General features: G+C 34.2%; 7 protein-coding genes across 7 annotated transcripts; 3 read left to right on the top strand and 4 right to left on the bottom strand.

Moving 5' to 3' along the window:
• Positions 1-5,588: 5,588 nt before the first annotated feature.
• On the bottom strand, positions 5,589-7,756 carry LOC111005324 (cytochrome b-c1 complex subunit 9). The gene is made up of 3 exons (XM_022276782.2): positions 7,527-7,756; positions 6,356-6,403; positions 5,589-5,841 (listed from the first exon to the last, which is right to left on the bottom strand). The coding sequence occupies exons 1-3, from the start codon at positions 7,644-7,646 to the stop codon at positions 5,791-5,793; spliced, it is 219 nt and encodes a 72-aa protein (XP_022132474.1). The 5' UTR covers positions 7,647-7,756; the 3' UTR covers positions 5,589-5,790.
• A 7,537-nt stretch (positions 7,757-15,293) lies between these two features.
• FTSZ2-1 (Tubulin/FtsZ family protein) lies at positions 15,294-21,443 on the bottom strand. The gene is made up of 8 exons (XM_022277241.2): positions 21,283-21,443; positions 20,194-20,870; positions 18,573-18,872; positions 18,123-18,213; positions 17,106-17,230; positions 16,284-16,376; positions 15,908-15,973; positions 15,294-15,789 (listed from the first exon to the last, which is right to left on the bottom strand). The coding sequence occupies exons 2-8, from the start codon at positions 20,827-20,829 to the stop codon at positions 15,664-15,666; spliced, it is 1,437 nt and encodes a 478-aa protein (XP_022132933.1). The 5' UTR covers positions 20,830-20,870; positions 21,283-21,443; the 3' UTR covers positions 15,294-15,663.
• A 1,031-nt stretch (positions 21,444-22,474) lies between these two features.
• On the bottom strand, positions 22,475-24,821 carry LOC111005514 (uncharacterized). The gene is made up of 5 exons (XM_022277026.1): positions 24,628-24,821; positions 23,920-23,963; positions 23,008-23,614; positions 22,803-22,919; positions 22,475-22,661 (listed from the first exon to the last, which is right to left on the bottom strand). The coding sequence occupies exons 1-5, from the start codon at positions 24,819-24,821 to the stop codon at positions 22,475-22,477; spliced, it is 1,149 nt and encodes a 382-aa protein (XP_022132718.1).
• Positions 24,822-25,863: 1,042 nt separating this feature from the next.
• LOC111005265 (F-box/RNI-like superfamily protein) lies at positions 25,864-28,180 on the top strand. The gene is made up of 2 exons (XM_022276707.2): positions 25,864-26,109; positions 26,517-28,180. The coding sequence occupies exon 2, from the start codon at positions 26,649-26,651 to the stop codon at positions 27,894-27,896; it is 1,248 nt and encodes a 415-aa protein (XP_022132399.1). The 5' UTR covers positions 25,864-26,109; positions 26,517-26,648; the 3' UTR covers positions 27,897-28,180.
• Positions 28,181-31,644: 3,464 nt separating this feature from the next.
• Positions 31,645-32,537, top strand: LOC148213346 (RmlC-like cupins superfamily protein). The gene has a single exon (XM_088127738.1). The coding sequence runs from the start codon at positions 31,775-31,777 to the stop codon at positions 32,414-32,416; it is 642 nt and encodes a 213-aa protein (XP_087983864.1). The 5' UTR covers positions 31,645-31,774; the 3' UTR covers positions 32,417-32,537.
• Positions 32,538-35,282: 2,745 nt separating this feature from the next.
• On the top strand, positions 35,283-36,683 carry LOC111005843 (protein SELF-PRUNING). The gene is made up of 4 exons (XM_022277479.2): positions 35,283-35,732; positions 35,829-35,890; positions 36,111-36,151; positions 36,293-36,683. The coding sequence occupies exons 1-4, from the start codon at positions 35,523-35,525 to the stop codon at positions 36,508-36,510; spliced, it is 531 nt and encodes a 176-aa protein (XP_022133171.1). The 5' UTR covers positions 35,283-35,522; the 3' UTR covers positions 36,511-36,683.
• A 9,358-nt stretch (positions 36,684-46,041) lies between these two features.
• PAP20 (Purple acid phosphatases superfamily protein) lies at positions 46,042-50,638 on the bottom strand. The gene is made up of 5 exons (XM_022277629.2): positions 50,408-50,638; positions 47,710-48,001; positions 46,908-47,482; positions 46,730-46,818; positions 46,042-46,512 (listed from the first exon to the last, which is right to left on the bottom strand). The coding sequence occupies exons 1-5, from the start codon at positions 50,570-50,572 to the stop codon at positions 46,320-46,322; spliced, it is 1,314 nt and encodes a 437-aa protein (XP_022133321.2). The 5' UTR covers positions 50,573-50,638; the 3' UTR covers positions 46,042-46,319.
• Positions 50,639-54,485: the final 3,847 nt, after the last annotated feature.

Here is a 54,485-nt window from a genome sequence, read left to right as displayed (position 1 = left end):
ACCTTATCATTTTTAGTTGATATACTTATATTACTGTGAGGATCAGCCTCACTTTTGGTATTAAAACGTAGAATCAAATGCCCTTGAGCAGTACAAAGCCGACCCACCTATTCGAGAGGGTGGGTATTCTCTCCCTAACCTTTTCACAGCACTCAAAACTAGGATGATCTCCTCCTACCTTTTCCTACCCTTTTCTACTACACGTTGCCCTATTACACGATTTAGGTCCCACCAGCTATAGGTCCCACTACCCAAATCGTTAGCCTCTTTATTCCCCCATCATTCTATTGTACCTAGTACAATTCCCTTTCTACCCCTCCTGTGATAAGTCTTCACAATGGGAGGCCTAACAACTACCTCCCCTACCTCCCCTTAAGCTCCACCTTGTCCTCAAGGGGGAAATCTGAAAACTGACAAGGGGGAAATATGGAAACTGGTTCTGCATATCAAAGAACGTTTCCCATGTAGCTTCCTCCTCTGGCAGGCCTATCCAACGGATCAATGCCTCTGGCAGTCCCTTGTCCCCGTTGATTCCAGTGGCAAAGACCTCTTCTGGTTCGGCACGCCATTCCCAGTCTTCTGTGAGCTGTTGGGGAGTCGGGTGGATTGGAATGTTGGTTCCCACAGCCTTTTTCAGTTGAGAGACATGGAAGACTGGATGGATTACTGTTTCTGCTGGTAGCTTTAAACGGTATGCCACTGTTCCCACCCTCTGGAGTATTTTATAGGGCCCGAAGTACTTGGCAGCCAATTTCTCATTCCTCTTCTTGGCCAAGGATTTCTGTCGATAAGGTCTAAGCTTGAGGAAAACCATATCCCCGACCTGAAATTCCACTTCTTTGCGGTGAGTGTCCGCCTGTTTCTTCATCCGGTTTTGTGCCTTCAACAAATTGTCTTTCAAGGTTGCTAAGGCTGAGTCACGATCAGCCAATTGCTGATCCAATGTGGCGTTAGAAGTCTTCTGACTACCATAAAACAAAAGCGGAGGTGGGGTGCGGCCATAGACAGCTTGGAAGGGCGTTGTGCCAAGCGACTCATGAAAGGTCGTGTTATACCAGTATTCAGCCCATGACAACCACTGCCCCCATGTCTTAGGTGCTTCACTGCAAAAGCAACGGAGGTAGGTTTCTAGACATTTATTCACTATCTCAGTCTGTCCATCCGTTTGGGGGGTGGTAGGCCGTGCTCCTCTTCAATTTAGTACCCTGGATACGAAAGAGCTCGATCCAAAAATTGCTGAGGAAGACCTTGTCTCGATCTGATATGATGGATTGGGGAAATCCATGCAGTCTTACCACCTCGCGAATAAAGGCTGCAGCCACAGATTTCGCTGTGAAAGGATGCTTGAGGGGAATGAAATGAGCATACTTGCTCAGTCTATCCACCACGACGAATATGGTATCCTGCCCTGCAGACTTAGGTAAGCCCTCTACGAAATCCATAGTAATATCCTCCCAAATCCGCTCTGGAATTGCCAAAGGTTGTAATAACCCCGTCGGTGCCGTGGTCAGAGACTTGTTTCGTTGGCAAATGTAGCACTCTTCCACGAAACGTTTCACATCAGCCTTCATACCTTGCCAATACAGCTCGCCTGATATCCTCTTGTAAGTCCTAAGAAACCCCGAGGGTCCTCCCATTATGGAGTTGTGATATAGGTGTAGGATAGCAGGCTTCAGTGAGGAATGACTGGAAATGACCATCCTATTCTTGTAGTGGAGCACACCATGTTGTAAACTGAAGTGTGGTGGCGTATGGATCCCTGCTTGCATATTAGAAATGCTTTTGGACAACTTCGGGTCTGCCTGCACCTCTGCTTTCAAAAATCTCTACATCTAGTAATGATTTTACTGTTATGACCGCAAGGTGTGGTCCTATGGGCATGCGCGACAGGGCATCCGCTGCCTTATTTTCCAGTCCTGGCTTGTATTGTATATCAAAGTCATACCCCAAGAGTTTCGAAACCCACTTCTGGTACTCTGGTTGCACGATTCGTTTCTCCAACAAATACTTCAAAGCCTGTTGGTCCGTACGCACAACAAATCTCTGTCCTAGGAGATATGGTCTCCATTTTTGAATTGCCAAGGTTACTGCCATTAGCTCCCTTTCATAAATAGATTTTGCCGGCCCTTGTCGGGAGAGTGTATGGCTAAAATAGGCAATGGGGCGTTGCTTTTGCATAAGGACCGCTCCAAGGCCAGTTCTTGAGGCATCTGTCTCGATAACAAACGGCAAATTGAAATCTAGCAAGGCGAGTACTGGCAATGTGACCATTGCGGATTTGAGCTTTTGGAAAGCTGCTGTTGCCTGTTCACTCCATTCAAAAGCCTCCTTCTTGAGAAGTTGGGTGAGTGGTGCGGCCATACTACCATAATTCAGTACAAATTTGCGGTAATACCCGGTGAGGCCCAAGAACCCTCGCAGCTCCTTTACATTAGTAGGCACGGGCCATTGGAGCATAGCCTTGATTTTCTCAGGGTCGGCTTCCACACCTTCTTCAGACACCCAGTGGCCTAAGTACTCAACCTTTGCTTGAACGAAACTGCATTTCTTAAAGTTAACATACAATGAGTGATCTCGTAAGAGGTTGAAGACCACAGTTAAATGAGTAATGTGTGAGTCTAAGTCCGGGCTATAAATCAGAATATCATCAAAGAAAACCAAGACAAACTTAACGGTTGAAATACTTGATTCATGAGGGCTTGGAATGTAGCTGGGGCATTTGTTAACCCAAATGGCATGACAAGGAACTCATAATGTCCCTCGTGCGTTCTGGATGCTGTCTTTTGCACATCTTCAGGAGCCATTCGAATCTGATGGTATCCGAACTTCAGATCAATCTTAGAATAGACACGTGATCCATGTAACTCATCCAGCAGTTCATCTATAACAGAGATAGGAAATTTGTCTGGTACTGTGACATTGTTCAGGGCCCTGTAATCGACACAGAACCTCCAACTCCCATCCTTCTTCTTCACCAATATCACAGGACTAGAGAATGAGCTCACGTTTGGTTGGATTATCCCCTTTTGGATCATTTCCTCAATCATTTTCTCGATCTCTGCCTTCTGCACATGGTCATAACGATAAGGCCTTACATTCACTGGGGGAACCCCTTCCTTTATGCGGATCCTATGATCAATCGCACGCTGTGGGGACATCTGCTATGTACCTTGAAATATATCAGTGTACTCATTAAGGAGCTGATGTATTTCGGTCGGTAGTTGCACATCATCTCTGATCTCTAGATCCCCCACAGTTTCTACCCCATGAGTAGTTAGGGCCCGCAACTCCACGAAGTACCCCTCATCCGTGTCTTGCCAAGATCTGGAGAGTCGTTTGAGTGACACCTCCATTCGCGCTAGTGTTGGATCGCCCCGTAGAAAACTTTTTTTACTGCCCCTCGTGAAAGACATGGTCAAGGCCGGCCAATCGGTCTCCATCTTCCCCATGGACTGGAGCCACTTCATTCCCAATATCACATCCAAGTCGTTTAACTCAATTGGGAGAAAATCTTCTACAACGGTCACCTCTGGCAGCTCCATCACCACTCCACAACAGATCCCATGCCCCTTAACCGCTTCTCCTGATCCCATCACAATACCATAGTTATAAGTTTCGGACTGAGGAATTTTCAATTCCTTGACCAGCCTTATGGAGATGAAATTATGGGTGGCTCCACAATCTAGGAGGACCACCACCTCGCGGCCTTGCAAGGTCCCTTTTAGCTTGATCATTCCAGGCGTCGTCAACCCTACTATGGTGTTCAAACGGCACATCACTGCCTTTCCCTTTTCCTCTATCCGCTCTAGCTCTTCCAACTCCGGTTCTACTTCCTCCAACTCGGTCTCATCTCCGTCGTGCACAACGATCACACGTAGTTGCTGGTTTTTACATCGATGCCCCACGGTAGACTTCTCTTCACATTTGAAGCAGAGTCCCCTCTCTCTTCGTTTACGATATTCCTCTTCCGTTAATCGTTTATAGGTGTGCTCCTTCCTGGCCACTGGAGTTACACCGGGAGTCGTTGCCGAGGTTGGTTTGTTCAATGTTATCTTGCTAGTGGGTTGGGCTTCAGTGATTCTCACAGTTGGCTTCCCTCCCATGGCACCCGCCTTCGCATTTCGATCTACCGCTCCTTCCCCTGCCTCCTGGACCGCTGTGGCTATGTCCTCGATCAAGAGAGCTCGCTTCAGAATCTGTTCCAATCCTATGGGTTCCGTCGACAGTACTTCCACACGAACCAGAGGATCCAATCCATTTAAGAAGGTACACTCCAATACCTCGTCTGTAAGGTGTGGAAGTGGCGCCGAAAGAGCTTCGAAAAGCTCTATATACTCCGAAATGGTTCCTTCCTGTTTAATCGCCAACACCCGCGCACACTGTCGTTTCTCTTTGGATTTCTGAAATCGCAACAATAACCGTATCCTCAAATTTTCCCAGCTGGTGAACCTATTCCTCTTTTCATGATAACGGTACCACGCGAGGGCTACCCCGTCGAAACTAATCACAGACACTATATGCTTCTCCTCCTCTGATAGCTTGTGAATCTCAAAATACCTCTCAACCCGTAAAAGCCAGGAATCCGGGTCCGGACCCGTGAAGATTGGCATCTCCACCTTCTTGAATTTATTTCGATCATACCCGTTTTCTTGGATTTGGATAATCCTCGTCGCCTTTGCTGTCTGTTTATCTTTTTGCGTCGACGACTCTCCCAACTGCGATATCGATGAAACAGTACCACTAGTGACGTCTGCGATGAAACCTTCCAACATCGTTTGGATTTTATCCGTCGTCTTCTATTGCTCATCTACCTTTCCACAGTGTTGCCATCACCACCTTGAGATCGACAATCTCTCTCTCGATCGCTTCGCAACGGGTTCCAGTTTCTTCACAGTCATCCTTACGTCTTCTTCTTCTTCTTCTTCCCAGGTATCGATTTGCTCTGATACCAATTTGTGAGGATCAGCCTCACTTTTGGTATTAAAACGTAGAATCAAATGCCCTTGAGCAATACAAAGCCGACCCACCTATTCGAGAGGGTGGGTATTCACTCCCTAACCTTTTCGCAGCACTCAAAACTAGGATGATCTCCTCCTACCTTTTCCTACCCTTTTCTACTACATGTTGCCCTATTACACGATTTAGGTCCCACCAGCTATGGGTCCCACTACCCAAACCGTTAGCCTCTTTATTCCCCCATCATTTTATTGTACCTAGTACAATTCCCTTTCTACCCCTCCTATGATAAGTCTTCACAATGGGAGGCCTAACAATTACCCAATGTTATTTTGTTGTGTTATTTGTCATGGTTAGCTAAGAAAAAGTTTACTGCTATTGAATTAAATAAATAGAGTTTATTGTCAATAATTCTTCTTTTAATTGAGAGTTCTACCAGCATTTTTAAAAGTAGTTAGTAGCATAAAAATGAAATTAGGATACCTTTAATATGGCTCATTCTTATGTCTAATGCAAATAAACATGATGAATAAGTAGTGTAAACAATATCAAAGAATATCATTCACTTTTCTGATTTTCGATCGATTATTTATCATAAAATGAATGAGCAAACTCGTAACTAAGACAGCCTGTGAAAATAAGAACATTTGATTGATAATCTTCACAAATCAACAGGAAGAAAACCACAACCAACGCTGGAATGCCACCCACCACCATGCTTATGAATTAAGGTGGGGCAAAATCCAACAGGTAAAACTTATTCCAAAAAGATGAATCAGATGACTACTTGTTTGTGGCAACAAATTGTTCATAACTAAATCTTCAGGGAGAATATCATTCTTCTGATTGTCTTTGCCCCAAAACTGAAATATCTTCATACCGTTTCTGCAGCATAAGGGATAATACATTCAATATTCAAAACAAACGTCCTGAAACAATCAAAATCTGATAGTTAAAGGTCGAGTGAGCTTTAGGTTCAACTAAGCACATCGGAAGCTACATTTTTCAATATTATGCGTGCCAACCAGCACCTCAGGTCAGAAGCATGTTGAGTCGGGTCGAGAAGACTGATGGACGGAATAAAACATAACTAATCACACACAGACGGATGAATCAAATCTAAACCTAACTGGAAAATCACTCATGAAATGAAAGTGATGTACACTTCATTTCCATAGTTGCACAGATTCACAGAAGCTTCAATTTCTACTAGCTAAATGTCACATAAATGCAGATCCAATGTCCAAAGTTTGACAGAACACCTAAGCTAGGAGTTCTATTTATGTTGCAACATGTAAAGAAATGGAAAAATGATGAGTGATAACCTTAAAACGATCTAAACAAGAGCTTCTAAATGAAGAAAATCAAAATAAGGAAAGTGTAAGTTAGTATGTCACACCCCAAGATTGTTGTGTTCCCAGTGCTTGTGAACTCCGTAATCAACAGCCTGCAGCAGGAGAACCAAATTGACTAAGAAGAGGTCCAGAGTTGCGGTATCAACTATTGACTAAAAGAGTATTTGGACAAAGTAGAAACACAATTATTCAACTCAGTCCACAAAAAATGGTACATTGGCCATCGAAGATTTTAAAAATTCTTAAAAAGATATGGGAATATGTAGATCAGGATTATACAATGAAACTAATTAGAAGTCGTAGCTTAGTACCAAGATACTCACTAACTAATAAGAAAAAGCATACTGCCGTCAATTCATTAAGTTTACATAAAATAAATGGTTGAACAAGGGTATATCATTTGAGATAGCCACGTCTTGTGGTTGTTATTCATCATGAACCATCTAATTGAAAAGCATGATAAAATCTGAGTTATCTGTGCATATAGTCTGAATTAGACTGAGTCACTCACTTTAAACATTTTTCATACTGTGTATCATTTTCGTCTTGTTACATGGTGAGAGAGATAGATACGATGACTCACCAAGTTTTGTAACTATGCTAAGGAGTTGGATGATGCTCCTTACACAACCCACAAAATGTAAACAGTTAATTATAAAAAATAACCATACAAAAACCAACAGTCACTTTGTAGCAAATAATAGAACAGTCGATGAAATTCAGAACTTTTAGATGAAATACTTCAACCCCTCACCCCAAAACTTTACACAACTCATATGGTGGGTACAAAATATGAATCTAGGCTTAAAATAATGAGGATACTATTAGATTAGAATCGTTAGAACTTTGAAATCCATATAGCATACTCAATCTCCAAATCCATTTATCCCAACACAACCACAGAGTCAATTACAGAATTTCTGGTAGGAGCAACATGTAACCATCCAATTTCAGTTCTTAATCCTTTTTCCCCTTTCTCTGCAGTGTAGGCGTCATGTCAAATAAAAAATGAATATGAAACATAATAAATCCAGTTATATTCAGCTTCCAATATTTCTACAAAAAGAAATGGTTCCTACATCCAAAATCAATTAACACGACGATGTGGTCTATTGCCCGTTGAAATTGCATAATTTTTTCTCATTTCTTTGAATTCCCCAGCAAGAAAATTGTTGGAGGGAGAAAAAGAAAGGCTCCGTAAAGCCTGGTCCTTACCCGCTCTCCAACAAAAGCACCGGCGATTATGAAGGTTACATAAACAGAGTTCCGGCGCATAATTACTCTGTAAAGCCATTCAAGGAGGCCTCCTCCGCTCCTACGAGCTGCAGAATCCATGGCGGCGTTGTATTGGCTTCAGCTTCTCCTCCTGATCTACGCAATTCAGATCGTATTGCTCCCGCGCCGCAACGATGACAGACAATTGAACGGGAAAGTTCTTCACTTCTCTCTTGGTTTTTGATTGATCGGTTTGATTCACCTGAATTACAAACCGAACCGGTTATTGCGGTTCGACAACGGTTTTTTTAGTTGGGGAAAGATTAATTATAAAGATAAAATTGGACAAAAACATACTTTTAACATTCTTTTTGTCTTCCTAATTTTATTTATTTATTCGTTTTTTTGATACAACATGTTCGGAAGGGGATCAAACTCATCACTTTTTAGTTTGAAGTATATATCAATTATCCTAAGACTTTGGCTTCCTAATTTTATTTATAAAGATCTAGTTTTAGTATTTTTAGTAATATAATTATTAATTAAGTATTTGATATCGTAAATATCTTTCATTTTTTATTTTTTGAGTATAACAAATATAGAGATGAGGGAAGGGTATATATGGTCAGATTGGTTTTCAGGCCAAAATTCTTGTCGAGAACTCGATCTACCAAATAGGTGAAGCTTTTGTTGATCGAATCGATGGTGTCAGTCGGTCAACTTTCAACAAACCGACCTTTATTTTATTTTATTTTTTTTTACATTTTGTGTTTTTCGACAAACCTCCAAATTTGAATCCAGCTTGAAAAGAGGGCTATGGGGGTGGGTTTGCAATGGATATGAACGACAAGGAGTGTGAGGGGATGAGCTTGTGGCGGGAGGCAGGTTGCAGCGGACGACAAAGGGGTTGGTCGGCTAGGTTGCTGGTGAAGAGTGGCGGTGGAGGTGATGAAGAGTGAGTACCTTAAATTTCTAAAATGTTAAATAACACAAACAAATATATATATATATATATATATATATATATATATATATATATTAAAGATATATGTCGATCGAGTTGGTCAGTTTTGGAGATTTTTCCCTAGCCGATCGACCAATCTAAAGTTTGGGAAAATTCTAAATCGACCGTACATCGACCGATTAGTTGATGAATCCAACCAACCAATGTCACTTTGGTCAGTTAGATCCACCGAAAAAAAGCTAAGTTACTTTAACCTCAAGTTACTTTAACCTCGAGTAAATAAAACAAAATCTAACCATATATGAATAAATAATGTAGCCAAATAAATGAAGTGGACAAAAATGTATACAATACAAAATCAAATACGATATGATACGTCCATTTCTTGAAATAGGAGGTAGTGATGTTTGTGTTGCTATTGGTAGTAGATGGACCTCGCTCCTCCAATAGGAATGTTAAGAAATTTAATGTGGATTGTGACTTGAGACTTTTCTAGCAAACATAAAGAGAGTTTTGTCAACACATTTGTGTTAGGATCGAGGGATGGAATTAGAAACAATTGTATGTTTTGCAGTCAAAGTCAAAGTCATGTGATGATGCAGCTGGTAGCTAGAGATAGCTTTTGGATAGATTAATGTCGTCTTTAGAGAGACAATATATTATATTGATCATGTAGTCGACACCAATTACACAATTTTGCTACTTCGATAATCTCTAAAATGGTTGATCAACATTATATTAGGATACATTAGGACCCTGCTGTGCTTACACTTACGCTACATTTTTCTTGCTTCTCGCTTTGTTTAAGTTAATTAGTCAATCTAATCTATTTATTATTATTATTTTTTGTTGCGAGTACGGGGTCAACCTCTTTTTGACTTTGACCAAACACTTTTTTTCGACGGTCAAGCTTCCTATCAAAAAAGCGATGTGAGAACGTATTCTCTTATATGAACTTGTTCTTGTACTGTATTTGCTCCTCCCATCGTAGATACGGTTTAGCCATGTTCAGTGCCACAATGATTGAGAACCTACGACGGGATCGAAATGATCAATTTTGTTCTTTGTTTTCAACAAGTATTGCATGACCAAATAATTCAAGGAGAAGCGCACTGCAAGGAGGGTTCTTTATTGGCTCGTGCAACTAGACAACATTTCATGAGTTGCTTGTTCAATTGTCCCTCTAAGACATAGTCGATAGGAGTACCATGTATATATGCATGGTTGTCCCCGATCCTTTATTTCTCCTAAGTCTCACCCATGCAAGATACGGCTCAACACAAAAAAAAAAAAAAGATCTACTCGAGAAAAGTGTGAGTGTCCACTCCCTCAGTAAATCAGCTTTGCTCTTACTCGAAAAAAGCTAAAAAGTGTTGTTTGATGAGTCCACGTAGTATAAGTATGGTAGTTAGTCCGGTACGACAACATGGAAATCAATACAAATATGGAGGAAACATCAACGCAGGGGTTCGACTACAAGACCTCTCACTCTGATACCATATTAAGGATGAATAAACAACCACTCAACCAAAAAACTTAAGAAGATGGATTGAGTAAATTTAATTCATTTATATAGATTCTCAATATTACTCAAGTTGGCTCTTGTGGTTGAGTTGTTGAATGCATCATCCAGTTAAAAAAGTTCAACACATCTATCAACATGGTAACCCATAGTATGTAATAGAGATTTTAGGAAAAATAAAAATAAAGATATTTTTCATAAGAGTTAATTATTATTTGAGGTAGGAATTTTATTTTTAGAATTATAATTAATCCAAAGAATTTTATTAACATAGTTTGGAAGGATTTCTTTAGCTAGTTCAATAGTATTATTGTTTCTTGTTTTTCGTCTCTCGCTTATTATTTCTTGTTTCTCGTTTCGTTTTTTAATAAATAAAACTACAATTACATTTGGAGTAATTGTTCCTTGTTCTTTGTTTAATTCGTTTCTTTTTATAAAAAAAAAGAAATAGAAATATATGTGTTTGGTAACTTTTTTTTCTTCATTCTATAAAAATTTAAATTAAAAGAATAGTGAAAATTAATTTCTTAAATTAAACATTCAATTTTTTATTTTATGTTTATTTTTAAAAATTTATTAGGTATTTATAAGTCAAAGAATAAAAAATAATTTTTTATTTATATTTTAAACAAAAAAACAAGAAACAAGAAACATTATTTTATTATTTTATTGTTTATAAAGTTAAAAAAAACATGTATAGTTTATCAAATACCTACTTTTCCAAAAAAAGAAAAAAAAGAAACAAGAAATAATAATCTATTTTTAGAATCAACTCACTGCTTTAAGTTATATAGGCTCTATAGTGAATAATCATAACAAGAAAGACTTATCTATCTCTTAATTTTAAAGAAGCATTATTTAATTTATTCTATTATATATAATATAAATATTATTCAGTGAAATTTTTTTTAAGTATTTGTGTAAAGTTCTAGATATACAGATTCTTCGAATGATTAGTAACACCTTCATGGGTTTTTCTATTTTAATTTTCACATTCATTTTATCTGTTCTTGATTTTATTTTTTTTCCTATTAATTTTGTCTTTGTTTTAATTATTTGTTAAAAGGGAGAGTTAGGGTTTTGAAAGAAGGGAGTTCTTGAGGGATACACATGAGGACAAAAGAAGAAAGGAAAAGACAGATTTGGCCTTATCTCCAAAGCTGCCATGCAACCAATCTTAAGTAATACTCTCTCTCTCTAAACTCAACCATTTTCCATAGCTAGACCTTGCATTTTCTCTCTCTTCATAGTGCAATTGAATTCATATATTTCAAAGATATTATAAGATCCATGAAATAAAAATACATTTAATAATGACAAGATCCAATTAATTATAAGTATGAAATATAGAGTATATATATGGAATAATATAGTTTCATATTATATGATCAGTATTGAAAAATTGGACTATAAGAATGAAATTCTTCCCTCAAATAACTCTAACACAAACTAAAATTGTAGGCATTATTAATACTTATGATACCAAAAAAAAAAAAAAAGTTAATCAATTATATGATTAGGAAAGAATCCATCTCAATGCAACTCTTGCATCTACATTCCATGATCTCTCAAGGATTATGAAGTGTTCATCATATGTTTTCAAGCCTATTTGGGTCTAAAGATATACATAATTAAAGTAATAAAATCATATAATTATGATTATATTCTCCCTCCTTTGTACATCATGAATCAAACCAATTTTTTCTTTTCTTTTAAACTAACTATGTTCAGATCTACAAATCAAAGAAGAGGAAAGAAATATGCTCAGAAATGATCATGTTAGGGCATGTAATTCGGCAAATTTCTACGACATTGAATAGAAAGCAATTCTCTGAAATCAAAACCCATATTTAAATGAATTCCTAGCTGTGATCTTAACATATATAAAACAATAAACTCATAATTAAACATGTTCATCAAATCAATATATATAATTTGTTTTAAACAACAACAAACCCTCATATAAATGATAAAATCGGGAAGATCAAGAGTATAAATATAATCTTTAAACATTTTCAGAAGATGGGATCTTGAAGAGAGATCAGTTGATCTTATTCCAGTGGATGGATTATCCAAAATACGATCTTTCTATTATCGGTACATTATTAACAAATTATAGACATAACCCACGTACTTAATTTCAATAATAATGTTCAACAGCTGTTTAATATTCTCATAGCTCCGGCGGCGGCGGCGGCGGGCGGCGACGACGACGATCTCTTGCCTTGTGTGACCAAAGCCAGGCGAGCCGACACGACACCGGAGGGGAGCAAAGACGCTTCAAAGGCAGAGCCGTCGATCCAATCCTTCAAGAACTCCTCCTTGCCCCATTTTTCCGGGATCCAAACCTGCCCCGCCACCGCCAGCCGGTGGCGCGTGAGCCGCTCCCGGCCGGTCTCCTCCGGCACCACGGCGGCGGCGGCGGAGGGATCAAGGTTATTGTGAGTTTGATGGGTGTCAGCTGGTTTTTGAGGGATTTTGTGAGTGAGATCAGACATATTTTGGTGGGTTTTGGAAAAAGATCAAAACTTTGGTGAAGAAAGAGCTGAAGATTGGGATTTGAAAGAGAAGATTGAGAAATAGAGAAGAAAATGGGTGGAAAAGTCAGTATGCACGTCATTGGGGTTACAGCCATCTTCATTTGTATGGTAAGTGACAAACCAACGTGTCTTTTCTCAGCTTGGATTCCACTTGTATGGTAACAGACAACACACACACAGGATTTTTTTTGAAAAAAATAAGATTGTGAGGTTGATATGTTGAGCTGCGTAAGTGTGGAGTTGGAGGAGTTTGCCCTTTACTTGACTTGCCCAATGGGCTTCTTTATTTCATAAATAAATCAGAAAGTAGGAGAATTCTATAGCTAGTTTGTATTCTATATGGGATGGAGACTTGTTTGGTACCCTTTTCCTCTCATGATATTTTGTTTTCTCATGTCAATACATATATGTAATTATGTATTACAAGCTTAGTTAATGGAATGGGTTCTCGTTTTAAGATTTGTTGTGTCCATGTCAATCTTAGTTCAACTGGTGGAGACGTGATCGATCTTCAACTAATAGATTGTGGATTTGAATATTTATCCTCACATGTTTTTGTATTGATAAAATGATTATTGTTATGTCTATATCTAGTCTCTAATACTTTAAAATATTTTTAATAAGCTAAGTTCTTTACCTTTATTTTTGGGTTTAATAAGGTTATTCCACTTCAACATTTACTATAAAATTTTAAGGTTGTGTGGTGGTCAAGTTCTAAGCATTTTGGCGATGGTAAACATATATATCAACCTAACAATATAACCTATTAAATACAAAATTAAAAGTTATGGATTTTTGTATCATAATTTTTTAAAAGTATATGAACTAAATGTTGGAATTTGTGAATATATTTATTTTTAATATAAAATGATAGAATCTCAATTTTTTATGAAATGTGTGTATTTAGTAAAGGACACGGCCTTTATATGAAAGGCTATATATCCTCTTATCAAAAGACATGACCTTACTTGAAAAGATATGACTATTTGAATAGCCATAAATAGTCTACATACATAGAATTCATTTTTTGTTTTGTATATATTGAGAAAAAAATATTCCCTCAAAATTCTCTTCCATTTTTGCTATTTACTTAATTAAATACTTTGAGTTCGTTGAGTCATGTGCATGAAGTACTGTATTCATAGATTGTTGAATCTGTCTTATCCTAGGAGACAATTGCTAGCGAAACCTTGAACACCATAGAGAGAACAAAGTTCTCCTAAGGAAACAATGCTACTACTGTTGGATTCGAATTGGTTAATTTTGTGTTTCTTTAATTTCTATATTTCTCTAACACTAAATATACACAATCTTGATATAATTCAAAGACCTATTATAAAATGTTAAAGTATAGGAATTAAATAGAAAGTTTAGGGACCAAACTTATAAGTTATAACACAAGCAGTATCTACAAAAAGAGCTGATGTTGGTAGTCGAACTAATTAGCTATTTAACTTATGAATAATTTTATATTCTTTAAATATTGAATTTTAGGTTAAATTATTTCTCTGTGTCAATTTTAATCCAAATGGATCCATGTCGTAAACAAGGATTTAAATATCTAATTTAATGGAGATGACGAGATCTTAATCTCACAGATATATTCAATAAAGTATACATATGGACATATATTATTCCTTTAAACCAGGAAATCTATAAACTTACCAAAAAAAAAAAACCCATTTAATATGTAAAATCCTTTTCACTCCCTTAGACAAAATTTCATTTCTTTTACCTTAAAAATGTGTTTTTGGATATAGTGAAATCTTTTGGAGTTGCTTTTAGGTTAGAGTTCGTTTTTAAAAACAATTTTACATAAACTGCACCAAAACCTGTGGTATTTTATTCGAAAACATTTTGCTCCTCAACGGTAGGGACCGAATCTGATCCTCGTTTTGACCATTGCATGATACTTACGTTGCAGCAAACATCACCTTTTTCCCATATGTATCTATTTCAAGACTCTATGTGAGTTCAATTATAACTTAATTAGCTCTCAAAATATTTATGGCATACATATATATATATATTTTGGTGTAGTAGATGGCATACATATATATATATATTTTGGTGTAGTTTATGTAAAACATCACAAATAATAACGACTAAATTAAAAATTTTACAAGTATTATGCAAAAACTAAAATGTTAATTTAGCTATTTATCAAATCAATGAACTTGAAAAAAGTTAAATTTTGTTAATAGAGATCATAAACAATTAATGTCGGACATTTGTTCCATGAGATTAATCAAAGTATATACAAACTGCTCCAAACACTCATCCATATCAAAATAATAATAATGAAATAGATACCATGAACCATTTTTTGTCATACACTTCCATTTACAAAATTTTTTGTTTTATGTTCTTTGAACAAAATATGGAAGAAGGTGGAAAGGAAATGCCAATTATGGCATTACATTGGACTATGAGTTTTAGAAAAGTGGAGTCTTCGATAAGGAAGAGAGAGAAAGAGACGAGGGAAAACGAAAAAAAGTCACGAATCAAACTCACATTTTAAAACTTAAAAAACCAAATAGAAACGGATCAAAAAAATTTATAGATCAAATAGAAACCTATCCCAAAAGTGTATTTTACGCTATGGCCTCTTCAAGATGCCCTATGCATAACGAAAGATCCCGTTCATATATTGGCAAATTATTATCCAGTTTAGTGGATAAAGAAAAACAACAAACATTATATAAATTAGAAACTTGAATGCATAATTAAGATACTTGAAATGAAAGTAATGAACAATCTAATAAATTTAACCAACTTACAACAGGGTGTTGTGGCAATACCATGAACACTAAATTGAGCATAAAAGCTTCATCTTCACTTCAGCCATTACAGTACTATGCTGAAACAACTTCACTTTAAGCAACTTTATCAAAACGAGAAAGTAACTAAACCAAGCTCTTTAGCTACAGAGATATTTCATATTGCAACTACAGATCAAACTGAAAATTTATGAGCTATTTTATTACTCAACAAATATACAAAGTAATGAAACCGAAGGGTATACTGACACTACCACCTATAGCAGCATATTATATGTACGTAGGAAGGAATTTCCTAGCGACGAAGGATTGCTCGGAGTTGAAAAGGCGATTATGCTCTAGGATAACGTGAGCGACCTTTCTTCTTTAAGAATTCTGGGATTTCGACCGAACTGCCTTCATTGAAGGAGGAAGGTCTACGGTTGATTCCAAAGTTGCTGTCTCCCTGTTGACTTGCCTGTAATAGAAGAGGTGGAAACAGCTTTATCTTATGGTTTTTAGGATGATTTTGCCAATCGTCACGGACCTAAACCGGAATACTAAATTTAACACATTTCGTGCAGTCACAACAATACCTGAACCGGCCTTCCTTCGCTTTCTTCTTGGCGCTTGAATCCAGTGGCAATTAGAGTTATACTAACCTGAAAATGAGGGGAGGGGGTCAAGTTCAATCATTATGGTAGTTTATTAGCAAACCATCATTATGGTCATTTAAATTAAATCCATAGGACTAGACCAAGGATGAATAACATTAATGTTTCTATTTCCACAAAGAAACACAATTCAAGATTCATATGGTTCTAGGACAATAGGAGGAGATAAACACTGCACAGCTATAGCAAGTGGATGCCCAAAACGCAAAAATGAGAAGTCCACCCAAATATATCAAGACCTGACTATAACAAATCCTAATGCAACTTCAAATGAATTATGGTTGGACTTATAACTTACTTGACCACTGAGTGAAGGATCTATCACTGCTCCAAATATTAAATTAGCAGTTGGATCCACAAGGTCATATATCACCTCTGCTGCAGCATTCACCTGTGAGATTATCCGCGATAAATGTGAAGAACCAGAGAAACTACATTACATCACTGGTAACAGAAATACAGTTTTAAATAAACGTTTAACCCTCCCATCCTATTTCTGAATTGCTGGATCTTAATATTGCTACAGTTAATGGACCTCCAAAATTTCATGAGTTTCTTTGGATTCAAATTCAGGAAGTAAGAGAACTTGTGATTTTTTACGAGACTTTGTTATTTATTTTGTCATTTTTCTCCTTAGACTAATTTTATGTTGCAACATGCGGAATCTATAGATTACTGTCTGGAACGCTTGTGGTACAAAATTTTGCATGAATTAACATTTCATAGGAGTTTTCTTGGGGATGTTTCATCCTTTCCGCGTCCAAAACTTTTAGAGGCAGGACTTCCAAGAAGAGTGTAGTGTAGATCTAAGAATTCATAATGCAGGGTTTATGTGTCTAAAGCCGAGAATTCTAGCTCCATACTGCCAATGAGAAAACAGTATATCCAAACTTCACAGTAATCGCCAGATGCCAGCTACTACAATCTCTTGTTTCCGTTAATATTCATAGGGAGCTGTATTGATCTCATTAACATGGTAGATGAAGCTTCTGGCATACATTATGTATTATATTTATTGTACCTACGACTATGATACATGATTTAAGTTTTAAGAGCAGGGAGATCAAGATATATAAATAAGTTGATTGGCAGGTGGAGAGGGAAACAGAGAGAACCACACCTCATATAAAGTCAAATCACTTCCACCGGTTATGTTCCACACAATTCCAGTGGCTCTTTCTATGCCAATATCCAATAGAGGTGATTGGATAGCATTTAAGGCAGCATCTCTAGACCTCGTCTTTCCTGCACCAATATAAACAAAAGGTAGAAATTGGATTAAATTAGAGCAGTTGATCAAATATTTTAGAGTTGGGAGAAAAATGGGAAGGGAGAGAGACATCTCACTAGGCAACCAACTGCCTCACTGCCAGAGAAAATAAAGTCAAAAGAAAGACCTACAAACTATAGGACACAGACAGTTTTCTTCAGTATTTCAAATTGGAGAGAAGGATTTGCTTATCTCAGGCTGGCTTAGCCCAAGATACAAGGCTGTTTATAACACAGGTTACATAAACTCAAGCTTTTGAAATCTACCTTTAAACTATACAATCTAAGTTTTCATAACTCAATTCTTTTTCAGAATCCAAACACAAGTTATAAAAATATTATAAGAATGTCTTCTCTAATTATTTCTTCTTTTCTATGTCGGAAGGCCGCTCTCGTTAGGTCTTTTATAGTTTTATCTTTCAATTATTTCTACCAATTGCACAAATTTTTGTTATTCCGTTTGTTTTTTCCAGTCCTGTGCCTTGTACATTTCATTGAAACGAAATGTTTCCTAGAAAATTTAGGATTGTAGAAAAGGTAAGATCAGATCCACAAAACGGAAGGATAGAGAACATGGTTTATGATCATAGGAAGGATACTATCCAGTTCAATCTATTTGAATCTTTGATAATTTGTAAGAAATCAGCCGACTGCATACTGAACAGTGGGAACTCAGAGAGGTATCCAAAATAGGTTTCATTTCTCTGATGGAAGTTGAAGAATAGTGAAGCAATTCCAATAGTTTTAAAATTAAAGGTCGTAGATAAAAATGAAATTTTTGTCAGCTCAAAGTTAAGACGAAAAAGAATTAGACCAGACTACACTACATAAACTCCTGTACATCAGTGAAGTATGTAGCTACAGTTACCAGTAGCAGTTCCTATTCCCATCAATGAAGAACCAGCATTTGCCATTATAGCACGGACATCAGCAAAATCTACATTTACCAGCCCTGGTATCTGTATATTGTAATGCAGCAACAGACCACAAGTTAGATTTCAAAGGGGGTGGGTCCATAAAGCAATTCTACTCATTAATTTATGACTAGAACTGGAAGGCATTTTCAATTCATCATGCAGGATTTAACCATCAGGATAGAAAGTAATCACTAAAAGTAGAACTACAGAATCTGAGAAAAATAATTATACATCCGATAAAGCTCAAACTTCACTATATATTTTCTGACAAATTATTTCAAAAGTAAAGGTTTTCATACACTCAATATCATTGAATAGAAGAAATGAAATCCATAAAAAGCTTCCGCCTTCCTGTAAACAAAGAGAATGTATAGTTCAAAATTCTTGAGACTTCTATATACCGTGATGATGTCAGAGATACCACGAACACCTTGCCGAAGAATGTCATCAGCCAAATTAAATGCTTCCGTTACAGGGGTAGCCTGTGAAACTGCTGTCAGTAACTTGTCATTTGGGATAACTATCAGTGTATCAACTTTATCTCTTAAAGTTGCAATTCCTTCCTGTGCTTGAACTGCTCTCCTTCGTCCTTCAAAAGAGAAAGGAGTCGTAACAATACCAACCGTCAATATGCCCATTGACTTTGCAATGCCTGCAATAACAGGTGCCGCTCCAGTTCCAGTTCCTCCACCCATTCCAGACTACAGGCACATAAAGTTAATCCCACAGTTAGAAAAGATGCCAGGTATCAATCCTGACATAAGTGGCAGAATATTATAGTCAAAGAATTATTGGGATGAACCGAAATATATGTTATGTGCCCAGTATCATATATCATATTTATTCATGAGGCACAAGAATCAATCAACTCGACGTCAAAATGAGAAGTATTCTAAGAATGTGTAGAGTAGGTATAAAACCATACAATTAAAGGAAGTTAAAAAGAATTTATAGTTACTACCATACTACCAAAAGGAATATTCCTTTTCGAAAACTCATTTGATAACAACTCCACTGACAAGTGTACTTAGTCTAGAGCAATTCTGGAAGTTGAGTCACCTCTTAAGAAGTTATTTTGGAAGGTGCTCACATGATCTATGTATGAGGCACTCTTCAATCCTAAAAATAATCAAGGACACAAAGTGGTTCAAGTTGCAAGAGATGTAAGGAAATGTTGGGGCATCAAGTACCGAATCTAAATTCCTAGTCCTATTCCAAATCCAGGTGATTGGGACATTACTCATCCATGGTCACTTAGATAACACTACAAATCACGGATTTTGTGTAGGAACTGATAGAGTTTTTTACTCCTTTTGGTTCAAAGTCCCCCTTTTTACGGCTTTTTTGAGTAGGTTTAGCAGTCTTTCGTAACTACTCAAACAGTTTTCATGTAATCCCCCTTAGTTGTGGGGTTGGCTTTCCTCCCATCTTATATATATTTCATAGTGCTAATGTAGTGTCTTAGTTTCTTATCTTTAAAATAATAATAATAACAACAATAACGAAAATAATAATAATAATAATAATAATAATTCGAAGATTAAAAATTAATAATACTAATAATAAAAAAAAATTTCCGATTATGCCTAAATATATGTCATGTCCCATCTTATATCTCCTAATTATGATATAAAATTATAATTTTTTATTTTTAAAAACCAGATTTCACATCTCTCGAGCAGTGACCAAGAAATTAGCCTATCGCAAAAAAAGCATTTGCTCTTTGAAGACACTAGTTTCCAAATAACCGAAAGGCGACAAGATAAGCTAAGAACCGATATATAATACATACGAAGACAAAATTATGTAATGTCTGATATTTAAGAGAACAATGCTTAAGTAACGAGTTCAAAAAAATGAAAATTGGATATAATATGTGATGTTAACATTTGAGATCAACGTCTTGGAAAGGTATAATCCCCAAGTTAAAATACCCTACAAAGCTGCAGAATGTGAACTAGAGAAAACAAACAGTGAGGCAGTACAAGCAGTACATTTAAGGGCTAAACAAGCTTAACTTACAGTGACAAAAACCATGTCAGATCCATAAAGCGCCTCTTCTATAGACTCTTTGCTTTCATTAGCAGCATTCATGCCGATCTCTGGGTTCCCACCAGCACCGAGACCTCTTGTAAGTTCTCGACCAATTTGTAGACGGTTCTCAGGATACACAGGAGACAGTTTCATCGCTTGAACATCTGTATTAACAATCCAAAACTCCACACCATGCATTGAACTTTCTATCATACGATTAACTGCATTGGACCCACCACCTCCAACACCAATAACTTTAATCTTTGCCTCATTGTAATTACTACTGGATGCATCTTCCAAGCTTTCCGTGGAAACCCCACTCATATTATCCTTTCTTGGGCTATTTATTGTATTGTTTCCCTCACCTCTTAGCAATGAGATTTCAGGGTGTAAATCCATAAATGGATCTCTGTTCTGATATGGGCTGACACTGTGAGAATTGGAAGACTTGGCCAAATTTGATTTTTGATTGATACCCACAAACCCATTCCTGTCCTCGGGCATTTTCATGTAGCTAACTTTACCCAAGTGATGCTCCATAGAGACTCTGCCTCCAAGAGCAGACAGTATACCGACAGGATTTCGAGTAAGAGTAAAATTCATCGACGCATAACTTGCCATCATGTAGCAGTGAATCTCCCACCGGCCACCCCGAAACTATGCAGCTGAAAAATGAAAAGAAATTCAGATGCACACACGGTCTAAAATTTCAACAGTTTGACTAAATATGTCTCTATCAAAGAACACGAATTCAGAAGATCAGTGAAAGAGAGGCAATATAAGGGGAATGCTACATCGATAACAAACGAAATACAATTCCTGGAAATCAAGATTTCACAGAGAAAAAAGAACTATAAAATGAACTCCGAAACTCAAAAGTGTCAAAGCAACCCCACAGCTGAAGAACGGAAGAAAGCTCAAAACCGATTACACATTGGCAATCGAATTCAACAGCAGAAGCAAATTAAACCCACTATACAGAGCTACTAGGAAAACACACTGGGAGCAGGAAAGAAACAAAACTTCAAAGCAAGTAATCGGAAACGGAAAAAGCATCAGCATTTTGTAAAAGGGCACCTGAAAATACTTCTGAAAAGTGCAAAATGTCGTGCCGTGGAGCACTACGGATGCAGAATCCAAATTGGCATTGGAAAATGGGGTTGGGTTTAGTGCTTTCGGCCGAAGGGATACCAAATTAGCAAATGTGCTGCGGGCAAACAAACAATTCGGTTCAACAAAACCCCGGCTACCTGTACCGTACTCAACAGCCTTACTCTTTTTTCTCTCTTTTTTTTTTTCCTTCTATTTTTCCTTTACATTTTTCATCCTTTTATTTTGATTTGATAATATTTATTTCACGTAATTTGAAAAATAAAGCAATTGAGCCTGTGGGTGCGGTGTATATATATATATATATTTTATAATCGAATTATAGAAATCGTCAAACATAACTCAACTGTAATTGACATATATCCCAAGAGATTGTGAGTTCGATTTCTCATCCCTACATGTTGTACAAAAAAATTATATAGAAAATTTATTTCTTCGTTTACTTATGGATACAGATACGGTTTTCTATTACAATTTTAATGAAAATTATCCCTAAAAACTTATCATTACACTTTTTTCTTCAAGTGCAAGCATTAAGGTATTAAATATTTCCAAGGGATAGTTTGGATGACTTTGGACTTCAAGGAATAACCTTTGAGGTATTGGGTTCAAGTAATAACCCCTTGCGTATGTACGGGTATGAAAATAGCGCGCATACCTCAAGTATATAAGAACAAAAAGGCCCAAGGGTGATATTTTCATAATATTACAAAGAAAAATTGACAAAATATGAAAAATATTAACAAAATCTCACTAATGTAGACATAATATTTATATTAATTATTTTTAACTTATTTAGAAATGATGAAATATTTATTTGTTAATTTAAATTGTTTTTTCGAATTTTTTATTTTTTATAACTTTTTCAAAAATATCTATGACATTTTATTAAAATTATATATATATATTTTTAATACAATTTCATTAGCAAGATTTTTCACCCCTGTTAGAAAAACATATTCGAATTTTTAACCAAAATTAAAATATATAAAAAAAATGTTCGTGACCTTTTTCATTTTCAAAATTTTGAAGATTGTTTTCAAAAAATTTTAGAAACTAAAAAATAAAATAGTGGAACCAAGGTTAAAATTTTCATTTCTATTTCAATTTATTTTCATTGAATACAAAAGCAAAACATGTAGAGGAGAGGGGAATTGATTCACGACCTGTTCTTTAAGATTCCGAGCACGTAGGATATAACGGCCAACTGGGAACCCCCGAATCCAACAGTTCCCAGAACCAAAACAGGGACAAGCTCCATGTAACTTTCACTCCTTATTTTCGAAATGAAGTACACCCCATAAACGAACATGTACAACGCAGCTGAACCCCCACGTACGACGGATCTGCAACCATTCATTGATTCAATTCAATATCTGTTTAGTTTGAAACAATGGGAAACGAAACGAAACTCCAATTGATTATTAAGCAAAGTCTTTTTCACGAACAATTGTGTTGTAAGTAAGAAAGTGATCAGAAAAGGTTACATGAATAGATGCTGAAGTCCAACGTTCAAGATAGCACCGAGCACGGATGTGAACATTGGACAGTGGCATTTTGAGGCTGTTCTATTATTCATACGACGAATACCTTGGTGAAGATGTCTGTAGATAATCGAAAAATCTGAAAGTTTAACACATACAGTAAAATTTAATTGAACTTAATTAAAAGAACAGATAGAAGGTGTGCTACCTGTTCTTTATGAGGTACGGAAACACATACGGCGAAGCAACTGCAAGAAGCAAGGCGATCCACCAAAAGGTAATGGCAGTCCAAAGCCAAAATGATGAGAAAACCAAGTGTGTGTATTCTTCTTTAAGCCACGAGGTTTTCTGATCAGCTGCAGTTTTATTCCTGGAGGTGTAGTAATTCGAGTTGTTTTTGAGTTTGATATCATTCCAGATTACAGAGTAGGAAAATTCGACTTCGGTTTCAGTAACGTGGGTTATATCCACGGATGAATCGAGACTATTTACAATATTAATGCCCATCACTCGATTATCCATGAAATCGACGTTGAATTCAATGTGATTGAAAAGATAAAACTTCTGTCCGATGCCTTTTTCTTCAACGGCTTCCCCCACCTTACTCTTGAGCCAGTAGTTGTCGAAGTACATCTTGTACTCAGATTTGCCTCCAATATGGGACTTAAACTTTATAAGATCATCTTCAGTCAATTTTTTCTTGCAAAGGAAGCCCTCCGATTGTGAAACGCCAAACTTCAACTCATATCGGGTATTGGTTATGCAATCGCCTGCCAGAATATCATTCAGGGATGTCTTTCTTTTGGGTATCTTTTCTGTAGTCAATGAAAATGTATAACATATTAACCAGTCATTCATCGTATTGAACTCAAACAAAAAAATGATGTACATAATGAAGAATCAAAGAAGACAATTGCCCTTAATTTGTAGTAAATTCAAAAAATCCATATAAAATATCAAGAATTTATAGATTTCTTTCTAATTAGCCCTAAAATTATTAGAAGGGAAAGATTATGTATACAGAGTTAGAATATAAAACTTTGCCCTCACGAACATGGCTTCGCCATTATCAATCAAAGAGTGTTCGAGCATCTAATGAAGAGAATAATATGGTCTTCACCTCCTGGAGGACAAAATGGAAGCGAAAAATATGCTTGTGCCTCACTGCAAATATAAAAAAAGGGGGAAAATTGATTACTGATACCACAATATTGATTACTGTAATAGAGTTAAAGATACCACAATCATATGACAAGTTATATAGTTTTGGTTTCATGAAGCAAGCAATGCAAATGTAGTTTTGGTTCATATACTAGTTCTTTTTTATGCACTTTCTAAGCAAAAGAAGCAAACGGATGAAAACTCAGATAATCGCTGCGCACTAAAATATGCATCAAGCAGATTGTGCATGAAATTTAAATATATACTCTTCATCACAACCTAACTGGATCATTTTCATTTTCAAATGTTTATGTGGAAAAGCGGCGGGGAATGTATCTTGATAAACTCAGATTTAAACCCCTCGGAATTCAAACTTTTACTTCGAATTTCTGATCAGATGCAAGAAAATTGAACAAAGACATCGGAAGAACTCACTCTTTTTGCTACAAGAATCTTTTTACAATGCATCATTAGTTTTCAAATATCCAAAAAGCGTCATGAGACACATTATGATATGATAAATCTTTTCACTAACTCTGTTCATTGTCCATCTCATATTTCCTGATGTTTTCCGAGCAATCCTACTGATATAGCTTAGGAATTGGGACAAAATGAAAACAAATATTGCAAGAAAATGAAAAAATATCGATCACCGGAGAAATTTTACCATCGTTGATCATGAGCCACAAATACTGTGTTGACGAACAGAGGAATCCGCTCTCCATATTCGTAACCGCAATGCTTGGGTAAAGAATCGTATCTTGTTCTATCAGTAGCTTTGAGAAATCTCTCGGAGAAAATGAGCGGCAGAGAAAGTACCAAAACGAGGGCGAAGTAAATCAGTTTCCGAATTGGCGCCATGGATCCGACGAGCGAGAGCGAGATTCAAAAACTGGAGGGAAAGTGAAGTCCTCAACCTCATTATATAAATATTTTTACGTGGAATTTGTGATGAAATCTCAACCGTCAAGATCATGATGTGATTTTGATGTAGACAAATGGACGGTGATTAAACATGTGCAGAGTTAATTTCCGTGTAAGCGGCTACAAAAGGCTGGTCCAAGTTAATTACTGCGGCAGTTAGTTAGTTAATTACAAAGTTACAGGGTTTCAGTCTGAGTTTTGGACTTTCACAAGCTTCCATGGATCACCTAAATATTTATTCAATTTAAATGAATAAAGAAAAAGAGGGACCTTTCTTTAAATAATATAAGTAAAAAAATTACAAGTCGGGATAGGTTTGAAAATATTTTCAAAACTAAGATAGTGCATGTGATTTCAATCACATATATTGGATGCAATTTTGTCAAAACTTGTATTCAATGGATGCAAGTATATTAAAACTACTCTATTATTGTATTTTTTAAAATTTTATTTACATTAAAAAAAAAGTTACTTTGCAACCTACAATACTTTTGTACTTTTTGTTTTTAAAATTACATTATTGGAGAAATTAACCTTACTTATGTTTCAATTATGGTCAATTTTTATAAGTCCTTGTCTAATTTATACTCACATTTTCAACCTTACTTATGTTTCAATTTGAGTTGGCCCTGTCCTACTCAATTTTTTAAAGTCAAGTGATGTAACCACAAAAAAAAAATAATAATAATTAAAAAAAAAAAGAACAAGTTTAGATCAATAGGTTTGAATGTGAAACTTTTAGATTGAGCTTTTTAAGATATGCACTATTTACATTGAATAGACATTTTAATCTTATAATAAAATTATCTAAAATTCTCTCTCTCTCTTTCTTTCTTTTTTATAACTAATTGTCAATTTTAGTAATTATCTTATAAAAGATTATCCAAAATAATTACAGTAAATAAATTAATTAAAATAAAAATCAATGTTAGAATTAGAAACAAAGGCAACAGTCTAGGCTGTAGCATGGCAAGGGTCAAAAAGTTCATCGTATATACGCAACGCAAACCTTCCCAAATTTCATTATATAATCCGTTTCATCTTTTCCTTTTTTCTCAAGCAGCAGTGGAATTGCATAGTTCCGATCTTATCTTTGTACGATTTCTCTGCGCACCAACTTCCATACAATTCCCCAAATTCCCTCTGTTTACTCTCTCTTTCTTTGTTTCCGGCGATTGTTCTGGCCGCCGGAGTTCGATCGAGATCAGTTTCGTCTTAGTATCCAGTAAGTCAGTTCCCCATTCCGATAATTTCTCTTTATTTTCTTTGCGTATTGAAATTGGTAGGTTAATGTTTCGGTTTCTTGTATCAAGAATTAGATTGATCAACCACCTTGCATATGGTCGCGTTAATTAGTTTGTTCTGTTTGCTGACGATCGATTCCTAAAGCAAGATGGAATTTCTTGAAAATTTTCAAGTGGGCATGATCAGTTTTAGTAAAACCCAGATTCTAGATTTAGTAAATACTTTAGATGTAAGAATTTTGTTTTAGTGGGTAGTTCTCTTTCATCTATTTTTCAGATCCAGCTTTTTGATGGGAAGTTGTATTGAATCTTTTTTGTCAATTTGGTTGATTTCGGTGATACGGAGCCCATTTTTATTAGTCTTTGTGGTTCTTGTTAATTTCTGCAGATATATGATGGACGCTCGGCAACTTTAAATCTTGTTCTTGGGTGTATGTTCATACTTCTTGGGTGCTGGAATTTTACGTCCTGTGAAAATTTGTGGAAGTAACTGCTTCATCTTCTGCTTCTTGTACTGGGAATGGAGCATCTTCCTGTTGAAGTGATTGGAAACATACTTTCCCAGTTAAGAGGTGCCCGAGACGCAGTGATTGCTTCGGCAACTTGCAAGAAATGGAGAGAGGCTTGGCGCAATCACCTCCACACCCTCTCTTTCGATTCTCGTGATTGGCCCACTTATCATGAACTCTCAACGAGCAGATTGGAAATTCTTATAACTCAAACAATATTCCAAACAACTGCGCTGCAAAATTTGGCAATTTCAATGGATGACGTGGAAGAATTCTCTGCTGCAGCAGTGATGGCTTGGCTCATGTATACTAGGGATACTCTGCGTCAATTGCATTACAATGTCAAGACAACCCCGATCTTCAACATTATTGAGAAATGTGGTCGACAAAAGCTTGAAGTGCTGGCACTGGCTCATAATTCTATAGCAGGCGTAGAGCCCAGCTATCAAAAGTTCCCTTGCTTAAAATCACTTTCGCTGAGTCATGTCAATGTCTCTTCATTGGATTTGAGCCTTCTTCTGACCACTTGTCCTAAACTTGAGAAATTGGCTCTGATCAGTCCTGATGTTGCAATGTCTGATATGGAAATTAGCAGTGCCTCATTGAAGGATATATATGTTGAAGCAATCAGTTTGGACAAGTTTGTATTGGAGGCTGATACCCTTGAAGTTATGCATCTAAAAGATTGTACTCTTGAGCTGTTTGAAGTAGTTAGCAAGGGCGCCCTGAGGGTTCTGAGGATCGATGATGTTAGTGTCATCCATCTTGATATTGGTGAGAACATGGAAAATCTTGAGGTTGTAGATGTCTGCAACTTCACAATTATGTGGCCAAAATTCTACCATATGATCTCAAAATCATCGAAGTTAAGGAAGCTTCGGCTCTGGGGTGTTGTATTTGATGATGAGGATGAGGTGGTGGATTTAGAGACTATTTGTATGTGTTTTCCTCAGTTAAGCCACCTATCACTATGTTACGATTTGAAAGATGGAATCCTTCAGCATAGCTTGCAGGGGTCATCTCCTTTGTTGAATGTCATAGTGCTTGAACTTGGGTGGAGTGTAGTTAATGATTTTTTCTCAGAATGGATGGAAAAGCTTCTAGGAAGGTGCCCCAATTTGAAGAAATTGATCATATGTGGGGTTGTTTCGGAGGTCAAAACTCATGAAGAATGCCAAACTTTAGCGAACTTCACCCTTTCCATTGTCCAGCTGATGAGAAAGTATATGCACGTGGAGGTTCAGTTTGAGTATGAATAGAAAGTTCATGAAGGTCTCCAAGTTTATTTGAGAGTTGTACGAGATTGTATACATCCTATAAGGATTCTGACGATCTTACTTGTTTCACAGTCATAATTCTGAAAACCTTTGTCTTTCTTTACAAGCTGCATTCATTACTTTGAGCAATTGTCAATTACAGTCCTTGACAAATGGCAAACTTTTTCTCGTCTTTTCTTTTCTTTTGCGCAGGTTCATTTTTAGAGACTTACTAGGATTCTGTATCAATCTTCTTTGAATTTGTATATTGTTCCAACTTCCCTGAACTCTTTTTCTTTTCCAGTTATACTTGAATAGCAAATAGAATTCATAATCACATGCATTTCATTTATCCAAATCCCAAGCCCAGGAAACATGTTTTTTTTTACTGGTTTATGTAACTCTTATCTTCCGCTGTTGTATTTGAGCATGAGCATCTGTGAGGCTATTTTCTATCAAAACTGAGATAGGAAGAATCTCCTGCTAAGAGACTCCAATCTCAAGCTGCAAAGACAAAACTTTGATAAATAATTTATCCCCTTATATCAGAGGAAGTCGCATTGCACATTTATTTTCTGAAAATGCCATCAAGACATTGTTTGTCGGATTACAGATTCGGGACAGTTAATGATTTTACTGTTGTCCCTTGAGTTTTACAGCTTCTCAGCTCCTATCCTTTACGTATAACTTGCAAGTGTGGAAGCAAAACCCCTTATTTACGAAAGAATACATCAAGTAAGTAGCCAGCTAGTGTCTGTGACTAGTTAAATGGTCCACATGGGCAGTTTCTGGTTTCATTTATATATATTTTTGTCTGATTGTATAGAAGGGTCACAGAAAGCAGCCAACTCTGTTTGTTTGCAAAATTTATTACCAGTTGTATGTTTACAGTTTGGGAATGTTAAAAAGATGCTTCCCAATGCTCTCCCATTTTTTTTCTTAGCGTTTAGCTCATTTGAGCCATTTGTATTGTCTCATTATTGAGCTTGCTACTAGTTATTGGATTGTGCTTTTGGGGTTATTCTCTCTTTTTCTCCTATGGCATGGTGTCTGTACATGAATAATTCTTGTTGTCTCTTCTTTTCTACATGTTTTCTCTCCTTAATAGCATTGTCTAGTGGAGGGCTCTTATTCCAGCAGTTGGGACTGAATTCTAATTTATCTTGTTCTTGAGAGTTTTAAGTACTTTTGTTTGATAATGATAACAAACAGGTATTAGAAAGGGGATTTTGAGTTTTGAAGAATCAAGGTGAAGGCAATCTTGATCTTGACACAACTACCTTATATGAAAGGGTCAATAGATTTTCTGCACAATTGTCATTCTTGTTCAAAAACTAACTCTGTGCATGTTCGAGGAAAATCAATAGTTTTACGTGTCTATGCATTTAAAATACTTTGTTAGTGTCGAGTCACTCCTCATATGTGTTACGTGTTCGATCAAGTTGTGCAAAGAGTGAAAGGAAACTATATTGACTCATTTCAACCTTTCTTGCTCATCACAACCATGTTTTGGTAGAGACAAACACCTCGCAAAGACATGTGAGCAATAATGTGACACTATGGAACGTTGTTGAAAGAACAATTACTTTGTCAAAACCTTGTCATTATTTATCGCGCATATATCAGTCAAATCAACTCGATTGGCACCACTAGCACACCTTGTAGCCTTGCAACCCACTTGTTCTTGGGCACAACCCATTCTTAACTGCAGTCACACAAATGGTTCCACAGTGACAAAAAAAATAGAGGGAGTTTTGAATGAACTCTCCTAGATTGCTATCCTACTCTTTAAACAGTCATATTTGTTGTTAAGCTTAATTAAACTTTCAAACTCTTAGATGACTTCCTATTATTTTACAAGTGACAAGTATAAATCTACACATCTATATCGAATTCAACATGAAATTTCTCATTTAACTTCAATTTTCTACAGCCATTCTTCAATTAAAAAAAAATCTTAAAATAAACATATTTTTCACTCAATTATCCAATGTTATATATTGAACCACTTTTATTCATATTCATTGTTTTTAACAACAAGTGAATCGTGGTCAAACTTGGTCAGGTCAGTGGTCGGCAAGATCTCAGAGATCGGGTAATGTCTCATGTAAACCACGTACAAGAATACTTGCACGAGGGAGTAAATACTCCGAACTAGAATACCATACCTGATGTTGGAGTGCAGTCCCCTAGTTATAGATTTGGGAATACCATTAACGTCTGACAAGCAGTTGGGGAGTAGGTATACCGAACTGCGAGTGGTTAGGAGTAGGTACACCTAATCGTTGGTTGCCCGAATGCATGGTCGGAGGTCTTCCGACCATAAGGTTCTTCGAGTCGCCTCTTTCAAGTCGTTCCTTCCCAACGTTTCGGGACAGAATCACAAGAACAGATCATTTTCTCCACGTGGCATGAGTATAATAACTTCTACCCTAACTCCAAATAAGTTTATCATTGCGTACATATAATAGGTAATTATAACGGCAAATAAAAAAAATTGGAGTAATAATAACCTCACATTGATTACATAAATGGCCGTGGATTACAATCATTTCTTTCCACACCATATCCTTGTGCCTTAAGCCTCAAGTAAAAATAGTGGTTTGCAGCTCATTTGAGAGCAATCAAGCATGCACCACGAATCAAGGAGATACAATCATGATGTATTGGCCATTTTTGCAAGTATCATGGAACTAAGACTTTTTATATGTGAAAATAATAATAATAATAATAATAATAATAATCTCATCTTATATATCATTTTTCTTCTTTTATCTATTATTCCCAATTTTGATTTGTGGACATATCATATATATAAATATATTTATATTTATCATCGATTTCATAATCTCTATTTGATTTGGATTTTAAAAACTTAGAACTAAAATAATGGAATGAAGAAGAAAACAGAAAAGATTAAGAAATAATTAACGATATGGATGACTTTTAAAAATTAAAGGTTTTTCCTTTTTATTTTGGACAAGCTTTAAAAAAGTATTTGGTGGGTGATAAGAACATTGCATGGGTAAATAATCATATGGAAGTATATTAAACTTATTCTATTGCATTTAATATTTCAATTTTTTTTGGTTAAGAGGCAGATTTAATTCTGATTTATTTCATTTTAATTTTAGTATGTAATGAGGTAGTTTTTATGGTGGGAAGTTTTTAACATAAATTTTTAATGATTCAAACATGAATTTTTTTTTAGAACACGTGGGGTGGAGATCGAACTCAAAAATTTTCCGTTAGAGATATATGTCAATTACCGGTAAACTATGCTCGCTTTGATTGTGAAAATTTTTGTTAAGGGTTGATGTGACAGTGACTTAGATGTCACCAACTTATCATTTATTTTCTAGGCACATGACCTTACTTTTGTACGCGTGAGATTTAGATGGATGTCAATACTTATAAATTTTAAGGACTAAATTTTTATACACAAAAATTCAATGTCTAAATTAATCTTACATTGTTTTAGTACAATAAACATGGGATGAGAGATTGAATCTCCAACATTTTAAGAAATTGGTAAAATGCCTCAACTGCTAAACTAAACATTTTAAATTACAATCGGTGAAAAATTACATTAATTATATATTTAAAGTTAATAGTTTAAATCATTACTCTAACATCGAATTTAATGCCTTGCTTTCGATAAATGGAAACCGAAATAATTGGTAGAACAACATCATTACTCTATATATTATGTACATATGAACTTTTCACCACATTTGCTTAAAATGTGCCTTGGATCAAGCCATAAAAAAATATCCTCTTTCTACACCTAATGTATTACATTCTGCATTTCTATATAAACCCATCAAAACCAAGATCCTCGGAATCATCAAACACAACAGATTCGAGCACTTGAAATCAAAATGTCTCCGAAAATGTTCATACCCATTTTCTCATTTCACCTCATGATCATGATCATAACAATCGTCATGGCCTCAGACCCCGACCCACTTCAAGATTTCTGCATACCAAACAACAGGCCCACGCCCACTGGCCCGTGCAAGGACCCGACCGCCGTCACCGCCGACGACTTCGTGTTCTCCGGCGGGAGAGCCGCCGGCAACTTCTCGGGAACCGGGTTCGCCAGCGTGGCCGCAAACCCAGCTGTTTTCCCCGGGCTGAACACGCTGGGAATGTCGTTCGTACGCGCGGACTTGAAGGTGGGCGCGTGGAATCCGCCGCACGTGCACCCACGCGCGGCGGAGATGGTGTACGTGGTCCGGGGGAGGGTGTACGCCGGTTTTGTTGACTCGGCGAACCGGGTTTTCGCGAGGGTGGTGGAGGAGGGGGAGGTGATGGCGGTTCCGAGAGGGCTGCTGCATTTTCAGATGAACGTGGGGACGACGGCGGCGACGGTTTTTGGGTGTTTCAACAGCGAAAATCCGGGAGTCCAGAAGATGGGGTCAGCCATTTTTGGGTCTGGAATTAAAGAGGAGCTTTTGGAGAAGGCTTTTGGGTTGAGTTTGAAGCAGATTAGGAGGTTGAGGAGAAAGTTTCAGTCTTGAGATTTTTCAATTTCGTCCAACTTTAATTCTGAAATTTGGTTCTTTTTCCTCCTATGTCACCGTGGGATAAAATGAAATACAAAACAAAAATTTATTTTAAAATATAATAAGTTTTCAAATATTCAATAATGGTAAGGATATGATTGCTCTTCTTCCGGTGAAGAGTCAAGTTTTATCCATTATTGTGGGTTGGTGTGTTAATTTTCAAATTCTAATCCGTTAAAATATTAGTAATTTATTTTATAATAAATTTGATTGATCATTGTTCAAAATATTAGTCATTGTTAAATTTTATAAGGTCGAAGTTTGAAATTAAAACTCAAACTTTCGATCTGTGGTAGAAAAAAAGAAGCAATAATTGAAAACGGGATTTATAGAGTAATAGTGTGTGGAAAGTAGGTATACTAGGGCCTAGGGAGGGCCAACGAAGCGTGGTATTCATAGTGGTTTTATGTCTCGTGTAACGACTTCCTAGGCATTTGAAAAAAACCTAACAAGAATAAGAATTTTGGTAAAGTTTTAAAATGGGATAAATTTGTAAAATTTTAACCCAAAAAAAGTTAGATGCAACAGAAACTTATTTAATACAAATATTTATGGGACTCGTTTAAAGAAAGTTAGTGAGTGAAGTGTGTCATGTTAATTGGGGTGGAGTGTTAAGTGAAAAGGAACGAGATAACAACTAAAATAAAATAAACAAAATGGTCGTTTTTTAAAATATAGAAATCAAAATAGATGTTTTTATTTATTTATAATTATAACGCATACCTACTATCTCTCAGAACTAGAGTGGTTTCACGTAGCTTCCTTATATTTTTATGTTTCTTACATCATTTTGAATGAATGGCGTGTAGTGTCTGTTTTTAAAATGGATGTTTCGAAAGTATAACAATTAAGATTAATAAAATTTGAAAGTACAAAGATTAAAAATAGACGTTTTGAAAGTATAGAAAGCCAAAATTAACCAAAATGAAACCAAAATATAGTATTTAAACCAAAAACTAATTATCAACCATAATAAATACATAAATTTTAAAAGTTGAAATATGAAAAAGGGTTGTTATTTAATTTATGACAAAATAAAGATTTTTACTTACAATTAATTTATAATGGAATTTCAAATTCAAAGTTATGAAATTCCAAAGGAAATGTAACTTTTTTTTTTCACCAACACGAGTTCAGTTAAGTGGTAATCGATACCTCTCTCTAACTAAGAGGTTATTAGTTTGAATTCCCACTCAAAAAAAGATATGTAATTTTTTTAGTTATCTCTCGTTCTCTTTCTCTGTAATTGAAAGTAACTCAAGATATACATTCAAGTTGGCACAAGAAATTGATCGTATATTAGATCTTTATCTTTAAGTTTGAAAAGGGTACCATAATTACCTTGATGAAGTTGAATAATGCAACTATCCAACGAGAAAAGTCTATTTTCAAGAATGTATATTAATCGGGTTTTTTTTTTAATTTTATAAGTATCATATTATTGTGTTTTTTTATTTGTTAATATTATTTTTTATAATTAGTATTATTGTGTTATTATCTCAATGTCATCTAGATTCAAGTTCTATAAGAAATTGTTAATTAAAACATTTTCCCTTTATAGTGACAGTAATTCAAATATATTATCTTAATAATTAATCATATTATTAAAAAAAAGTACATAATATTTTAAGTAAATATTAGATAAAGATATTTAGCTCAAATGAAACATTCAATCTTTTCATGAGTCTATTAGAGTTTTTAATAACAATATATATATATATATATATATATATATATATATATATATATATATTAACAATCTGGTGAAAGGAAAATTACATAGATTAATTTTATTATTAATAAAATAATAAATTGCATCTTATTATATTAATAATTAATCTATATTTATACTTTACGTTGGAAATTATTTTATTACTTACAAGAAATAAATAGGATGAGGACTCAAAAATTGGTCAAAAGTGTCTATATATATATTAATAATACCAAAACATAATTTTGCCATCATGGTAGCCTATTGATCAAGGGGTCAAGGTAAATAAAAAAAAATTAAAGTAGATTAAGTTCAAATCGTTTTGTATATCTATAGAAATCAAATATATAACGATTACTAATAAATAATACATCTATCTTGTTTCGTGTCTAGTGCAAAGGTTTTAAACGTCGATGTCGATAGAAATGTCGAGGTCTCAATTTTATAGAAATATCAATAAAATATCGATGTCGATGGATATTTCTGTAAAAGTTAGAAAAATTAAAAAATCTTAAAAAATATTTAAGTTAACAAAATAAATATTTTCCTATTTCTAAATTAGTTAGAAATAATTAATATTAATATTATGTATATATTAGTGACATTTTGTATATATTTTTCATATTTTGTCGATTTTCTTCTACTATAATAATATGTCAATTTACCCCCTCATATTGATATCAACTCATGGAAACACGGATATGTTGATGGAAATGTCGGATATTTAGAACCATGGTATGGTGTCTTTTTAACTTTATTTTTTCTTTATAGTTTCAACCATTTTTATCACTATAGTTATTACAATTCACTTGCCCATGCCCCCACCATATTAACACCTTGGATTACTCAACTTTTATGCACATATATCTACCATCAATTTCTATTGAAAGTACTTTTAACTCTAGGAAGAAAATTGGATTAATATAAACATTTTTAAACTTTAAAGAGAGCAAAAAAAAACCCTAAAAGTAAGATCATATCACATCATAATCCCATCAAGAACAAGAACCAATTCCATAATAGAAAACAAACTACAACTAGAAGCCACAGTTGTGTGATAAGATGTGTGGCAATGGCAATGGCAAAGGCAAAGGCAAAGCTAGAGAGAGAGATCATTGATGCAATTGGGCACTGCCAAAAACTCAGAGAGAGACCTTTTTCCATCAAAAGTAACTTTTTCCAGTTTAGTTAAACAACTTACAAATAAAAAGGGCTCTCTTAAAGAAAACAAACTGTCCTTTCCATTTTCCAATCTCAAACACAAAAAATAAAAAAGGAAACCCTCCCTTGAGGCTTGCAGTGGCCCCTTCTTTAACTTCTCTTCTTTTTTCCTTCTCCAATCTCTGTGAAATGGCAAGATCAAGGATCATATCAGAGACAACTCTGGTTCTTGGGAGAGTGATTGGAGATGTGGTGGATCCCTTCATTCCCTCCATTAAAATGTCTGTAACTTTCGGCAACAAGCAAGTCCTCAATGGCCATGAATTCTTCCCTTCTTCACTCACCTCCAAACCTAGGGTTCACATTCAAGGAGAAGACATGAGATCTTTATTCACTCTGGTAAATTAGAAAATACAAATTTATTTAAACAACAACATCTCTCTATCACTTTCTTTTTTCTCTTTTTTGACTGATTTTTCTAATTTCTTCTTATAGATCATGGTTGACCCAGATGTTCCTGGCCCTAGTGATCCATACTTGAGAGAGCACCTCCACTGGTAACTTTGGAAAAATCTCCATTGATCTCATAAATTACTTGGAAAAAACTTAACTTTGTTGAAAACCCATCACCAAAATCTGAAATTTCTTCTGTCTAGGTTAAATTTATATGGGAGAAAGATCCTTTTTTTTTTTTTGTGGGGTTTGGTTAAATGGGTAGTATCAAACTTCGAGATGGTAATTGCCTAACCCTTGGCCTTTATTGGATCTCTTTTTCAGGTTGGTCACTGACATTCCAGGAACTACTGATGCTACTTTTGGTAGGTTTGATTGATTATTTCTCTACTTTTTTTAGACTGAGAATATAATAGCTAGAGAAAAAATTTTTATAAGATTTTTCAGATTATTGGTCATTTAAAATTATGTTGATCTCTTTATATATGTAATTTTTTTTTACTTAGGAAAAGAGGAGATGAGCTATGAAATTCCAAAGCCTATAATAGGGATCCACAGGTTTGTGTTTATTCTGTTCAAGCAGAAACGGCGTCGTTCAGTGAACCCTCCTTCGTCTAGAGATCGGTTCAGCACTCGAAGTTTTATGGCTGAAAACGATTTGGGACTTCCTGTGGCTGCTGTCTATTTCAATGCACAAAGAGAAACTGCAGCAAGAAGGCGATAATAATGAAATTTAAATAATAAAAATAAAAATATTCATGATCTCATGTGTCATTTCGAATTAATTACTCATCTCTGATTTATATTTTTAAGATCTCACAGCTGATTTCTGAAATGGGTTTTTTTTTTTTGTCTGATTCTCTTCTTCATTTTCTTCTTTTGTGTCTCTAAACAATAACTTAACAAAATTATATAAAACCCAAAAAAAAAAAAAAAACTTCTTTTTCTGTGTGTCTTTGATTGTGTGTTGTTGTTGAAAGAAATGTTGTATCTTTTTTTTCTTAGTGTGTATTAGAAACTCTCTCATAGTATGGATTATTGATGTACCATTATTTTGTCAACTTTTTATTGCATAACCTTTTTTATTTAGTATAATTATATCTGTGAGCAACCTTTGATTTTGATCATTTACAATAAAAAAAGGTCATTTATTGTAATAAATTATCAATATAGATATTGATTGACTATTGATATTAATCTTTTGGACTCACTATTAACATATATTTCTTTTTAGTACAGACTCACCACCAATAATAATTTATGTTTACTTATTTTTATTAATATTTTATTTCAATTAGTATTAATAAATATTCTTATATAAATTAAATTTAGCTAATTCATTCGCTTAAACTTTAGGTTGGGTGGTGTTTTATTCATTCTTAACAATTAGTTTAGATTTACAACTAAAGGTAACCATCCTGGATTGGGTCCAAACAAGTTAAGAAAAGATCTATCAGTTCAGTTGTTTGTGAGATTAGTCAAATTGACTCAAACAATCATGAATAACTAGTTGACATGTGTTTATGTCGGCCTAAAACATGTGGTTTTGAATTAGTAATAGCTTAATTAGATGTACAAGTAATTATAACATGTTTAATTACTCTTTAACAGATAATCTTAAGTACTCCTCTTGCTTGCTCCTCCTTGGATAGATTTTAGTCCTGGATATTTAGCCAAGCTACGGGATCTCATTCTCCCTAAGAAATGTAAATTTTTCATCTGGGGTTTGGTTTATTGTCGTATCTACACAAATACTGCTCAAAATCTCTCCAAATTAACCCAAATTGGTGTGTTCTCTGGAAAAAAAATAGCAAATGAAACACTGAACCACTTAATTTTACATTGCCAATTCTCAACAGGGATTTGGAATCTCTAATTCCTCCAATTCAGGCTATCAACGGCGATTCCGGCCGGTAATCTTGGTATATAATATATTGGTGAGGCTCTTTCATATACAACCAAGTCCAATCATTTCATTCTCTAGTACAATACTGTGGGCTCAATTCTTTGGTATATTTGGCTGGAGCGCAACAATAAGATCTTTTCCGGTTCTTAAAAGACTCTTGTACACCTTTAGGAGGACATCAAAGTCATAGCATCGAATTGGTTCTCTAAGACTCAAATTTTTTGTAATTACGATATCTCTATCATTTCGTTTATTCGGATACCTTCATTTATAAGTCTTTGCTTTGCATGTTTCTCACGTGCTCCTTAATGAAGTGGTCAGTATCTTTTGGAAAAATAAAAACAGATCTGAATTACTTAATGGCGCAGGAGAGAGAACAAAACAGAGAAGTTTTAGGTTGGTTGTTAAAAAGAAAGGTTTGAAGTACTGGTGGAAGCAGCTAGTCAATGTCTGTATGAGGGGAAAAGGAAAAGACTTGAGAAGAAGTGGTAATTAATTGTTTTGAATCATGCTGGAGAATCTCTGACTACTCTTTGATGTAACACTTAACACAGCACCTGTCTACACATCATTGATGCAAATTCACTCACATTTGCTTAACAACACAGCTCAATTTATTAAGGTATGTAAGGTAATTTTGTAGAATCGTTAACTAATTAAATATGTGTAAGATTAACTAATTGGTAGGCTCGAGAAATAGTGATCAACTTCGTACCCAATTAAAAAAAGATGTTATTCAAATGCATTTCAAGTAATTTGTAGTAAAACTTTACCCATTGATCCGTTTGACTATACGTGTCTTTCTATAAGACTATAGTGAAAGTATTAATTTTATGGGCTTTAATCACACAAAATATTTTGATGAATGACAAATTGTATTTACTAATAGTTTTAGTATTTCAAAGTGTCCATAGCATAGAGTTTAAAAAGACAAAACAAATGTCTTTCGAATCACTCAGATGAGTTCAAACAAAGAAGTAATTAATTTGTTATGGTTAATTAAGGAGAAAATGACATATAGGAGGGCTTTTTTTAAGTACAAAAAACATGGATCATTGGAATCCAACGGGAATATATACCTTGTTAAGATATCTATATATGATTAACTTTTTATTTAATTGGTCTAACTCAAATTTTTGAATTCATAGATAATTTAACAAGTTAAACATGGTATGAGGTTCTAAATTATGATCTATTTATTTAATCTTTTATATATGATTTTAACACTCCATTATTTTCCTAGGACGAGAGATTTTATTTTAGTAATAAAATATAATTAGAGAGAATTTGAACTTAATTTTTCCATAAGAAACGTCATTAATTTGTGACCAATTTTATTAAAAAAAACCCACCCAAATTGACCAATTTTATTTTGTTTTAAAGCCAATTGAGAAAAATATTATTTTCATCTACTAGGTTAATGAGCCCATTAGTCAATTCGAAGTCTTGAAAGTTCTCAAACCAATAAGGATTATTTCCCGGGGTGTTTAAAAAAAAAAAGAGTCAATTAAAGAAGATTGTGAATGTAAAAATAATTTCTACAAAAAATTCAAATCAATTTGGATTTTTTTTATCTTTCTTAAAATTAGTAAATCATGCCACTAGACTAAAATCTCAACATGAGATTTGAATTCATTATGAATAAATTTTTAAAATTTTCTTGATCGCTTTGAATAATTAAATAGACGGTTAAATCAATTTGGAAACTAAATAATATAAAAATGGAAAAATAATTCAACTATAAATTTAAAAGTTAATTACCCGCAAAAAGCCACATGGATTATCGTGTAAATAATATTTGGTTAAGAGTATTTTTGAAAATATGTAATACTATCGATTTCTGTAGAAAATAATGGAAATTAAAGCACTTTTTTTTTACGGATAAAACATCATATTAAATCACTAGAGAAATCAAATTTATTCTAATATTTGTTTTAGACAGAGTATCGTTTCAAATGAAGTTTTACCATAACCTTTAATTTTTCTTGATTATTGCAAATAAAAAATATAAACCTAACATAAACAATAGTCTGTTAGCTTTTTTGACCTAGACAAAAAATCAAAGAAATAAAATATTTGAGAAGTTGTAATAACTTAAATATTGAGGTATACAAAACATTTGGCTCTCAATGTTTAAAATATATATATATATATATTATATATATATAACACCATTAAAATTAAATTGCATAATGGTGATGTAGGTATTTATTTTTGTACTACCTTTATATTTCAAAGTCTTTTATATATAAATATATTAAATATCCTTTTGATATCTTTGGCGTGAATGAATTTTTTTCTTTTTAAGTGGGTAGGAAGGATGGTGTTATGCAATAATACTTTATTCGGTGGATTAATTTTTTTAAGACAAAATAATGAGATTTTAATTTCGGTATGGTTGGTTGGGTTCTTTAATTAATTAAGGGATAGGAGTGAGTGACGTGATATTTAACCTTTTCTATTGTCAATTCATTTTATCCAAATTTGATTTTTGTCGAGATTTCAAAAATATTTTTTTAAATAGGTTAATCGTTAGTAAATAAGCGTATAATTTTTTAGAAATAGCAAAAAAAAACCTAGTAAGTTAGGAAACTTTTCTAAGATATTTTTTCAAAAGAAAAAATTAGAGGTGACCAGGTATATGAATGAATGATACCACATCCAAATAAAAGGAATTTTGAGATCATGCAAGCGTGATTAAGAAAGATAATGTACTAACAAGGGTTCACCATCGTCAACTTGAGCTTAGCTTGGGTTTATTTATTAATTTATTATTATTATTATTAATTTTTTTTTTTTTTGAAAAGATACAATTTCATTGAGAAGTATGTACTGAGAAACATTAAAAAAAAAAAAGCAAAATAAAAGCGCTCAAATTGAGAGAAATGGTAGAAATATCGTAATTGCATATGAGACTTTGATGTCCAAGAAGAGGCTAAAATTATAGAATAATCCCAAAGATGAATGTAAGATTGTGATGTATCCGAGAATGAAATGGTTTACATAAACACTCCAAAATAATACATTTCATCCAAAGTACATGTGTTTCTCACGTACTTTTGAATGAAATGGTTTCTTCTTCAACAAAAAAAAAAAAAAAAGATTTCGATGTATCTGAGAAAATGCAGTTGTTTCGCTCCAACCAAACACTCTAAAGAATAGCTCTCGATGGCATTGCTCCAAATAATTCTACTTTTCATAGGGAAGGATAGGACTTCTGATATCAAAACGTCAATGTGTTTAGGGAGTGGGAGAGAGGTGCTGAAAATGCCAAAAAGTTCCATAAATTTGTCGTGCAGGGACAATGCAAAAACATATGATCCAATGATTCTGCAGAGCACTTGCACAGAAAACGCCACTTGCATAGAAAAACCAGCTTGGATTAATAACTAGAGACAGCTTGTACCTAAGTTGAAGTTTTTCGCTCGTGTTAAGACCCTGATGAAGGATGCACCATATAAATAATTTGCATTTTTTTTTTTTGGGAAAGAGCGTGCTCCAAAGAATGGAAAAAAATCCAAATCCCACCACGCCAATGTACTCAAAAAAAAAAATAAAATAAAGATAAAATACACCTCCCGCTAAACCACAAAGTTAAGTGTGTCTAGTTTGGAGCAATCTAGGGTTAAAAGTGACCTCTTAGAGAATTTTTCTAAGGAAACATGTGAGTAAAGAAAAAGCTTGCTCAAACTATTCATGCGAGTTTGTAGGATGACCTTCACTCTTCTAAGTAGTTCAAGTCAAACAATTATGGTTAAGAAAGGCTTAACAATAATGTGCACCTTCTTTTAAACATGTGAGTGTGCATAAAAATAAGTTAAAAATGACTCATGTTGATCTGTTAGGGACAGTCTTCCCTTTTCTAAGTAGATAAGTCAGGTAGATAGTGTTGCCAAATAGCACGGGATACAAGAGAATTTGAATTTTGAATCCTGAGCCTAAATTCAATTATATTGCACTGTTGGTCAACAATGTGCAGTTTTTTTTTTCCTTTTTTTTTTTGGTGGTTTGTTCATATAAACTCTAAAACTATGAGCATATTGCAAACGCCTAAGTTGTAGAGATGCAGGAGAATGCCAAACTGTTAGGTACCTAATTTGAATTTCAAAGTTCAGGTCTACCTAGATCCTCCTAGCTTGGCGCCAGGCTTTATCATGTGTTGGGAAATTTTGAGTGTTCCTAACTAGAACATATAAATTCCCCTTCCATATATAGTACAATTATTAAACAATAATATAAGTAATGAAAATTAAAGTAAAGATTGGAAAATAAAAGAAGTCAGGAAAATATAGTGACATGGTATCTATTATTGGTTAGCCTCAAACTTAAAACTATGTCCGGTCTTATATAATTGCACTTAGATTTCGCTAATAACAATGGAAATCAGAAAAAGACTAAATGTCAGGGTCACAAGACTTTACCTCCTCCTCTTTATTTTCTCTTTTCTCTAAACTCTCAAATCAAAATTCTCAAAATCGTCTACATATATATTAGAGAATTTGAAGCATCAAAGATGAGATATCGTCAAGACAATGAGACAACTTTAATTTGGAGCATCTTTCCTTAATTCGACATGTTGCATACTCTCAAGCTAATTTATGCTCTCTGCATCCCAAGTACACAACCGTAAATTAGTTTGAAAGATGGGTTCTCTTGAACGGAAACAAACGTACTAGAGAATTAGACCCAAGAAAGATGGAACAATTACCATAATTAGTTTGAATTGAAAAATAGATGTTAGAGGAGGGAGTTAGCAGAGTGAATTATGGTAAAGTTTCCATGTAAAAGAAGATACAAATTTGGGAAATACAAAAAAGAGAATGTAAAAAAGGTCAAAAAAGAAAAGTGTGGGGTTTAGAAGTAGGAGTTGGTGGGACGTGTGATGCGAGAGGTGTGCCTTAATATTATTCCTGATCTGATGAAGCAGAAGCAGCACCATCGATCTCTGTCACGCGCCGCAGTGTTGTTGGTTTTGCTTTTGATTTTTGTATGTAAAAGCAAAAAAAATGAGCTGAAATGGCAAAGGCAGAGAAATAAAGGGATGCTGATGGTGAATGGTGATGATGCCTATCCCATCATTTCACAATCTCTTATCGTCTCGACTGTCACTCACATTCAACTTTCTCATCGACAACTTCTTTCTTACTGTTTCCATTTCCAACCACAAATATTACACCTCTAATTGCATATTCATTTATCATAAATACATGTTGGATTTTCGACGGGTCCTTTTAGCATGAAATCAAGATAGATGAATTCCATGGTGATCAAACAATATTTATATTTATGTTTTTGTAACGAATTGAAACGAAAACAAGAAATATTTTGATTGTATCCAAAATTTCTATATAAGTTTTGGAATATTTTCAAAAACATGGAAAGTAAGAAAAATATTTAGTTACAAAATGGCTAGGATTTTTAATAAGTAATGGAAATATTAGTAACCGGGCCTTTAACCCATCCCATAATCTGGGATATACTTTACCAGTGCATTATTATTATTCACCCTCTTCTCTGTTCCTTTAATGGTTTTGTTTTGGCATTTTATTTTAATCTTTAATTTGGACAAAAGTTTATGGCTAAATATACATTTTAGTCAGGTTTTTTTTTTTCAAGTTCTGTTAGCCCTTTGTCTAGAAAATTTTAATTTAGTCTCTTAATGTTTTTGTAATATTTTTCCACTATACTTTAATTTGCCCACTTGAGAGTATTAAAATTAATTGATTATAAGCGACAAGATAAAAAGCGAGTTAATAGAAATTTAGATAATGAAGAATTAAGTCATCTAATTTATTCTCCAAATTATAAAAAATTGGTAAAATTTTCAAGTTTTTCTTCTTTTAGGTTGGTCAAATTAATTCTTTAATTCACAATTTTTTTTTGCTGTCTCACTAAGTAGGGTGTTATATAATTAATTTATTATCAGTCAATTTTAATATTTAATAATAGGAGGGTATAATTGAAAAAGATTAAAATATATAAGGGTCTCAATTAAAAGATTTTAAACTATAAGGACTAAATTGAAAAAATACCCCAACATTCAAGACTAAAACATATATTTAGCTCAAATTAATTTATTATTATTATTATTTGGTCAATTTTTTAAAAATATATGATTTAGTAGAAATATAGTAAGTATAGACATAACTTTTGTTATTTTTTTTTATTTTTTTTTAGTACAATATATGGGGTGGGGGATCGAACTCACTATTTTTTGGTGGGAGATAAATGTCAATTACCGTTGTTCACTCTAGCATGACTTTTTTGTTAATTTATTCCATCATTAGAGAGGAGTGAGGGTTTAGATTCAGGTGGGTTTGCATCCTCCTATTTGTTAGTTTTCTAAACTTGTAAGATGTCGTACTCCAAACACCTCCTATTTGTTTATGATGGACAAATATTAGAAATATCAAAATAATTACAAGTGATAGGTCAAGTTTGTCAATTTAAAAATGTATTCGTAGTTCTGTTTAGTGAAAATTTAGTGGTGTTGATTAAAATCAATTTTTAGGTAAAGTTTAGAAACTAAAACAAAATATTTGAAAGTCAAGAGGGTAAAAGATAACATAATTTAAAATCTTAGACCAAAGTTCTTCGTAACCAAAATGAGAGGTAAAAGACCAAAATTTTATTATTAATATTTATATTTAATTGATATTATATAATTGACATCTTTTATATCTCATTAACATTTTATATGAAATGTTAGTTGAGTCATATAAAATAAATATCAAATCTTTTGATTTATGAAAATATCCTATGAATATGTACCGTATATTGAATGGATATTTCATTTGGTTGTTGGCATTGAATTTTGATACCAATGAAAGAGCATTGGTCAAATGAGTTGACGTCGTCCATTAGGAGTTGGGTCACGCTCTATATTTGCTGAAATTGATAGAATTTGTGCCACTAATTCGACTTTAATTTGAAGGTCACGAGAATCCATCTCAAATTCCAATTCTAAATTTGGTTACAATTTTAAAGCAATTATGTAGTTTGTTATGTGATTTTTTGTATATGGTCGGAGAACATAATTTTTAAGAGCAACAGTATCCCTCGTATCTAAGTATGGGCATAACTTCACAGTTTTGCTTTTGGTTTCACTTAAAATGTCTCAATAATTGTCTTCTCTTGTATATCATGAATTTGTTCCATTCTCTAATCAATGGGGACTTTGTTTACATGCTTTGCAAACCCAACAATCTCCATATTTAAAACACTTTCTGTAAGTGAATATCCTGCCCTTGAATTCTTTTATTTTTGTTCAGTTGAGTAGATATTACTAACTAGCTTCAAGCAGTAATTAAATTTTCCTAAAACTAGAGGTTTTGTCAGCATATCAGCAGGGTGCGTGTTTAATCCACCTCAATGAACCCTTATTCTATTTGGTCAATATGTTGGGTTCAATTGTTGATTTTTAGAGATATATATTTTTGTTTTGCTTGTCACAATATATTTTTACTTCTTGTTAGTCATATCCAAAGTCCTTAAATAGCCCTTTTAGCCATAAGGCTTCTTTTATTGCTTCTGATAAAGCAATAAACTCTGGGATCAAGAGGACTCGCCAATTTTTCATTATAATTTGGGATTTGGTGATTCAAGCATATTCACATCATAGCAAAGTTGCCTTAGGTTGTGCATCTTTCTCATACCCTAACTTCTATATAGGTTACTTTTTTTTCCATAAGAGAGCCCTCCCATAGCCCAAAAGATAATTTCCCTAAGATGATAGGCATATTTCATATCTTCCTAATTCCATGTCTAGACTACACTATAGGAAAAGAAACTCAATCTACTTTGATCCGAACTCATCTTCAGTTATATTTCTTAGATTCTCTTAATAGACTTATCTACCAATTGGACTGGACATTGTCTGGTGGTGTCCAAAATTCTCACAAGAGATGATAAAGTCTCAAAATAGGTGTTAGGCTCCGATAGGGAATCATATAAAGCATTCTTTAAATCAAAGCTACCAATAATTCAATGAATAGGAGAACCCCTAGGTCTTTGTACGTCATACATACATCTTGTTTCCTATTGCTTGTGCACACCAAGAAGTACTTGTATTGGCCTTTGACTTCAATTAGGCCTCAAGTTTCAACAGGGCTCCAATAATTTTAGACATATTTTGTATGTACTTCATAATCCTAACGGTTAAATTGGTCAGATGAGGCTCTTATCTGTGACCAAATATGGACTTTTTGTTAGGCTTTTCGAGAGATGCTCAATCAAGGCATGTTGCTTGTTCGATGTTGTACTTTGCTGGTGGTGGTTTTTCATTCTTCTCTTAAACTTGTGTTAAGAAATATTAAATATATACCAAATTTTCTTATGTTAGTTTCAAGATATAAAATTAGTTGTTTGAATGTATTAATCCTATAGATTAAAAATCATTACAAAAATTGAAGTTTCAATCGATCTAAACTACACCCAAATATTATGAATGATGTGTGGATAAAATGGAGTCATCTCTCATGAGAATGTTACTAGGGAACTCCTCCAAAAAGAGATGATTTCTTGCACTTCCATGCATGTGTAAAGCTAGACTGTGTGAGAGTTTCTTCTTTTTCCTTCCAATATTAATTGGCTGTTAATTAGCAAGATCTATAATGACAATCTATAATTTATATTCTGCAGGCAGGTTCAGAAGAGAGGCTCGTAAACCATAAGGAGTCGCCAACGACAGCTACATCGCTGTCGGTGTCGGTGTTCCTGTGCCATGTCCAGAGCGCATGTGTCACATTCACAACCTCAAATTGGCCATGTCCGAAGCTAGCTTCTCTGAATAATGAAATCTCTGGCTTTGGATCGATATACCTGCAGAATTGTTGAAGTAGAAATAAAAGATTAAATTTGTTGAATTTAGTAGTAGTCTAAAGTAAAAAATTCTATGTTCAAATTTATGTAATGTCATTAGAAAACAATGTTAAAAGTATATTGCTTAAGCTTTTGAATTTAGTAGTAGTCTAAAGTAAAAAATTCTATGTTCAAATTTATGTAATGTCATTAGAAAACAATGTTAAAAGTATATTACTTGCTCGCAAGACCTTCACGGTTGCCTCCGTCCCCAATTGTTATATATACTGGAGCACAATTATTTGCTTCTCCATTATAAACACGAGTCTGCAACAAATAATCAAAAGGACTCAGCTGAGCAAAGATCAAGTTTTTAACATTGCATTTAAAAATTAATTTGATTAAAGAAAACTTACGAAGCGCTCGTAGGCGTGGACATGCCCGGAAAAGACCACGTCTACACGAGCTTGATAAAGCAGTTCTTCCATGGCTGCCTTCATGTCAACAGACTCCTTCTCTCCCTGGTGAGCAGTGTTGGAGTTGTACCATGGAGCATGAATAAGCACCACGATCCATGGAGTTTTGGCTCGATCGATCTTCTTCAAGTCCACAACAAGCCATTCATACTGTGCCGAATTTGAGTCAAAATCGGTATAAGATCCCAACATGATAACGTGCACACCGGCCGTGTCAAATGAGTAGTAAAGGTTGGAAGTCGACGAGCTTTGTTCGAAAGGCATGTGCCATCTTGCATTGTATGCCGTAAAGGACTGAGAATGAATCAATGGGATGTGCTCTACTTCATGGTTGCCCTGAGTCACCATCCATGGCCTTTGGCTAGCCAGCGGCTCAACGAGCCTACCGAACAAGTCCCATAGAGGCTGAATGAAATCGGCATACGACAGATCTCCAGGAAGTAGCAGCACATCGTAGTTTGATTTGGCTACATTTTGTAGAGTTGTTTTGGTCCATTCTGTCTGCCCAAGATCACCTATAAAACAGGATCATAAGAATTGTTATGCACATATAAGGATAAATTTCTAGAAAAGAATCAATTTCATCATTGAGATATTTTAATTTCTACTCTCTCTCCATTCTAAGTTCTAGCCTACTTTCTTTCGTTGCCTCCAACATTATCGACGCGTAACAAAAGCAGCTGAACCAATTACAAAATTTATGAATCCATAGGTTAATTTGTTCAAATAAATAGTCACATACCAATGACAGCAAACTTGATGGGGAGGTGAGCAGGAGGGGTTTTGAAACTGAAATTCCGGGCAGAATTGGCACTGCAACGATAGTAATAAGTCGCATCGGGGTTGAGAGGACCCACGGTTACTTCATGAATATGACCAGACTTATAAAAGGAATATCTGTATGATGAAGTAGTTCCATTTACAACATTGCTATAAACTTGTGGGGATGTGCCATATTCCACCACAGCCGGTGCAGAGTCCTCGGTTATCCATGATATCCTCATGTTGTCAGCACCAACAAGCGATATATGCACCTGATCACAAGTTTTTCTCTAAGCTCATTTGATTATTTTGTAAGTTTCTTTACAAAATTCTGTGCAATCATATCAGATGTTGAAGTTCTTGTCCTTGAGTTTGCAGTTGCTTTAACTTCGTTCCTCCTAAATGTACTTCCTTGGAGCATTATCACAAAGGGGTAGAGATTCTAGTTGCTAAGTTGGTAGCCTTGGGCCTTGAATTTAACTATGAGCTACTTTTCACTTTCCAGAATTTCTTTTTCTTGTTCTTTTTTCAATCCTTAAACGTTAGGTGGGAAAAATTAAATGAATTTTAATATATTATTGTGTGTGTAAATTAGTCTGGCAAAGTAGAACCAAGTCATTTTTGTATCTATATCTTAATTAGTTGACTACTTGTCCTTTTATCAATGAGTCCTGTCATGGAAGCAAAAAGATTTCATATTGGAAGTTGCTTCTACTCTTACTTATTCAAATGAAACCTGAATATTGTATTGTAATAATTAGGTATGGGTAATTCGTTTGTCTAAATTCCATATGTGGGTGGGTTTAATTCTTTCATTGAGTTAAGAACTTAAGAGTTTAGTTTTGTTAGGTTTAGGTCTGGATTTAAGCCATCTTTTTCTACTCCCAATTATTGTGGTTGGATTTATAAAAAAAATTCAACTACTAACGTCAATCAAAACCTAGTTCAACCGTGAAAATGTGTCAGTCCAAGTATATATATAATTTAATAAATAAAAAAATTTTGAATTATTTTCTCACCCCACGCTTGTAATATTATATTTTAGAGAACATTTGTAAATATTATATTTTACAGAAAATTCAAACGATGAATTATTTGTAACGTGATAAAATTAAAATTTTGAGTTAAATTTCATCGAAAGCAACTAAACACATATAAAAGAAGGGGAAAATAGCAATGAAAAACGGTCCCTAAGTTTTTAGATAATTCTCAACTTAATCATTAATCATTTAAAATTTTAAATTTTACACAATTCTCAACTTAATCATTACTCTTTTAAAATTCAATTCTCAATTTTACACATAATCGTATTAAAATTTCTCAATTAAGTCCTTTCATTTCATTAAAAAATTATCGATATCATTAAATTATTATTTTATTAACATATTTAAACCAATGCTATCTAATACATAGAATTAACTCAACATGTACATCCTCAAAATCTGACCCACCCATAAAAAAAATAACAATATTACATCTTAATAACATTTTATACCATTTTCTACGATAGAAATTAAATCATTTTAAACTTCGTAATATATCTATCCATCTCATGTACTAAAAATAAACACAAATAAGGAAAAAGCTTAGGTCTTGACTAATGGGGACTTATCTCAAATATTTGACAATTGAGTGAGAAAATTACAAAACTAAAGAACTTTTAAAAAAATAATAAGATTGTATTTAATCGCAAGTCAGTAAAATATTTTTTACGAAGAATATAATATAAGATATGGTCCGGTATATAGTCCACAACGCGACAATTCCTTTGACCTTGTAGAATAAAAGAGGCCCACCGAGCTACATACAACGACATGTGACAAAGTTTTTTCACATTTCATAAGCGACAACCAAAGGATATACCTCCCTTATTCCCCTCTACCCTTCTTATTCAAATATTCCAAACATATTCCTCTTTTTAATCTATAATGGGTTTTAAAAATTAAAAAAAAAAAAAAAAAAGGACCCCATCTCTATAAATAAAAAATTAAAATTCCTCGTTTCGAATCTGCGAGTTGTTTAGTTGGTAGTCTAATTTAAGCGTTGGGTAAGAAAGAAAACACGAAGTGAAAAATGAAAATCCAAATCCTCCAATTTTTTTCCATCCGCCATGGCCGGTGGGGTGGCCCCATAGCCTTAAACATTTCTGCAACGCACAGTTTTGCATTTATTCATTCATTAATAATCCACCATTTCTATGCTCTCTGTTCGAGGCAAGTTCTTAAAAACCCTTTTTAAGCCCTTCCTGCTATACATGGTATTTTTTCCCCACATCTAAACTGGTCTTTCCTAATAATTCATCAAAAAACAGGCTGGTTTCAAATCCAGAGTAAACTATCTTATAAGGAATGATTTTAATAATTAATTCATCCATTAAGAGAAAAAACTTATCTCTTAACGTTTTTCAGAAAGTACATTGATTAAAAACAAAACATAATGAGTTAGAACAAAATCATATAATTATACTCTATTGAAGAAATGACACGGGAATTGTGCAGTAATTCAATTTAAGAGAAGAGTGGACGGTGATGTCTTAACCTAGCGGCCGGTAATTTCATGTTTTACGGTTTCTCTCCGGAATTCTAATAAGAAACAGTTTTCTCGATTTCTAAACAGAAAAATGAGATCCAAATTAAAAGAAGAAGAAGAAGAAGAAGAAGAGAGTAGGAAAGACTGACCTGTTCTGGAGAATCAGAATCGAGATCTTGCCGGCGAGAAAAGAAGAGATTCCGGCGCCGCGGCGGGCGGTCGTAAGAAGAAACAGAACAAAACAGAGAGGCGAAGGCGAGGGCAATAATAATCGCCGCCGGAAACGACGGCGTTAGGCTCTGTGAATCCGCCATTTTAGAATAAACAGAGCACGAGAAGAGAAGAGAAGAGAAGATTTGAAATTATGATGCGTAAAAACGGCCAAGGAATTTATAAGAAAACGGAGGTTATCAGATTTCAGTCGGCCATGGTCCTGACGTGACACCCCTTTACGTGTACGGACAAGTCTGCTGCCACACGTGACTCGCGGGACGGAAAAATTTCTAATCCTCCCATAGTATAAAAAGCTTTTATACTATCTTAATTTAGGTTTGTACAGTACGGGAGGATTAGAAATTTTTACCTCCCGGGACTGGTTATCTCAGTTTTTTTTTTAATATTCCAACTAAAAACTAATTAGATATTTATTGTCTTATTGGTCCAACACTAAATTTTGGTTAAAACCTTTTTTTTAAATACAACCGTGGAAATTCGAATTCACAACCTACTAGTTGGACATAAGTGCGTGACTTAAGTTAGCAATTTTGGATTAAAAGAATGAAATGAGATAATTAGACGAGTGTATAAAAAAAGAGAGAATATAATAAATAATTGTCAATTTTTTTAACGGTGGTAGGTTGGAAAATACATGCACCTAAATTTAAATTTTAAATTTTCAAACTATCATCAATTTCATATTTGGTTGTATCTATCACACGTTGATACAACTTCAAAGGTATATTTTTGGTAATTTTATGTGTCTTCAGGATTTCTATAACTACCAAATTAGCATTTTGATTAATAGAAAGAATTTTTAATTTGAGCACAGCTCAACTGATTAAGGTACCTATCTTCGATCAAAAGATCGTGAGTTCAAATCTTCATCCCCATATATTGTATTTAAAAAAAATATAATAAATAACACAAAAATTATATGTATGTGTTGTTTGATTGCATGTGTATTCATCCTAGAATATGACTAGCCTTTTATAAGGTCCATGCTATCATAAACCGGATGTGGAAAAAAAATGTGAAAATTATTCTCTAATATTATCCAATGTGTTTGTTATGTTGATATGAATCCAAATTAAAGTGATTTCTTATATCAATACCCAAACTATCCTACTAGCATATTCATTAATCAATATCATAACTCTGAATACAAAAGTCAATTTTTAAGGAGCTTACTTTCTTATATGGACATTTATCGAAACTCTAAATCCTTTCGTGTCCAAATCATTCCACTTAGACCGCAAAAAATGTCATTTTAAGAGTATACATAAAATAGTTTTGACCCCAAAAGCCAAAAACATTTTCACACTTTTTTGATAGTTGATTGAGTTCACGAAAGGCTATTCTCACTTCTCATTAAAAAGTTGAGAGAAATTAGGAAGCTTTCAAACAAATATTGTCATTTATTATATGGATAACTAATTTGAATGAAGAATTTATTTGGTCCACAATTTTTTGTCACTGTCTCTCCCCAAAGTCAATGAGAGAGTTGAAACGTTACTCGACCGCCCACAAGACAGCCCAAGTTGGCCACGGATTGCCTTTTCTGCCCTCCCAAGAATCAAACCCCATTATCCAATATTACTTGTTATATATTTTGCCTAAACTTTACACTTCAAAAAACTAACTAACTATCCACTTTTTCTTTTCTTTATTGGGTTAGAAACCTTCATTTTTAATATATTAAAATGTGCAAATATTCTGTTTCAACCATTTTATCCACTTGTGTTAAAAGATGAATAATGGCATAGTTTTGGTGCAATTTATTAGGACAATGAATCTCTTCCATATATGTGATAAAGACCTGATTAAAGGCTAAAAATGGTAGGTTTGTATGCTTAGTTGACGATTATTTGGGACGAAAATGTATGTTAATGCATATAATTTAGGGAAAATGTGCATAATTTGTTATTAGGGACTTTGGAATTCAGTTATAAGTAAATGAAGGTTAATTTGGGTAAATGTGCTTATTTTGTAAGGAAAAGTGAAGATTTATTATCACAATACGTCAGAGACATCGTAGGACCAGAAATTCTAGTTTACTAGAGGAATGAGCCAGCCAAGTTACTCTTAAATTCCAACTTCATAATACTTCAGCCACATTGGATGCCTAGATTGTCAAAACGGGAATAACAACTTTTGACCAAGTAATTGGCCCCGTTAAACGTAAGTTGAAACTTGATTTATTTAGGATTTTAGAGTTGCATAGACATATGTAAACACTAGCCTAAGCTTCTAAACAAACCAAAAGCGGTATGGAATAGTAGTTTGAACTAGTTTGCATAAATTGAGTTTAATTACGGGCACACTTGATAGGTTTAATTCATCTTTTAGACCTAAATCTTAGTAGTGGGGTTGGTTTTTTAATATTTGTGTTTTTAAGTTGTGTTTCCCAACATATTCACCAATTTTTTTCCCAAACCTGATTGCTCATGATATTATTCATTTTATGTTAAAGATTTACATAGTTTTATTTTTTGTTTCATCATAAAGATCTCATACGAATAGAGATATTGTACTTTAATTAAATATTATGATGTTTTTTTAGTAATACGTGGAGGAGAATATTCGAATTCCCAACTTTTTTATCGGAGATATGTACCTTAATCAGATGAGTTAGACTTATGTAATATTTTTTTCTACTTGAAGTCATATATCAAACGTAAAAAATTAAAAGGAAGGTTATAAAACAGAGATAAAACATCTATTAGTGATGATAATGTTATTCAATAATAGTTGCTTACGCATAACTTTGCGTCCAAAGCATCCAAAATTTTTTTGATTTTGATCTCTATATTTAGTTTTGATTCATTTTAGTTCTTATACTTTGAAAATGTTTATTTTGATCTCTATATTTTTCATTTTAGTCCCTCTACTTTGAAGATGTTTATTTTGATCTCTATATTTTTCATTTTAGTCCCTCTACTTTGAAGATGTTCTCAAAGTATAAGTACAAGGACCAAAACAAACATTTTAAAAGTATAAGAACTAAAATGAATACAGGAACCAAACTAATATTTTAACTTCTTTTTTTTATCCTCATACCTCCATTTAAATGTTGTTGTATAGAGTATAGGTCAAATAATTTTTAAAAAATGTACATATTATACATGTTTAATATATAATATGTACTAAAAAAATCATTATTTATATATATATATATACTTTTTTGTTATTTAAAACTTTTTTCTCTTCTTTTTCTCACTATTATCTCACTTTATTCTATCCTTCAAACTAATAAGATTTGGTTTTCAAAAATTTTATTTTATTTTTTCTATTTTCATTTGCAGACTTCTTAAATAATAGGCCCACACTTTACACATGGATGATAAGAAAATTTTCCCGGCAGCATCCATGAATATTAAAGGTAAGGTTATGATTAAACGTAGATCAAAAAATTAAAAAAAAAAAAAAGATCAACTCATCGCATTTTATTAGAGTCAAATGCAAAGAGAATTCTTCATTTTCTATTGCAAAGGAAAAAAGAGGAGAGTACTTCAAATTCATAACTTCCTTTTGGTCATCTCTTTTCCCCGTCAAGAAAGATCCCTATAAGCTGAACTCAAGAAAGATGAATCTAATAATATTATGAATAATCCAAAACCGTGGAGTTCAAATCAAAGGGGAATCAACAAAACAAGATTTTGAGTGTTAAAATTATACATGTTGGTGACGATGTAAGCCATATGACATGACAGGTCAAACCACAACAATGTGACATGTGGCATAATCGATGCCATGTCATTGATGCACTGAACCTAATTTTAAAATTTTCTAATAACATCCACAATGTAGTCGGCTGGCACATTCACAAGCGATGTGTTGGACCAATCCATACGAGCCATGCCAAAACCAAAATTGATATGGAAAGAGGCGTGGCTGTCAATCAACCAACAGAGTTAAATACATTGCACACATGCCCAGTAGCACACCAACATTTTTAAATGTAATATCGAAAACTCGTGGGTTCAAATCTCATCCCGAAGCAGCCCATTT

The sequence above is a fragment of the Momordica charantia genome (assembly GCF_013281855.1).
Source record: "Momordica charantia cultivar OHB3-1 chromosome 1 unlocalized genomic scaffold, Mcharantia_2.0 BLBB01000001.1, whole genome shotgun sequence".
NCBI lineage: Eukaryota > Viridiplantae > Streptophyta > Magnoliopsida > Cucurbitales > Cucurbitaceae > Momordica > Momordica charantia.
This window is presented reverse-complemented; position numbering and strand designations above follow the sequence as displayed.

Excerpts from the sequence above, each read along its gene's own strand:
- LOC111005324 (XM_022276782.2), bottom strand. The coding sequence starts at position 7,646 with ATGGATTCTGCAGCTCGTAGGAGCGGAGGAGGCCTCCTTGAATGGCTT. Across the intron at positions 6,404-7,526 it reads GTGCTTTTGTTGGAGAGCGG|GCTGTTGATTACGGAGTTCA; the intron begins GTAAGGACCAGG and ends CTCCTGCTGCAG. Across the intron at positions 5,842-6,355 it reads GGGAACACAACAATCTTGGG|AAACGGTATGAAGATATTTC; the intron begins GTGTGACATACT and ends CTTATGCTGCAG.
- FTSZ2-1 (XM_022277241.2), bottom strand. The coding sequence starts at position 20,829 with ATGATGGCAAGTTATGCGTCGATGAATTTTACTCTTACTCGAAATCCT. Across the intron at positions 18,873-20,193 it reads CTGACATGGTTTTTGTCACT|TCTGGAATGGGTGGAGGAAC; the intron begins GTAAGTTAAGCT and ends ATGTGCCTGTAG. Across the intron at positions 18,214-18,572 it reads GTATCTCTGACATCATCACG|ATACCAGGGCTGGTAAATGT; the intron begins GTATATAGAAGT and ends TACAATATACAG.
- LOC111005514 (XM_022277026.1), bottom strand. The coding sequence starts at position 24,821 with ATGGCGCCAATTCGGAAACTGATTTACTTCGCCCTCGTTTTGGTACTT. Across the intron at positions 23,964-24,627 it reads GTGGCTCATGATCAACGATG|TGAGGCACAAGCATATTTTT; the intron begins GTAAAATTTCTC and ends TTATATTTGCAG. Across the intron at positions 22,662-22,802 it reads GGACTTCAGCATCTATTCAT|ATCCGTCGTACGTGGGGGTT; the intron begins GTAACCTTTTCT and ends GAATGGTTGCAG.
- LOC111005265 (XM_022276707.2), top strand. The coding sequence starts at position 26,649 with ATGGAGCATCTTCCTGTTGAAGTGATTGGAAACATACTTTCCCAGTTA.
- LOC148213346 (XM_088127738.1), top strand. The coding sequence starts at position 31,775 with ATGTCTCCGAAAATGTTCATACCCATTTTCTCATTTCACCTCATGATC.
- LOC111005843 (XM_022277479.2), top strand. The coding sequence starts at position 35,523 with ATGGCAAGATCAAGGATCATATCAGAGACAACTCTGGTTCTTGGGAGA. Across the intron at positions 35,733-35,828 it reads TGAGATCTTTATTCACTCTG|ATCATGGTTGACCCAGATGT; the intron begins GTAAATTAGAAA and ends TTCTTCTTATAG. Across the intron at positions 35,891-36,110 it reads TTGAGAGAGCACCTCCACTG|GTTGGTCACTGACATTCCAG; the intron begins GTAACTTTGGAA and ends TCTCTTTTTCAG.
- PAP20 (XM_022277629.2), bottom strand. The coding sequence starts at position 50,572 with ATGGCGGATTCACAGAGCCTAACGCCGTCGTTTCCGGCGGCGATTATT. Across the intron at positions 46,819-46,907 it reads TCCACGCCTACGAGCGCTTC|ACTCGTGTTTATAATGGAGA; the intron begins GTAAGTTTTCTT and ends TATTTGTTGCAG. Across the intron at positions 46,513-46,729 it reads CGTGAAGGTCTTGCGAGCAA|GTATATCGATCCAAAGCCAG; the intron begins GTAATATACTTT and ends ACAATTCTGCAG.